This window comes from Chenopodium album, chromosome 14 (genome assembly GCF_948465745.1).
Source record: "Chenopodium album chromosome 14, dcCheAlbu1.1, whole genome shotgun sequence".
Lineage (NCBI taxonomy): Eukaryota > Viridiplantae > Streptophyta > Magnoliopsida > Caryophyllales > Amaranthaceae > Chenopodium > Chenopodium album.
In genome coordinates this window covers 22,383,237-22,455,325 of record NC_137847.1, presented here as the reverse complement: position 1 = coordinate 22,455,325, position 72,089 = coordinate 22,383,237, and the positions used below count along the sequence as shown (strand labels likewise).

Below are 72,089 nucleotides of genomic sequence, written 5' to 3'. Positions count from 1 at the left end.
TTATAACCTGTTGGTGACTTGTTTAACAGGTTGTATCGAACACATGTCATCATTTTATTGGCTAGACATTTTTTTTTACATTTTTTAAAATTTATTTATGTTTTAATTATCAAAAGATTTAAATAACATTAATTAATTATTAAATATTAAAAAAACCACCCATTATTATTAAAATTCTACTTTTAAAAACATTATTATTATTATTATTATTATTATTATTATTATTATTATTCATAAAAACCTACATAGTCAATCGATTTACAAGAAATTAGTGAGGAACTGAGATACAATCTGGGCCCCCACTCCTCTAGCTATAGCGAACCTGATCCTGTTGAAGATGTGAGCAGCCGCACGAGCACCTATATCATGAGTCCTTGCGAACGCCTAAACCCGCTTCAGCTACACAACAACATCCTTCTCTAATTCCCTCAACGAAGAAAAGGAGAAGGGGAAAAAAATCATAGCCAATAGCCCTGCAACGCGCCCCATACTTGTCCCGCTTCCGTTGAGCAGCAACCGACACAACATGACCAGGAACAAATTAAAATCAGACAACCCTGATTGTGTTAAAGGAGAAGACCCTGTCAAGTCAACACACACATCAAGGCCTCTATCCCAAGAATAAAGCAACACATCTGCAGGTTGAAGAGCCCCATCGTTTCCTCTAGTTAACCCAACGTTAACCTCCTTTCGAGCAGAAATCCAAGACCGAAAACAAATATCAACAAGGGTATTGTGAACAACATTGTGCCCATGTTTAATACCCATTATCCTAACACTTTTGCTACAATGTTATTCTTTAAAAATGACACCACAATTTGCCGATGTGGCAAAATCTGATTGGCCTATATTTTATATTTATTTTTATTTTGAATTATTTTTAATGTACATAATGTATTAAAGTGTATTCTTTTTAATACATGCATTATTTTAAGAAATACATAATTATAAATTATAAAAATCTATTTTTATAATATTAATTAATTTTTGAATTTATGTTAAAATATAAAAATCACAAAATTAAACACATTCATCATTGTTCATATCGTTCATCATTGTTCATCAATCATTTCATAGATTATCCCCCATTCCCAACTTCAACGTTAGTTATTGATAAATTTGCAAATCCCAACTAAAATCGTGATAAAAATTCAAAAACAAATTGTGTTTTTGCATTTTTCTTTTTTGCAGGTTTTGATTTTAGGTTTTCATTCATAAAAAATCTCAACAACAATCTCATTTATAAGTATTTGCAAAGGACGAATTCTGCTTTAAATGATTCAAAAATATGATTTATGTGGACTCAAATTGTGCAATTTTTCAAAGAACAAGGACTATCAAGTTTGTATAAGATGAAGTGGTCGCATTTTTTCACCTACCGCAACCCGACCTGTTTAATTTGATAAATATAATAATGTTTTATCGAACTTGTACTGTTTGTGGGTTAGGTAATGACTTAAACTATCTTTGGTCATTACATAGGAAAACAATGTTTTTTATATTCTGGTATTAACCTTATTATATTATGGACGTGGCAAAATATATATTAAATTATGATATACTTTCTCACTCTATAATATAATATATACTTATATATTGTTAGAAAATTAATATTGCTCATATTTGCAAAAAAAGAATTCCTCTTTCAATGGTTAGAAAATATGATTTATGTGGACTCAAATTGTGCAATTTTGTCAAAACACAAGGAGTATCAAGTTTGTAGACGATGAAGTGGTTGTTTTTTTTTTTTTTTTTTTTTTTTTTTTTTTTTTGCAACCCCTTTGATACGATAAATGTAATTAAGTTTTCTCGAACTTGTTTGTGAATTAGGTAGTGACTTAAACTGGGTTTGGTTGATATTAACCTTATGAAAAAGGAAAAATTGTCGGGAATAATACGACCTTTCAGAGGTCTTTCAAAAATAAAACGACCTTTTGATTATTCCTAAATAAAACGAACTTTGACACTGATCTTTCATAAATAGGACATTACCGGTTAGTAACCTGTTTAATGGGTTAACGTGACGTGTCACTTTGTAATTTGATATATAGTTTTTTTTTTTTTTTAACAATTTTCTTTAAAATACAATTGATTTTACTTTTTTTTAAAAAAAAAAAAAATCCCCCATCCTATAAAAAATCCAGCCACCACCACTGCATCCCCCATCCTTTCCCCACCAACAACGAAACCTCGTGAAAACACCTCACCGTTGTCCCTATTGCACCTTCACCTACCATAAAAACGAAATCCTTCTTCACCCTCAAAACCACTAAAAGTCGCCGAAATCTGGGTTTAAGGGTTGAACAAGGGTTTTGTTTTGGGGTTCGATTTGTTGGTGACGGAGAGGGAACGAGGGTGGGTGGAGATTTCGAGAAAAGGGAGGTGAAGGGGGAGGACGTACCGGGTAGGAGAGGCAGTGGTCGGAAATTGGAGGAGAAGGGGTTGGGGATCGGATGTCGGAAACAGGAGGGAAAAGGGAACGTGGTCTGGGGAAGGGAAAGGATAAGGGTGGTCGAAAAAGGGAGGGGAAAGAAGTAGAGTGGTCAGAAAAGGGAGAGGAAGCCGGGAATTGAAAAAGGGGGATTTGGCTGGTCGGAAGGGGGAGAGGAGGGGGTGGAGTGGTCGGAAAAGGGAGGGGAAGCCGAGAAGAAGGTGGGGCTGGCTGGTCAGAAGGGGGGAGAAAAGGGGTGGGGACTGTCGAAACTAGGTGTAGGAGGGATTTTTTTTTTAATTAAGTTTTTTCATATAAATTAAAATCATTTATTTTTTTAAAAAAATTCTATTCAATCATGACGTGACATGTGTCCTTCTTTAACCCATTAAACAAGTTACCGGTTTTTTATCCTATTTATGAAAGATTATTATCATAGGTCGTTTTATTCCAAAATAATCAAAAGTTCGTTTTATTTTTGGAAGACCGCTGAAAGGTAATATTATTCATGGCAATATTTCCTATGAAAAATTGCCCAAAGTAATCCAAAATTTGTCTCATTCGCCCAAAATAATCCCAATTTTGGATTATATTTTTAAAAATCCGAACTTTGATGTGAATTTACTTATAATTATTGGGGTTTGGTGAGTCCGACTCACCGCGGAAACAAACCCAAAACCAAGACCGCACTCGCAATAAATAAAACCATAAGCATAATTAACTTAATGACAAGATTAAGATAATAATTATACCTTTGACGCGTGCTTCGCCCAACCTCGAGGGGCTCTTACTTCGAAAGCTAGCCTCGAAAATACGACGACCTCCAACGGAAGTCCACCCACAACTCGAACACCGACTAGGTCCAATGCCTTGGAGTTAGCAAGGCCCGACCGAAACCCGAGTAATTGAGTTCAAAGGTTTTCACAAAGGTGATGCCTTTTTCAACTCTTGAGTTCAAAGGTTTTCACTACTAGTGATGCCTTTTTCAACTCTTACTCAAGTGATTTTTCCAATACCCTAACTTGGGTATTTATAGGGAAAATCATGAGTGTGAAAAGCTCTCCCATCAATGTGGGAGAATTTGATTTTCCCATTTTATTTTAAAGCTAAAATAAAATTAATAATCAAACTAGTAATAAATCAACAAGTGGCAAGCTCATCTGAGAGGTTAGGTGAGGACCATTTGGAAGAGGGGGACCAAACTTGCTCCCCACTCCCTCTCCCGAAACCGGCCACCTCAATGCCCCAACTCCCATTTATTTTAAGCCATGTGGCACCCACACTTGGGCCCCAAGGCACCCAAGGTGGGCTGCCAGTGCTGCTGTCCATGCCTCGGCCTAGCAGGCCTCGCACGCAAGGTGCGGGATGCTGCTAGCTTCCTCGCCCAGCAGGCCCTTGCACTTGTGTGCGGGTTGCTGCTGTCGAGGCCTGCTACTAGCATGCCTCGCACCTAGTGCGGGCTGCTAGCTGCGGCTAGCAAGCCATGCCATAGCGCGCGCTACAGCCCAGCTACCCGCACTTGGAGATGCGGGCTGCTGCTTGCGGCTAGCAAGCCACGCACTCCAAGTGCGGGCTGCTACTGCACGCTGCCCTCAGACGCCTTGGTTGCTAGCAACGGTGCGCTAGCACGCACCAGCCAGCCTTGGCTCGGCTTGGTGCGCATGCTAGCCACCATGCTTGTGCATTATGCCCCTAGCACTCGGATTGCTTGGGGCATTCCGATGCTAAGGGTATTTTGGTCTTTGTTGATTTATTATTATTTTCACGTCTTGTCTTTTACTATTTTCGACTCGTCTTCCGACGCTCGATTTCGACGCTCCAAGCTCTAAATTCCGGCGTCTAAATATTAATTACTCAGTCGACTTATTAATTAATTCCTAATTAATTCGTCGCTTCGGCTCGTTAGTTGCTTGGGTGTGACCTGAAGGGTTCAGTCAAGATTAAGATGTAATATTAATTATGCATTAATATTACTGATTGGAAGCGGCCTCCACCCAAACATCCAATAAGTGAAGCATATGGAATCTGATTCATCCTTTCTCGCTCATCAGGTGTCTTTGGACACTGATTCTTGCTTAGGGTTATGCCATGCGACATGGGTAGGTGGCCTCTCTTGGCTCCTTCCATGCCGAATCGAGTTAGTACCTTATCAATATAAGTACTTTGACTCAATCCTATCATTCTTTTCGATCTATCCCTATTGATCTTGATGCCTAGTATGTATTGAGCCTCTCCCAAGTTTTTCATTGAAAAACATTTTCCGAGCCAAGCCTTTACAGACTCTAGTAACGAAATACTATTTCCAATGAGCAACATGTCATCAACATATAAAACTAGGAAGGCGATGTCACTCCCACTGACCTTTTTGTAAACACAAGATTCATCTGGATTCTTAATAAAACCAAACTTACTGATGGCTTCATCGAATCGCAGATTCCAACTTCTGCTTGCTTGCTTTAATCCATAAATGGACTTCTTAAGCTTGCATACCTTTCCAGCGTTGTTTTGGTCGACAAAACCTTCAGGTTGTGTCATATACACAGTTTCTTCCAAAATACCATTTAGGAAGGCGGTTTTGACGTCCATCTGCCATATTTCATAGTTGTAATATGCAGCAATCGCTAGGAGGATCCGAACGGATTTAAGCATTGCGACTGGAGAAAAGGTTTCATCGTAATCAATACCATGAACTTATCTATAACCTTTTGCTACCAATCTAGCTTTGTAAATGAATACATTTCCATCTTTGTCGGTTTTCAACTTGAAAATCCACTTACATCTGATAGGTGTGTAACCTTCGGGTAAGTCAACCAAGTCCCAGACTTGACTTTCAAACATGGAATCCATTTCAGATCTCATGGCCTCTTGCCATTTAGCAGAGTCGGTGCTTGCCATCGCTTGCTTGTAGGTTTCCGGTTCATCTCCATCCATGATCAGGATGTCCTGATTCTCGGTTAATACTAAACCAAGATATCTATCAGGTTGAGATCTCGGCCTTTGAGACCTACGTAGGGTAATGGACTTAGCATGTGCATTGTCGATTCGACTTTGCATATTTTGATCACTTTGACTTTTGTCAACAGATGCTGTTTGAGCATTTTGACTGTCATTCTGATTTTGTTGCTCATCCTCACGAACTTCGTCAAGTTCGATTTTCCTCCCACTTGTCATTTTGGAAAGGTGTTCCTTCTCCAAAAAGACACTATCGCGAGCAACAAACACTTTGTTCTCCGATTTGTTGTAGAAGTAATACCCTTTGGTTTCTTTTGGGTAGCCCACAAAGTAAACCTTATCAGATTTGGGATGAAGTTTGTCAGAAATCAATTTCTTGACACATGCTTCGCATCCCCATATCTTTAGAAAAGACAACCTAGGAGGTTTCTTTGTCCATAACTCGTATGGAGTCTTTTCAACAGCTTTCGATGGAGCACGGTTCAGTGTTAGTGTCGCAGTTAAAAGTGCGTGTCCCCAGAAAGAGATAGGAAGATCACTAAGACCCATGGTTGATCGTACCATGTCTAACAGGGTTTGATTTCTCCGTTCGGATACTCCATTCCATTGTGGAGTTCCTGGAGGTGTCAGTTCTGAAAGTATGCCATGATCTTTCAGATGGTCATCGAATTCTTGGCTCAAGTATTCACCACCTCGATCCGATCGAAGGGCTTTGATTTTCTTGCCAAGCTGATTTTCCACTTCACTCTGAAATTCTTTGAACTTGTCAAACGATTCAGATTTATGTGACAGGAGGTAGACATAGCCATATCTACTATAATCGTAAGTGAAGGTGATGAAATATCGATGTCCATTTCTTGTGGTGGAGCTCATTGGTCCACATACATCGGTATGTATTAGGCTCAATAAGTCACCGACCCTTTCTCCCAACTTGGACAATGGCTTCTTAATCATCTTGCCTAATAAACATCTTTCGCAATTCTCAAAAGATTCTAAATCGAAAGAGTCAAGAACGCCTTCTTGTAGAAGCTTCTTGATGCGTTTGATGTTAATGTGGCCAAGACGACAATGCCACAAGTAAGTTTGATTTGACTCTATGGTGTTAGCTCTTTTGGTGGTATTATTCACATTATAAACTTGTTTGTCTAAAGAAAGCACATAAAGACCATTTTTAGAATGTGCAATACCATATAAAACATTATCGAGATAAAACGAACATTCATTGTCTTTTACTCGGAATTCAAAACCTTTGGCGTCCAACGCCGAAATTGAAATAATGGTTTTTGGTAATGTTGGGAACATAGTAACAACTTTCAAGTTCCAAAACAAGCTCAGAGGGCAAAGACAAACTGAGAGTTCCTACGGATACGGCTACAATTCTGGCCTTTTGGGGCCTTGAAGCCAGATTCTATTGGTTTGTGGTAAGATGGAGTTGCTTCCTTTGGTGGATTTGACGCCTTTAGTGAGTTTTTGCTACAACCTTGTGAGGTTTCTTTCTTTTCAAGCTTTCTACATATTCTGCTTGAGTGGCACATGGATCCTTGGCTATTATGTACTTTATCTAGAGTTTACTTTTCATCTCCCGAGATCACGACCGAGCCATTTAGGAAGGACAAAGGCATCTTTTCGGGGTGGTTATTTTTACTTTTCTAGGATAGTTTTCACTTCTTTATTTTGGGTTTTCATTTGCTTTCTTGCTAACCATTTGAGCCATTTACCCTTCATTTCAAGCCACATCTTTAGTTCTTGATCCCTTTGTTTCATTTTTGTTCCCATCTTTGGTTTTTTTGAAGCATTTGGTCTCTTATGTTGGAGGTTTGGTGGATGAGAATGATTGTTTGGTTCTTTTGATGAAAGCAAGTTTGTGTTGTAAATGTTTTGTGCATAAAAAGCAAATGCAAAAGTTGAAAAAGCCGTCCATAGTTAAACGAGGCGAGGACAATCAATAAAGTGCAAAATAAAAATGAAAAAATAAAAAAATGAGAAAAAGCAAAGCACATTCAAAACCTTTAGCAAAATTGAAAAAAGTGAAAAATGAGAAAAATTCAAAAAAATAAATAAATATTTTTATGTAAGTTTCTTTCCAAAATTTTATGCATTGAGGACAATGCTTTATTTTGGCTTGGGGGGAAGCGTCTTACGCTTTTTGTACATATGTTTGTGATTCTTAGCTTTGAATAAGCTTGGGGTTGTTGTTTTTTTGTTTGGTGGTTACTTGGTTTTGGTGTTGAGATTTGGCCAATCTTCGCTTCACGATTTAGGTATACCACCAAATTTCAAATTGTAGCCTACCCTCACCCTTCTCGCCTTTACATTACAACCCCTTCCAAGACCTTTTGACCTTTGTGGTTGAGTCACTAGTCGGTGGAGGGAGACGTAGAGCAAGCTTATAGAGCGGTATGTAATAGCCGAGATGTCGAGAAACCTCAAACTTTATTCTTTTCTGGTTCCTTCGAGGAACCATTGAGACGCTTACTAAGGGTAGATTTGAAGCCATTGCGAGAACGCGATAGATTGGTTGGGATGAAAGTGGATTGTGCCTCATTAGTTCTCTAAGCTTAGCATATCTTATGCTTCAATCAACCTTAGATATCTTGGAGCATGCATACCCCTATCATATAGAAAAGTGTTTACTCACTTGCATTTGATCGTTTGTAAAAGTCCTTGTCAAGAGCTATTTGTTTGAATTTTTTATTTACCTTCTTTTCTTTTAATTACTTTGCCTCATTTTACTTCAAAGAGTTATGGGTAAACCTCTTAGGAAACCCTTACGAGACCATCACTCGTCCTCTAGAGCGATCTATGGGTTTAAAGGTCTTGTTGTAGCTAAAAACACCCGTGATTCCTACGATAGTGAGTCTTAGTGTATATTCTAATCTCTTGTCTTTCTTTTTCTTATTTGAATAAGTCTTTCATCCTTATTCTTGCTTGCTTGGTTTTGCTCGAGGACGAGCAAAAGTTTAGCTTTGGGGAATTTGATGAGTGTCATTTATGGCACTCATTTGATCCCTTTTAGAGCGATTTTTATTCTCTTTTGTAGCCCTTTTTATTCCCTTTTCCTTAATTTTGCTCTTTATAGCTTCAGTTTGCATTTTCCTTAGTAGACTTTCCATTTTCATGCATTTCTTGGTTTATTTCGCCTTTTTCCCCTTTATTTGTTTGTTTTCTTTTATTTTCATGAGAAGTTCGTTCCCGAGGTCTCTTCCCAAGTTTTACATTGATTAGGATGCTTAGTGTCTTCCATTTGAACCCAAGATTGGAGACGTGTGACAGGGTAAAGTCGTATCCCCTAATCAAAAGTAAATACCTAAGTCCTCTAACTAAAGTAGATAGGGAAGCAGGGTCGAACTCCACAGGGAAACAAGTCTTTCTACTCCTAATTAATTATTATAATCTAAATTATCTAAGTAACCAATATTTTTGGGAATAAATTCTATACTACGAAGAATAAGGTCGAAAGAAATAAAGTAGGGGAAAAATCAAATATTAAAAGACCTAGGGCATAGGTTCACTAATAAACAATATTCCAGGGAAAATCATAATAAGCAATCATCAAGCATTGATCAATCAAATTATAAAGGGCTTTCGCTACGTATTATAATCACAGAGTTAATTTACCGGTACTAAATCTCATCTGTCGAATCTCGACTTAACCATTTATAAATTAGTCCGCCTATTGAAACTAAGCCTAAACATCAATTCTCATATGTCGAATCTCGAATTAATATTACTAAACTCATACAATTAAATCTGGCCAAACCTAATTGCATAGCATTAAATCAATCAATAGGAAATTAACCAAGCATTGATAATTAACAATCACAAAATTACCCCTTCATATCATTTATTAGATCCCCATAAACCCTAGAAATAAAACTACTCAAGCATTATCATAACCAAACTAATCAAATGGATAAAGCAAAGCATAATCAAAGAAGTAAATAAAATAGCTGAAATTAAAAGAGAAGAAATTGTTACCAAAAGAAATCTGGATTAATGAAAGTAATTAAGAACAAAAGTTGAGAGAGAATTTAAGAGAGAGAAATATCCTAAGTAGAGAGAGAAAATCTAAAGAAGAAGGTCCTCCAAAATTACGTACATAATTCGTACTTAAACATCCCTCAAAACAAAAATTAAAACTAATCTAATCAGCTCTGAGAAAACACACGCGCCCGATCGGGCCCGCCTTTTTTGCCTTGTCCGCTGCTGGTATGCCGCGCCTGATCGAGCTTACGCTCACCCGATCGGGCGCGTCTCTTCCTTGAGGGTCTTTATGCGCGCAGCCGCCCGATCGGGCGTATGCTTGCCCGATCGGGCCCGGTCTTCTTCTTCGAGGCTTGGATTTCGATTGGGCTAAATTCCTCGGCCCAATCTAAGTTTCCTCATCGGGTCTTGATTAATCGATCCAATAGCCCCGGTGTCTCATACCGAGCCCTTAATCATCGGCTCTCACCGATCCTGGGCTTCAAGAGTGGCCGTGTACTTCTAGCCTCCGTAGTTGATCCATAAAAACCCGGAAAAATGCTCCAAAAGTGCAATTTCCTGTAAAATACAACTAAAACTACGCAAACACTAGAAAACACAAATTAGTAATAAAAGTGGCTCTAAAGAGCCAAAAACACCACTAATTATGACCGTGGGACGGGGGTAAAACACTATATAAATTGGATATATCAACGTGCAAGTTCCATGCTTCTTTAGGCCGTGCATTCAAGCCGTGGGGGCACCAATTCTGGTGTTGAACCCGCCATCATGGTGTTTTAGGATCTGCCATGCTCTGTGTTCATCAAGCACACCAAGTGGAGCGCACGAGGAGCATCAAGATGAAGGGGAAGAGAGCTGTCCTGCTCCCAGGCGCGACCGCGCGGCCTAGTGGCGCAGGCGCGCCTGCTGCTACCCCTGTTCCGTACCCTTTTTCTCGCGGCCGCGCATCTTCAAAGTAAAGGTCGCGCCTGTACGGGTTCTTTTGGGATGACTAACTACTTTCTCCTTTGTTGGTTTTACTATTTATAGTTTTCTCTTCATTTTTAGGAAAGGAAGAATTAGAAAGCTTAGAAGGAGAATTAGGTTAGATTTTCTTAGAGAGAGAAACTCTAGATTTTAGAGAGAGAAACATTGAAGATTGATGGTTGATGATTGATGATTGATGATAGTTGCAATTGGTTTGAATTCAAGTACATTTGCTTTTATTTGATCAAGTTTGTAAGAATCTTCTTTACTTTAATTCAATCTTTAGTTTTTTATTTCAATTATTTTGTTGATTGTTCAAGTTTTTATATTCTTTGATTCAATTGGTTTGATTGGAATGATGTTGATGAATTTGATGAATAGTATAGCTTTGTTCTTGATTTCTTTAATGGATTGTGAGTAGTTTGCTTGCTAGGGATGTGGTGAAGCATGTATTAGTGATGGATCATTAGCTAATTGGGGGGTTTTTGATTGATTTAGCATTGTGATTAAATTGGTTGATTGATTTTGTGCATGTGTATGGATTGGAAGGAGTGATCAACCTTGTTCTTCATGCTAGATTGCATTGTGTGTCTACATTGATACGGACCATTGATTTGTAGCTCACATTTATCGATTGAGCTTGGTTTGTGACGTTCCTAGTTAGAGTCTTTCGTAGTTGGCGCTAGTTAGACCTCTAGGAGATAACTTGTCGAGCTCTTTTAATTGCATTGTCTAATCTTCCCTCGCAATATTCGAATTAATCAATCTCCAACCCGATTAGTGTGTGTTCATTACAAGTGCATGTGGATCCTAACTCCCTATTGTTTGATATATCGATTTACTTTGTTTGTTTAGTTGATTTAGATAAGCTACACTACCTCCTATACTTCGAAATAGCTTGACTTTGGCAATAGCTAATTTCCCCCATTCCTAGTGGTTCGACCCGATCTTGCCCTATTACTAGGTGTAGGTTTGGTTACAAATTTAGTTTGATTGGAGGAATTTTAGTTTCAACGACCTAGAATCCACCTCTCATCAAGCAATAAATCTGTGAACAACAGCAATTGTGGGATAGAAACCCACCACATAAAATATAACTACATTACACCATTTAGAATTACCTGCCTCAAGTTCTAAAGCTTGAAGTTGAGCTACAGGTTTACCACTCTTAAGCATTGGAGCAACAAAAGACAGAGCATCCCCTTTTGCAGTCAGCTTGCCTCGAAACAGATTAGCCCAATTCTCTGAATTGCTAGCTGGTTTGGGTGATTCAGGTTGTTTAGGGGGGTCCTCAGACCCAGGAACAATCAGAACAACACCATTAGACTGACTAGCTATCGAATTAACCAATGGAACAGTACCCAGGGAAACCCTTGTTACTATTTCATTATATTTTTGCTGCAATTTGGTTCTGGGAAAGTTGATGATGATGTTCAAGAGCCTTCAAATCAGCTCAAGTAATCTTCCCAGCTAAGGGATGAACAAGATGAGCGGGTGGAGTAACCAGCTCGAGTTCATCCTCAACTTCAGAAATCGAATTAGGGTTTACAGTCACATTCAAGTTCTTCAATTTGTCAAGATCTAAAGGAGCTAAAGATCCAAATGATGGGGTTTAAGGAAGAGGTGTTGCTTGCTTTTTCTAGTGAGCCATAACAACCAAGTTGAGTGAGAAAACCGACTTCAGCAAATCACCATAGAAATCGCCAAGGAGGAGAGAAAGTCAACAAAAGTCAAACCTTGAATGTGTTTGACTTCATTTACCTATTTTGAGTTTTAAAAAGAGCAAAACAGGTATTTTAAAGGAAATGAATTTCTAGGGTATTACAAACAACGCCAACGCCAAGCAATTCGAACAAAACCGCCGTACCCAGCAGCAAATCGGATTTGATTTCCGTTGTTTTCAACGGTAACTCCGGCGTTGCACCAAGTTATCTCAATTTCAAATTAATTGGGTGGTTTTCGTGGTGGTTTGAAGGGGTTAAAAGGGGGAAAGGTTGGAGTCGCTGATTTTGGTAGGGGCAGGGTGTGCTGGCGACTTGAGTTATGCTGTCGGCGGCTGGGGTAGGTTGCCCCGGTGGTGGGGCTGGCTGGTTTGGGTTTTTTTTTTTAATTTATTTTATTTTCTTTTTATTTTAATTAACTAAATTTTTAGGCCAATAAGCTATTAACACACACGTGTCACATATGGCTCCACTAACGAATTCCATCCATGAATCCGTTAAGTGGTGGTGAAATCAAATTTGTAGTTTTTTTTTATTGTTTGTGGTGTTATAATAAAAGTTAGTTTTTTTTTTTTTTTTTTTTTTTTTTTTTTTTTTTTGTAGTGTTATTTTCTAAATTATCTTTTATTTTCTAGTAAATGTTCATTGCTGGGCGTGGCCTCAGCCATCGCTGGTTGAGCACGACCTCAACCAAAAATTTGCGGGACTTTACACGATTGACTCAACCCATTCCTCCCCATTATCTGTCTAATCTGATTCGATAATAACTCAATCCAATCCATCATAATCTAAAAAAAAGACCCAATTCAAGACCGAACCATTAACCCGAATTGACATCCCTATAAATCGTTCGTCTATCTAAACACAAAGAAAAGATTCGTAGGCGGTGACGCAGGCCTCTCCAACACCAACAACTCAAACAAATGATTGATCAATTCATTCCAAGCCCACTCTAGTAGTAGGATACTACAGTTTCTAATAAATGTTTGATTCTATACCTTTACTCTTTTTTTGTACTTTTATTTATTAACTATTCTCCATACATTTTGGTCCTTCACACGACTCCAAAAAAAAAGCTTACCAGATCTTTTGAGTTTTGCTTCTCAAGGAAAAAAAAAAAAAGGTCACTCTCTCTTTCTCTCTAAAAAATGTGCTTCTTTTTACTATTATTCCGCGTATTTTATCTGACTAATTTGGGATATTAATGATGTGTATTACTTTAAGCTGTTAATCATTTACCAATTTTTTTTTAAAATTTTTACTTGTTAATTTGATTGTAATTATGCTCATTTTTGATAAGATTTTTAATTTTAATCCCTATTTTTATTGGGTTTTTGGGGGGTTTGGATTATGAGAAAGTCGAAAGGAATTATGTTTTGTAGAAATTAATCTAATATGTTTGTTAAACAAGTTAATTACTATTGTGGGATTCTTAATTGTGCTAAAATATATAAGGGTTTGATTTCGAATTGACTAAATGATGATTCTATAATTGTTTTTAGCAGGATGATTTTATGTTGTTTTTAGCTCGAATTGTTGAAGGATTTTTTAGTTGAGTTGTAAAAGCAAGCTGAATTTATATTGGGGTTTGGTTTTGTGGCAGGTGTTTTAGGGGAATAAATGCGTTCTATATTTCATCATTGATTTATTTGAGGTTGATGCAAAAGTAGGCAGGAATTTATACTGATTGATTTGAGGGTAAAAAGGCGATTAGCGATGGCTTTCAAGCCATTGGATTGGTATTGCCAACCGGTGGCGAATGGTGTCTGGGGAACAGCAGTGCAAAATGCACTGGGAGCTTATACACCTTGTGGTACAAACAGTCTTGTGATTTGCGTGTCGCATTTAGTTATGATGGGGCTTTGTCTATATCGAATATGGATAATCCAGAATAATGTGAAAGCTCAGAAGTTTTGTTTGAGGTCCAAGTTTTACAATTACTTCCTGGCTTTGTTGGCTGGTTACTCTGCTGCTGAGCCTTTGTTTAGGTTAATCATGGGCGTTTCGGTGCTTAATTTGGATGGGCAGGCTGGTCTTGCGCCGTATGAAGTATGTCCTTCTATTTGATGCTTAAAGTTTGTTATTCAGCTGATGCATGTAACATACAGAGTGATTTTTGTTGAACTGCAGTGGGGTTCTTATCTTATGTGCTGTGCCATTGAATTTTAACATTTTTTGCTTTCTTTGTTTCCTAGTTTATACCTCTGTGTGTTCTTTCATTAGTCATCCATTTTATACTCAAAAAAAAATAAAAAAAAGAGTCGCACGCAGAGTTTTATTCTTTGTTTGTTCTATTTTCACAACGAACCAAGATGACCAAAAATATCTAAGATTTGATACTCAGTATCTCATATCTTAATAGGAACAGTTAATGAGAAAAAAAGAAATTGTTGACATAATTAAAATATAGAAAAGTCAAGCCTTGTATACTGAGATGCATGTCACGAAAAATAGCTTTTTCAGTCTCTGTATTCTCTGTACGTCATCAGTATCGTTATTAGAGACAAAACTCTTTATGTGAGATAAAAGTAGATATCTTTGACCCTCAGTTGAAGATGTACTTCATGATCTCTCTTGAATGTCTGTGTCAAGTGTATATGTGCATAACTTTCCTTCGTTACCTCATAATTAAAGATCAGTCCTCCCTTTCTGTATTTTTCTTCTTCGAGGACTTCCTTTGTACAATTTTCTTTATTTAAAAAGAAGACAGGGAAATCTCTAATAAAACCTTAAGTCTTTGTAGAAAATGGATTTAAAAGTATCAAATCTTATTTTTAATCTCTTTGATTAAATATGTATAAGCTGGTCAGAATATTGTTTACTTTTATGTTTAGGGTATCATATTTTCTTTCTCATTGCTGCCAAAAAGTTGCCTAAAACCTCTATTTATGGTGTCTGTAGTGCTGAGAGTTAAAGGTCTGTATATATCTCGGACACTAGCAACAGCTGATATGATAACATCAATGAGTCTCTTTGTCACTGTGATATTTATAGTCATTGTTACTGTGATATATGCAAGCCCAAAATTCTGCTGTCTGCAGCTTTAAGGGTCAGTTCTCTACATATTGGCTAAAATTTTAGAACATGAGTTCAGCATCTTTTCCCTTTTCATTAGAGGTGTTCATGACCTATATACAAAATTTTCCCATTGATTTAGGACTTGCAATATTTCCCTACTTGCATTATTCAAGTTCTACACTTCCATTTTGCAGAATCAGTAACACATATTTCCTTCTTCTACTTCAGGTGATCTCATTGATCATTGAAGCTCTGGCTTGGCTCTCAGTGTTAGTCATGACTGGCATAGAAATTAAAGTTTATGTTCGGGAATTCCGATGGTTTGTCAGATTTGGTGTCATGTATGCTTTGGTTGGAGATGCTGTGATGCTCAATCTCATGCTTACTTTGAAGGAGCACTATGATAGGTTGGTTCTTACATCTTTAGTGCTTCTTTGACTAACTCTGACATCTTCAGTGCTTCTTTGACTAACTCTTACATCTGATAGAAATGCTTTCTTCTTATGTGCTTGTACGTTATTCAAACCATCATTCAATTGTTAAAAATTTCTTAAAAACATATTTATGACAACTGACAAAGTGACACTCTATTTCCTTTTCCCTTTTGCCTTTTTTAAGCAATTCAACAATTCTTTGATGATAAGCCGTTATATTTTTACTCAAGAATGTAGGTATCAACATAACAAATAATACTGATTGGAAATGTTGTCTTAATGGATATGTACGAATCTTGTTTTAATTAGTTTTCTAGCCTATTCGAAATTCCTGATTATGCTATTGCCCCTTCCCCCTCCACCTACAAGCAAAAGTTAAGTAAGTGAAATGATAAAATTGAGTAAAATACAAGAAATAGAGAAGAATGGATTGTATAGTAAATGCAAATTTCATACTTTTAGTTTCCAGTGGGCAGTGGCACATTTATGGTGGCTGCTTTCTTCATCTTCTTCTGTTGTGCACCTCTTTTTGTGTTGCTTTGTTCATCCTCTTGTTTACTTTGTATACCTATGTTCATCATCTTTAATGATTGTTTCTGCTCTGCAGCTCCTGTTGCATGCTTTCCCTGAATAAAGAAAATTTGTGGTTGACTTCAAGCTTGCATGTATAACAAGAAGTAAATAATTTTTTTTTTCAAAAAATATTTTATCTTATTGTCCAATTTACTGTATGATTTCTTGTATCTGTATATTTTTCTGTGAAGGAAGCTTGTTCCTTACAAAATTATTTGAATTTTTGCACCGTCACTAGTTTTATCATTTGTGACTGGGGTTGTCTTGTTGCAGATCGGTGCTGTATCTCTACATCAGTGAGGTTGTCGTCCAGGTTTGTTGTCTTTTACTTTGTTCATTTTAAATTACTTTGTCATGTAATTAGGCTTTGAAAAATGCTTCATTCCTTTGAATAGAGTTGTAAGTTGACCAATCCTCTTAAGAGTTATTTTAAGCAATAAGGCTGCTTTTTATAGAGTTGTATTTAATCCCTCTCTTAAGTAGAATGTTTTTTGTTTTCCTGATGTGCTTATTTAATGGCTCCAACTATTTGTAATTGATCCCTATCTAAATTGTTGTATCTCGTATTCTGCTGTTTGAATAAAGATCGTTCGTTTAGAAAATAACTTTAATTTAATTGATGGAAGCAGTATCTATATCTCATATAAAAATAGCTTTTATTGCTGAATATAATCAATGAATATTGAACCTTGTAAGTTTTCTTAGTTCATGTTGCAAACTACTTATCGTTAAAAGCTCATGCAACACAGTTCTGATAAAAGTGGTATTTTTATGCTTCTGTCTTATCTGTGACTAATGTGCTCTCTTTTCTTAAAGATGTATTTAGAGTTGCTCATTTTCTTTGGTTTAGGGCCTGTTCGGAGTACTTTTGTTTGTCTACGTTCCTAGTTTGGATACTTACCCGGGGTATACTCCCATAAGGCATGAACAAATTGATGACAGTGAGTACGAGGAACTTCCTGGTGGAGAACTAATCTGTCCGGAGAGGCATGTTAACATATTCTCTAGTATGTTTTTTTCCTCTCTTAACTTTTGTTTTCAAAACTATTCAGTTGGATGTTGAGTAGGCAGCCTTTGGGAGCTGATCTTCCATCCTTGTTAATTTTATGTTTGATGATTCCCTGAATTCTAAAATGTTTGAATCACTTCTAGTTAATGATTAGACATCATAATTACATTTTCCTTTTCAAGATATTAATTAAAGAGACATCATAATCGCATTTTCCTTGTCATATGTGTAAAAGCAATTTCAATTGGAAACTTTTAAACATGTTTAAGATGGCTAATTAGATGATTTTATAAACTTTTGTGATTGAAGGAAGGACTTGTTGCTTGCTTATGTTATCCTAATAAGATATACATCAGAACATGTAGTCTCAATTTCTGAAGTGTTCTGTTCTTTAACAAGTTGCCTTATTATTTTGTTTACCTTGATGATAGAAATTTTATTTTCGTGGATGAATCCGCTCATGGAGCTTGGTTATAAAAGACCATTAACAGAGAAGGACGTATGGAAGCTAGACACATGGGATCAAACTGAAACATTGATAAGCAAGTATGTACAATTTTCTTACATATATCTCTTATTTTTATAGTGTATGAATGGTTTCCCTGGGTTTTTGTCTGATATTCTAGGTTCCAGAGTTGCTGGGTTGAGGAATCTCGAAAACCAAAACCGTGGCTTTTAAGACCGTTAAATCGTAGTCTTGGTGGAAGGTATGTTGGTGAATATCGTTCATCTGTAAACCTATGCTAATTGGTGGTGGTTTGTTTGTTTGTTTGTTTGTTTTTTTTTTTTTTTTTTTTTTGTTTTGTTTTGTTTTGTTTTGTTTTGTTTGTTTGTTTGTTTTTTTTTGTCTTTTGTCTTTTCAAGCTTTTGCTTTTGTCTTATTGCCTTGTGCAAAAACATTTTGCTCCCTATTTTCTCAAATTGTCCAATTTATTCCTAAAAATTAGATTTTATATTTTGATTTCAGTGAACCATTTTGACTTTAACATGTTTGGGCTACTTTTGTATATCCTCAAGATTTGACTATTAAGATTTGTTTTGCTGTAATATATCTTATATGTATACTTTTTTAATTACTGACCCATTCATTTTTGTCTGTAGGTTTTGGTGGGGAGGATTCTGGAAGGTACTTTTGTCTTCAAAATATGCAAGATCATTTGTAGAATATATATATTGCTATGAAAAAATTACAATATCTGATATTAAACTCACATTACCTGTAAAAACTCACATTATCTAGAAACAAAAATCTGACATTACCGGAAGCTATTTTGAGCTATTTCTACTCTATTTATATATTTGACATTTGATTTGGCTTGTATAATAATTCAACACATAAAAATATATTATCCTTATACTTCCTCCTTTTCATTTTAGTAGACACATTTCTTTTAACGCATTTGCCTATGCATGATTTCAGAAATAACGATCTTTAATTATCAATAAGAAAAAATTGTATTCGGTTTATATTTGGAGAATATACATTGTGACGAATCTAACAAGTCCCTACATGACTATGTTTGTCCTTGAATATAAATTGCTAAAGGGAGTCAAAGTAACTTAATAGTGCCTATTGCGTGTAGTGAAAATGTGTTAACTAAAAAGAAATGGAACACACACAATGTGTATTTTGGTAGGTACTCATTTACTATTCATTTGTTCAATATTAGAAAAATTTATAATTTTACCATAATTGTGATTTTTATCAACAACAACAAAGCCTTAGCCCCAAAATACTTTGGGGTCAGCTAACATGGATCGTCATAAGGAACAGTACGATATAAAGAAAGGAACATAACAAGATAATCATTTGAAAGAGTTTGAAAAAGGTGAGTAAAGTAAACAAAAGAAAGAGCATCCAAGGAAAATTAAGGGAGTTTTAAAAGAGAACCAAGAATAAAATTCAAGAAAATTTTAAAGGAGTGGTTAAATTGTTTGAGTAAAAATCATAAAGGTTTGAGAAAACTTTAGCGAAGAAAATCAATACAGTTCATACAATGCTTAAAAAAAAAAAAAAGACAGTTCATAAAACATTAGTGGGATAAAATTATAAAATTAAATACGAAGATAAATTTAAAAAGTATATATATAATAACGACATGTCATGACGTTAATTGATTATATAAAATTCAGGTATATATAACCAATTTGTGATTTATATATAAGGAAAAAAAAAATATCATGTGGATTCTTGTTAAATTTGTTTCAATGTGTATATAAATAGGTAAACATGGTTTATAGATTATATAAGATACTCACGGAGAAACTCTAATTCAAAATTATACATAAATTGATTTATGTATCGTACACAAGTTAATTTTTATCAAGATTTATTTAGTTGACATAAGTTTTCCATTGGTATAAATGTGTGTTAGCCTATACCATAAGAGGGTTAATATATGTAATGGTCTAAAAACTATTAAAATAAGGGCTCTTGAACAGTTTGTTCCATTAGCTGTTATCAACTTTATCATGCATTTAATGCCCAAATATTTCTGATTTGCAGATTGGTAATGATCTTTCGCAATTTGTTGGTCCACTTTTGCTCAACAGCCTACTAACGGTCAGTTCTCCCATTCCATCATATGACCAACAAGAAAAGTGGGATAGTTGCATAATGTTGAATTTAGAATTAAGGGCTTTGTTTTATTTTGTACTCGTATTATTTTAACTTATTTTAGATAAAGTTTAAACAAAATTAGTTTGGATAAGTTGAGATAGTATAAGTTTTAGACAAAATAAGGGTCCCCCCCGCACACACACACAATTTCGAACAATATACTTTGTCATGGCGAAGATTCAGCTTCCCTGGTGGTTTGACTTGGGTCTTCAAGGTCCTTACTTTATAATTTGACCAGTGACCGCCCTTGGCTTTTGCTCATTATAAAGTTTGGCCTAGGCATGTTCTTCATGTAGCATTAAAAATGTGTTAATGAAGAACTAGTATGGAAGAAGGGGCAATAGGGGTGGTTACGCTGATGTTATGTGGTGATATGAGATGATTATTGGTGGAAACTCTATGAAGAAATAGATAATTGGATTAGGGTTTATTGTTGGTTTCTTCAATTTGGTAAAACAAATTTCATCTCTACATTCTTTTTCCCTTCTGTAAACCATATAAATTATTGAAATTAGGAAGATTAAGGATATAAGTTATATCACACATGATAATAATTTTTAATATTTTTTTTTTCTTAGGAGGCTAGTTTATTCATGTGCATGATCTCTGTGTAATCTAGTTATAAGAGCGTTTCGAGCTTTATATTATGTATATTGCTTTATATCGTTTTCACAATTTCCCATAATTTTCCTTGTAATTGCTTATTTTTTCTTGTGATTCCATCTAGTAGGTACTTTAGATTCACAACTTATTTTGTTGGGAAAAGTGGTAGTGATAGAGGGTCATGCTTTTGTATAGTTTTGCAGGAATTTAGGATAATGATGGTTTTAAATAAGATTTAACTTAGTGGCTATAATCTATAAATAAACCCACTTATTGGCTCACATAGTCATACTCAGTGGCACACGTGTAAATGTGCATTCACCAGCGTGCATCCGTACAAATATTGCAGGTGCGCACATACATAGCACTGTATGATGTGAGATAACAGAGTACGAAAGATAAATTTGTGGAAGTTCATCATCAACATTGCACCTAGCTATGTTTTTTTTTTTTTTTTTTTAATCTTTTGTTCAATAAGATTTCTAATCATCAGTATCAGCTGAATACAGTTCTTTTGTGCTGTGTAAATTTTGCAGTCAATGCAAGAAGGAGATCCAGCTTGGATAGGTTACATTTATGCCTTTTCAATCTTTGTGGGAGTGGTATTACCTCTATCTATCCATTGGGTCATTAAAATTTCTTTATGAATTCGGTGATCAATTTCATTTTGTAGTTTGCTCTTTTGTAGTTGACTTCTAATATTGCTGCAATGCTGCATAAATAGGATTTTATAATTTCCACTCAAATTGTGCTGTCATGTTTGTGAGTGCATAAAACCAGAGATGATAAATCCACTGAACCATGAATGATTGTTACAAAAACAACAACAATAAAGCCTTAGTCCCAAAATGATAAGGGGTCGGTTTACATGAATTGTCATAAGGAACCGTACGATATAAAGAAAGGGACATAACAAGATAATCATTTGAAAGAGTTTGAAAAAAAGGTGAGTAAGGGTCTGTTCTCTTCGGCTTAATTTCATTTCATTTCAGTTCCTAATTTCCTTCTCTCATAAAATATTCATTTCATTTCAATTTAGTTCAGCTAGTTCAGTTCAGCTCAGTAAATCAGAACAGGCCCTAAAGTGAGCAAAAGAAAGAGCATCCTAGAAAAATTAAGGGAGTTTTAAAAGATAATTAAGAATAAAATTCAAGAAAGCTTTAAAGGAGTGGTTAAAACGTTGGAGTAAAAAAACACAAAGGTTTGAGGAAACCTTTAAGGGAGCAAAAAAGAGACCATGAATGATTCTTTTAAAGAAAAGTTTATTCACTATCTATTTTACAAGAATTCTTCACCTTTATCATGTTTGAGTTGGACATGGGTGTGATACTAAAATATATTAGCAAACATAGGAACCACTAGACTTATTTCAGTTGAATAATTAATTATGAAGCACGGGTACGCCTATTGGATCTTGTGTTAGGTATGGTTATGGGGTGGGAGTCGTGAGACAAGGTGATTTCGATACCTAACACGGTTTTTGGATTGTCTTTATTTTATTTTTAATTTTTTTTTATATGGGTTCATACGTTTTTATTGGACACGTACCGTTTATTATGTAACCTCGTATTAGTCTTTCAATTTTTCCCCCCTTTTCCCCCAATTTCCCTACTGTATTTGTTCTTTTGTTTCCTAATCCACCACCATCTCCAACTAAATATTAGACACAGTGATTACTTTGAAATCCCGGGCTCCATCTAAGCTAGAGTTGACTTCTTGCATAACATGTTAGTAGGTTTTAATGACAAATTTGAATTTTGTTGCCAAGGTTTTGATGCCAACCACACCCCATGTGGGTGTAGATGTTTGTTCTTTGGATTTGGGTTTTGTGGGATTAAGGATTCGAGGTTGGTGATTATGAATAGGGCACTGGGTATGCATTTGCGAGACCGATTTAAAAATTTCATTGCAGAAAAAGATGAGTGGAGAAAGAAAAAAAAAAAAAACAAGAGTAGCTGAAATGAGAACATGTGCAAGGGAGCTCTTTATTCGTATTATTATTGTTTTTTCTGTATAAAACTTTACACTAGTATTCCATCATTTTTATGTATTGCCTTAGTGCTTACAAATATTAATGTTTTAATTCGTCTTTTCATCTTATTTGAGTTTTAATAGAAAATTTATAAAAATCTTATCTTAAAATATGATCTATATCATTTAATAGTTAATTTGTCATCTATGTGTCTTCGAAGTTTCTGGCGCCAATTCTTGTACCCAAATTGTGCCCGATCCTGCTCTCCTTCCTGATTTGTTGGAATATAGTCGGACATCGTGTCTATTTTCTCGTGTTTTGTTATAAGATTTCTAGGTCTAGCACTCTAGTGTGATACTATATTTTTTATTTTGAGTTATTTTTCTTTATTTTTTAACATAAGATGGTTTTTATCTATGTCCATGTGATGTCCATGTGTAAAATGTTATCGAGTGATGGCTTCTTTCCAGATGATCTTTCAACGCATAGTTCTAAAATCCTTTGTCTGAGGATTTCTGCACATATATGTGCTCTTCACAGTTCTTTTTGGTGATTACAAATTAGTTCAGAATGAAACTTTTTCTCTTATAGGAGTTGTATCCAATTATAACAAGCTAGTAAACTGGACATGCTCTCCTATTATGATTGGATAAATACTTTGCCCTTTGCCAATAGGTGGTATACATTCACTGAGTAAGCTAAATAATGAAAAAGTTGTCATTGATTCCTGGTGATAATAACCATCCAGGGTCTGTCTGGACTTTCACTTTGGAATTTGTGTTTTTGCTCAAGCTATTTTAAGATGTTGAATATTCTCATCTAGTATTCTAGATTTCTAGTAACTGATAACAAATCTTCTGAAATTAGCAAAAGTGAAGGGCTGTGAGGGAAAAATTTGATTTTTCCACGAGAAGTGATAAATTTCTGGAAAAAAGGGAAAATGGGAGAAAGTGGCAATTGTTAGCTGCAATACTATATAAATTATCTTACATTGACAGCAAAAACAAAATGGTTGTCTGCCACTTATATCTCCTTGTTGCATGTTGGTGTGTTTTATAGTTTAAGGTTACTTCACAAGGAAAGCTAGTGATGATGTGTTTCCTGTACAGCAACCTATTCAGTTCAATCATGAAAAACTAATATGATGTCCCATAATTCATCCAGGATTAGGATAAAAATTTGGATGAAGGTAAACTATCTAGTAGGATAAATAATTACACGATCGGATGAAGGTCATCTTGGGAGTATTCGGTTTTAAAGTCCCATAACTTAACCTGATTATCCATTGTCCCAAGTGTACCATGCTACGAAGTGCAGTTTACTTTCTGTTTTTATCTCTAAATAATTCCCCCTGTTTATTCTTAACACTAAAAAGTAGCTATTTTTTCCATTGTTTCCCTTGAGGAAGTTGCATAAATTTCATTTCACATGATAATCTTAAATATTATCATATTGTTTCATTAAATGTTCCTGACATTTTTGCATTTTTGTTCAATGTACAATCCAGGTGTTGGGGGTGTTATGTGAAGCACAATATTTTCAAAATGTTATGCGTGTTGGGTACCGGCTCCGATCAACTTTGGTAAATTTATTTTGGCTTTCTTTGTATCTTTGTCCAACACCTATATATCTTAAGAAAAGAAGTTCAATCACTTCCATATCATTTTTATATTGAAGGAATAGCTTAGTTGTGGGTATGTGGCTTATTGTGCTTGGAATAGTTGTTGGTAATTTAAGATTATTTTCTACATTACCTTTATATATATGATCTTAATTTTTTTCATAGTTGAATTTCATTATTGACATGTGATATGTTGTCTTCCCATTATTCATATCTATCTTTGTGTTTGTCCTGCAGGTAGCTGCAGTATTTCGCAAATCCTTAAGACTAACTCACGAGAGTCGCAAAAAAATTGCAACTGGGAAAATAACCAATATGATGACTACTGATGCTGAATCTCTCCAGGTATGTATTATTAATCTAGTATATTAAATTGATCATTGTTGAAAAATCCAAATTGCTGTTGAGTGAATGAAGCAGAATTTAAAATCTTGTTTTAAGAGATTACATCTTATCTGTTATTGGCTAGCACAGTTTCAGTAACTGCTAGCGAATAAATATCATGATATTAGCTGCAAGTACTTTATATGTTTTGATGTTGATCAATCTTTTGTTGAATTGGCACATATAATTTAAACATTGAAGGAATCAATATATGTGTAAGTATTCAAGACATGAAAAATATGATTGATCTTAATACTAAGATATGAGTGTATTCATCTATCCTATGTTACTCAGACATGGAATTCTGTCCAAGTGTCTGACTTTGGCTTTTGTATGAAAAGAGTTCCATCATTTGGGTCTAAAATGAAGTTTCAAGTGTCCATATCTATATCAGAGTATCAAGGATATAATTCGGGTACTTCAGGTGGAATGAGGAGTTTGAATACCATGGCCGTCTTATCCTAGAATCTGTATTGTCAATGATATTCTTGTTGAGGAATGCATTCATCAAATTTGGCAACTCTGTCATGACCTATTGAAGCAGACCTTCACCATGTATATAAACCTAACCTAGAGAGAATTTCTTGATAATATCCCTTTTAAATCTCTTGAAAAGGAATTATAGTTTGGTTGTTCATTTCTTGAGAGAATTATCTAGAACCTAATTAGTATACTGTATATTATTTTCTTGCCTGCTCCTTTAATCTGGCTAATTGGCCTTTGCCCTGTGATGTCTCTGTTTTCCAAGTAGATTGGGAAACTGGTATATGCAATAGTTGCTAGAGTGCTGGATCTCTGTGACGTAGACCAAATTTTAATGTTTGTTTGAAGGCCCTTTGTGTTAGTTTTAAATGTGTATTGCATCTCACGTTGTTGTTCTTATTACTGCAGCAAGTTTGCCAGTCCCTTCATACAGTGTGGTCTGCTCCATTTCGTATAGTTATTGCTATGGTTCTTCTTTACAAGGAGCTAGGAGTGGCTTCAATTGTTGGTGCTTTGATGCTTGTTCTTTTGTTCCCCATACAGGTAAGAAAAAAAATGCCATTTTACTCTGTTACATTGCAAATGTAATCTTAAAGGAAAGAAAACATTGTTGGGTGTTCCTGTGTTTGCTTATTTATTTTTCACTATTAGTATTGTTGTGTCATGAACCACAGTAATTACTACAAGTGGAGAGTGAAGACTACAGTATGAGATTCCTCATTAACTTGCATATCAAGCACCATCCATTTTGTTTATTTAAATTTGTATATAATCTCTCTCTCTCTCTCTCTCTCTCTCTCTCTCTCTCTCTCTGTCTTAGGGTACTCCTATTAGGATTTGATGTAACACATCAAATTTGTTTCTTTAAGTACCATTCTCACTTTAGGGGCTCATGACCTATGTCAGTTGGCTGGTTGAACCTGAGAAATTACACACTGTTGAAAGTTACTGGATTACTAGGGCGTCTAATTTTTCTGTTGCAAATTAATTACTATCCTCCGTAAGAGAAGGTTTGCTCAAGTGGGGTCCTGCCAACTATTTGCAACTGTGGCTGATCTGAATTTCAATAATTTACTATTAATTGAGATCTGGAGATCAAAGAGTTGTGTTTTGCCTGGTTTGTGGACTTATATGGATTTCTTGTTGATGAATATTGACATGATTACAATGTTCTTTCCATATGGACTACACAAAGTTTATTTATCAGATAACAAGGATTAGGGAGGATGTAGTATATAATGTATGAAAAGTGTAGGCATTTTTGGAAAGTCTTAAAACTGTCCGTAATAAGAAGAAATCGTTCAAATGCATTAGGTGTTTCTTGGCTCTGGACTTTGACGCAACAGTCCCTAAGAAACAAGTACTTTCTCTGTGTCTAAAAGTTCTTAACACTTTCAGTTATTCCATATTTGTTAAACCCTTTTTACTACCTTGGCCCTCTTACACCCACTCACCTTTTTACTCACTCTCTTACTTTATCCACCTTTCTTGCACCCATTTACCTTTTTAACACACTCTCTCGTAGTATATCCACTTTTATCTTACACCCACTTACCTTTACACGCACTATCTCTTACTTAATCCTCTATCTTTTTGCGCTCTCTCTTACTTTATCCACCTTTTTCTTACACCCACTCACCACTTCAGCACTGTGCTAATAATACATGTTAACTTCAGAAATGGGGGTGGTGTGAAGTTTTTATTTTCTCTGTCATATAAGAAGAATTGTTGTGGGAGGGATTGACTACCCTATTGGTGAGGTGCAGGTTTGTGAGTTTGGAAATGTATGTTCATTCAGTTAAAAGGTTGTTTCACTCTTTTGGAAATTATTTATCTATCACTTATTCAAACGTAAAATGACTTATTACATTGTAATGCTAGACATATATCATCAGCAAGATGCAGAAGTTGACCAAAGAAGGCTTACAGCGCACTGACAAGAGAATCGGCCTTATGAATGAAATATTGGCTGCTATGGATACTGTAAAGTATGTAAATCTTGTAACATTGGCTTATGCCTTGGATTTTTGTAAGACAAATGAGAATTTATAATAAGTCCTGCTAATTTTGACCAGGTGCTATGCATGGGAGACTAGTTTCCAAGGAAAGGTCCAAACCCTTCGAGCGGATGAGCTATCATGGTTTCGCAAAGCGCAGCTACTAGCAGCGGTATGAGAACCTTGTTTGGGAGAAAATGAGGAATTCTGAATTCTGTAATTTCAGAATTGAAATTTTTTCAAATCCTTGCATATTGTTCCTGGTCAAAGGATTTACTTTATTATTTATTTTTTAATTTAAATTTATCTTTCAAAAGGGTGCTGTCCTAGTTCTGATGGTGTAACTTGTTGGTGGCTATGGATGATTGTACTTATGTCAACAATCGGGTGTACTGATTTATGTAGAGAGCAATCTGCTAAGATTTCCATTAAGTAGTGTCTATTCTAATATATTACTTGCATAACTGATATTATGAACTGAAACGGTACCAGCCTGTTCCAATAGCACTATAAACAAATAAGATTCCGCCCTGGTTTTTTTTTTTGTGGATTGTCCCCCATAAAGTGCTTGAGTTAGAGAAAATAGAGGTAAATTAAGGAAGAGAGAGGAATAGAAGATTTAGAGGAAGTCTACTAGTATAAATGATAGCATGAGCATATGTGTCATGGGTCGATTGCGGCTGAGAAGGTAATTTTGGACTCTTTTGAAAGGAGGCTCGGTGATGATTTCTTCTTACAAATGATTTGGTGAGCTTATGGATTTGGACCCTTATCCTGTAGAGAATGGAGGTGATGACTTAACCAGTTAACTAACCTGCAAGTAGTAGTAAGTCCTAGTGACTCTATATCAATGCTGCTTTCTTAAGTATAACTTAATGGATTGGGAAGTTTTTGTTTTTTGTTTTTTATTTTTTTTTTATTTTTTTTGGGGAATCTCCTGTGTTAGCTATGCAGCCATGTGCAACAAGTGTATCAGTCCTAGAGTTACTTTTGGCTGTATAGATTAGATGCAGGTCACCACATGGCTACATGGTTCTTGCCACAACACTGATGTATGTATGGATGATTGAATATTAATATAAATTTTTAAATCATATTCATTCATTGTAATATCATTGCCTGAATTCTTATGGTTTTTGCTAATGAATTTCGTTGTGTCTGGTCATTTTGGTAAATTTACTGCTGTCTTGTGTGGTCTATATTATCTGTATATGAATTTGGAACACTTCATTATGATGTTTTAGTAGTTTCTTTAGTGGATAATTGTTAGCTATTGTTGATTTAATGTAGCTAGTTTGAATTTGAATCATGTGTCTACTTTATTTGTGATCTTATTGCACATGGTTTATTGTCTCCTTGCCCATTGTTGGATGTGTTCGCATTCCTGAGCTTGTCCAATATGTGGTCTGTTGACGTCTTTTCCTTTCTTGCATTTTCAGTTAAACAGTTTTATACTGAATAGTATACCCGTTATGGTAACTGTGGTCTCCTTTGGGATGTTCTCACTGCTTGGAGGTGACTTGACACCAGCGAGGGCATTTACATCTCTTTCATTATTTGCAGTGCTACGGTTTCCTCTGTTTATGCTTCCAAACATCATAACACAGGTAATCTGGCAAATCTTCTAGCTATTTCATACATGGCTTTGTGGACTGATTCTGTCAAGTTGTATGATTGAAATATTTCTGAATGGTTTTATATTTCAATCTATTATATAGATCTTTCAATATGGCCCTATCCCCAGTGATATTGTAGTATTGCCATATTCCTTATAGCCATATCCTCTGTAGTGAATGTTGTCCCCTTAAGGGTGTGCTCTCACTGCCTTCCTCACCCTGCAGGAGTCCTTAAAAGTGTAATTTATCTATTGATGTTTGTGAGTAGCTTTGCAATGTCAATGAAAATATAGGGCGTCAATTGTCCTTTCCTGATCTACCAAGATTTGAATACATAAAATAGCTTCCTCTTTATATGCTCAATTCGCTCTCTAATCTGATTTATATGTTGCTGCTCAGCTATTTTGAAATATTAGTTTGATCGTGTATTCCTGGTCCTTTTTGTTTTGGTGGTGACAGGTTGTAAATGCAAATGTATCCCTGAAGCGCTTGGAAGAATTATTGCTTGCTGAGGAGAGGGTCCTTCTGCCAAATCCGCCTCTTGATCCAGCATTGCCAGCTGTCTCGATTAAAAATGGAAACTTCTCTTGGGATTTAAAGGTTTACTCACGTATCCTTGCTAAAAATATATACTACATTCATTTTGTACAAGTCACTGCAGATACTTAGTTTAAGAAAACTTTGAAAAAAAAAATGTAAGTATGTAAAAAGGTGGGTGGGTGTAAGATAAAGCAAGAGAGAGAGAGAGCAATAGTGTAAAAAGGTGGGTAGGTGTAAATTAAAGTAAGAGAGAGAATTTGGAAAAGTGTGAATGTTGTGGGCTAAGAGGGGTATGATGGTAAATGTAGTATGCCAATAATGGAATAAAGTAAAGTAGAACCAAAAAAAAAACCATCAATAGAGTAGAACAAATTAAAATAGGGGTAGTGTATATACTCCCTATTTCTGAATACTTGATATTACATGTAGTTTTAGGAAGAACTATGGATACTGGGTAGTACATGGAAATGAATAAACTAATGTGCAAGTGGAGCTGATGGGTGTACTTAATTGTTTCTAGGAGAGATTAACAATTTAGGATTAGTGCAAGTAGATATAGTGAAAGAAACAATAATATGATACTGATTCCATGCCAAAATTTGCAAGTATTTTAAAAATGGATAAAAGAGGCAAGTGTACTTTAGATTACTGTTGTCTTGTTAGAGGTTGTGAGCTGATGGTATGGTATACGATTTTAGATTGTCTCATCTCTTTGGATCTCTTTCATTTATTATAGTCTTGGTTTAGGGGTTTGACAGGGTAAAGTCGTATCCCCTAATCAAAAGAATTACCTAAGTCCTCTAACTAAAGTAGATAGGGAAGTAGGGTCGAATCCACAGGGAAACAAGTCTTTCTACTCCTAATTAATTATTATAATCTAAATTATCAAGGTAACGAATGTTGTTGTTATTTAAAGGAATTATACTACGAAGAATATGAGTGAGGAAAATAAAGTAGGGGAGAAAACAAATATTAAAAGGCCTAGGGCATAGGTTCACCAATAAATAATACTCCAGGGTAAAACATATTAATCAATCATCAATGTATCAATTAATTAGATCATAAAGGGCTTTCGCTACGTATTACAATCACAGAGTTAATTTACCGGTATTAAATCTCATCTCTCGAATCTTGACTTAACCATTTGTAAATTAAACTGCCTATTGAAACTAGGCCTTTATATTAATTCTCATCTCTCGAATCTCGAATCAATATTGCTAAACTCATACAATTAAACCAGTGCTAATCTAGTTGCAGAGCATTAAATCAATCAATAGGAAATTAATTAACAACATTAACAATCAATAATAATAAATCATCCCTTCATATTATTTATGGATCCCCAAGAACCCTAGAAATAAACTACTCGTGCATAATTAAATATAAACTAAACAAAGAAATTAAACAAGACATGATAGAAGAAAATAAAATAAATAATTGAGATTAAACCGAGAGTTGTAGAGACATAAATAAGAGAGAAAATAATACTAAGAGTTTAATTAAGGGAGAGAGAGAAAAGTTAGAGAGAGAAAGAGAAAAGAAAACTAAATTAATAACTAAAACTAAAACTAATTAATAAACAAAACTAAACTAAAAGAAAACTAAAACTACCTAATCTCCCCACGTGTTACTACTACCTCCCTTTTATAATTTAGGAAGACTTTCCCACTAAGACTTGAACTACTATAAACTAAGATACAATTATGAAAATAAAATCCTATCAAAAGATAACTAAGCAAAAATAAATCGTAGAAGAAGTCTAACAAATCCCACTAAAACTAGGACTACTAAATTATATCTCAGTGAATTGGGGACAATCCACCCAACCGACAATGTTGGACTGTAGAACTGTAGGAGCATATAAACCCAACAACAGTAGGCCCAACTTCACGGACCCAAGTTCACAGCATACGAAACTTCAAATCTTCCCGATTGGGCCTGGTCAAAAGTACAGAGAGCTCGGCTGCTATGTTTCATGGGTTTGCGTCTTAGGCTTTACTCCTCCTTGGACTTGGAACAAAATTAGTACTCCAACTGAATCGAGCACCTATTCACCGAACTAAATTTATCTAGCTCGGCCTTGAGCTGAATATACGGTCATAAAATACGGTCAAACTCCAATATCTTTGTAGTGGCTCAATATGCTCGAAAATTGTCATAAATCTGCAAATTCCTATAAAATAATACCAACTCTACAAAAACACTAAAAAACGTACATTAGTAATAAAAATAGCTCCGTAGAGCTCAAATAAGCACAAATATGACCTTGGGACGGGGAATAAAAATATATATAAATTAGACTTATCAGGGTTTGATGGGGCCTATAGTTGTGGGGACAATGCAATATGTTTAAATATTGACAAGAAATGAGGTTAATCTCACATCATATTTTGAGAACAAATGCTTAATAAAGGTAATAAATAGTCAATAAAATTGCACTTGTAGATCTTACCATAATTATGTTAACTATAGCTTTCAGTGATAACGTGTTTAATTAGATTTTAACTAATTAGTTAAAAAGTTTTAATATCTCAAAAATGCTATCAACAATTCTTCTGCGACTCTACATTGAATTTCGTTTTGTTTTGGTGTGTTTAGTTCTTATGCTTGATAATTACCATCTATTACTTACATATATTCTTACAGTCCTGTGAACATATTTGGGCTCTGGTGGGTCACATTCCTAATGATATCAAATGGTTGAATTTTTTTATTTATTTATTTTTTTCAGGCAGAGAAGCCCACACTAGCCAGTATAAATTTGGATATACCTGTTGGAAGCTTAGTGGCAATAGTAGGTGGTACTGGAGAAGGAAAGACATCATTAATATCTGCAATGCTTGGGGAGGTTCCTGCTTTGTCTTCTGATACAAGTGCTGTCATCAGAGGGACAGTTGCTTATGTGCCACAAGTTTCTTGGATATTTAATGCAACTGTGAGTTGTTTAATTATGTTATCTTTTGTCTTATTGGCAGTAGAGATACTATTCAGAAGCTGGGCTTGTTTTCAATTACTAAAGTGGACTGGTCGTCTCTACTTTATCAGTTAAAATATAATTAATGTTTTTTTGTTAATTGCTTCATTATGAAGAATTTCTGTCACTCCTAAATATGGGCTCTTGTAGGTACGCGATAACATTCTATTTGGATCAGTATTTGAACCTGCAAAATATGAGACATCACTCAATGTTACAGCCTTGAAGCAAGACCTGGAATTGCTTCCAGTAAGTTTATGTTCATCACTTGATCGATGCTTCTGGATATTTTTTATATTTCATTTTGTCCATGCAGTTTGTATTAATTCATTGTTTCATTTATTATACTATATATACATATATATATATATATATATATATATATATATATATATATATATATATATATATATACATGTATGTTTTTTTTTTTTTTTTTTCTTTTGTGTTTTATACATGTAATTTTTTTGGTTCTTGATCAGGGTGGTGATCTTACTGAGATTGGCGAAAGAGGAGTGAATATTAGCGGTGGCCAGAAGCAAAGGGTATCAATGGCTCGGGCTGTGTATTCCAAATCAGATGTTTATATCTTTGATGATCCTTTGAGTGCTCTTGATGCACATGTGGGTCGCCAGGTAATTATTGGGTGCCTACTTGTTTTTATTTTTTGGGTTCTATTTTTTCTTGGAGGTTTGTTGTGCTTTTATTAATCTATTAGTTCAGACTCAAGACACTCTTTGATATTTGTTAATATATGACAAGTTTTTTGGACTAGCTTACTAAACTTTGATTGCTAATATTCATTTGTTGACTGGGCATTTAAGCAAAACCAAAATATCCAGTATTTTCGTAATAAACTTGTGTATAATATATAATTATCCCTGCTTTTTTCGTCAGTCTTCTATTACTGCAGCTGTATTTAACGAAGAATGTTGGAATTTAGTGGCTTCTGCTCATGTAAATAAATACAGATTTGTTATTTTGTCCTGTCACAAGCATGAGTTGACACAGCAAATCATTGTTGGTGATGTGTGAGCATTCATGATTCTTCTATACTTATTTTAAATTGTAACAAATCTGAGGCGCAATTCAGTCAAAACACTACACAAAATTGAGAGAAGGCATGATCTATAAAGAAAGACGGGCTCTTCGATTAATAATGAAAGATAAAAAGGGTTAACAATCAGTGAGCTGTTCAAGAGGCATACAATCTTTCCCCCTACAAAACCAGATTACACTTCTGCATGTTGAACTTATTCCCTCCCTCTCTTATTATTACACCAATCCCTAGGATGCTACTCCTGCTCTTACATTCTGCTGCCTTCCTCTGTCTTATCAGTTTCCTTGCCACCCATATTTCCCTTCTCACTACCTGGTTGCTGTCTTGGCGACTTGCGTATGTATGTTGACTGGTGGCCTGCTATGGTTTATTACTTATATAAATAGCTTAGAGTATTTGAAACACATTTTTATGATTCACTTGAGTAGGGGTTTTTTTTTAAGCTTATATCTTAGTAGTCATTTTCTTAAGCTTCTTAGTAGTCATTTTAATGATTCACATTTTCCCTTTTATCACTTATTAGATTAGGATTTGCTTTTCGTCTCCTAGTTGGTTTTAGGGTATTTTTTTATTCCTTATTTGAGTTAAGATTTGTTTTCAATTTCTAGTTAGATTGCAATTAGTTTCCAATCCTACTTGGGTTAGGATTTGTATTCCTAGTATGGTTAAAGTTTGACCTGGTCAATTTTAGATTCTTACGTTTTATTATGATTAATGTTTTTTGTATTAATTTGGTTTCTTTGTTTGCAAGCCAAATTAAAGGCAGGTATATCGTTTGATAAAATTGGTGTTTATTTTGGAATTATTTTGAGTGTATGCTTGTAGGTTTGTTTAACCTAAAAGTCCTAAATAACACTCGTTGCATTTTGTGTTAATCTTTCTAATTGCAATCAGGAAACCGATCTTCTAATTTGCAAGATTATATTTTTTCCTACATTTTCTTCACCATACAACACTAGGCCATGTACAAAATTCAATAAAATCGTTTTTAAGATTTTCAAGTTTACTTTTCTGGAATTTCCATGAGTTATTTCTCATTAGCTTGTTTCAGGTTTAATTTGGGTTGCTTGATCTATTCAACTTGCTCAGGAAAACAGTATATTAAATTCAGAGAGGAACTAAGAAGTGGAATTTTGTGTGACTTTTTTTTTTTTCTTTGTCTAGGATATTAGACAAAATTTCCCTTATTCTTTCTTTCTTCCTCCTTTTTGGACTTTTTCTAGAGATAACGTGCAAACTGGTATACTTTGTTGGCTGTAGTACTTATATTCTTACTCATCAGCTCAGTTTAACATGGGTTTAAGTAATAAGGGTGATATCTTTGCTTAAGCATTATGTATGGACTACCTTTTTTGGGATTAAAAGTCACTCTAGGAAGTAGCAAGTAGCATTATTAGTCCTGCGACTCCTGCCTTAAATTGATGAGATAAATAGGCAAAAAACATTCAAGACTTCTATAACTGAAGTTCACCCTTCGCCTCCACCAATTTAAATCATAGCGAATATATCCCTGCTCCTCTTACAAGCCATTATAAGCTATAACATCCCATCCTCTACAATAGCCACACCTCCAACTCCAAGGCACTAACCCATTGATAATGAACACTATTTTAAACACTAATGCTGATCTCTAGTGTCTGCCTGACTGATATTTTCTTTTCTTGTTAGATATAGAATATCGTCCTGAATTATCTCTATAGTCACTATTTGTTTTTGAGAAGAATGCCTGTCACTTTAATCAATTCTCTCAACCTGGAGCTGTTTGTGGGAGAGAGGGTATCACAGTGCTGAAAGTTTTTTAGATAAATGATGAAGAAAGCAGGAGGTGCCAGGCCTAGTAGGTTTAGGCTCGTGGGGAAGTGGGTGAGGTAGGTTTTTTCTAAGAATGGGGCATTAGGAAAGATGTGTTTCCTTGTAGAATTATAGTAGAGTTGCTGTTTTCTGTAATCTCATAAAGTAGTAATGACTACCTTTTCGTAGTAGATTATTGGTGCTTCATCTGTTGAGTTATGGTTTGATTATTTTTTAATTTTTTTAAAAAATTATTATGATCTGTAGGTTTTCGAGAAGTGTATCAAGGAGGAGCTTAGTGGAAGAACTAGGGTACTCGTCACAAACCAGCTGCATTTTTTGTCACAAGTTGACAGAATCATCTTGGTTCATGATGGTCTAATTAAAGAAGAAGGTACTTTTGAGGAATTGTCTGAGAATGGAGTAATGTTCCAAAAATTGATGGAAAATGCTGGAAAAATGGAAGAATACTCAGAAGAGAAGCTTGATGTTGAGAGCAGTGATGAAAAGGCTCCAAAAGTTGTAGCTAATGGAAATTTAAATGACAAAACAAGTGTTACAACTGATCCACAAAAACCTAAAGAATCAAAATCTGTTCTGATCAAGCAGGAAGAGCGAGAAACAGGTGTTGTGAGTTTAGATGTATTAATGAGGTATTTGACTTTTATAGCTTTATATTCCTGACGCAATTGCTTAATGTCTTTTCTGGCTTAACACAGTTGCTTACCAGTTATCTTATCTATTATGTCTGAACCATGATTTTCATAATTAGTGCTCTTAAATTGGCCTACCATTATTAGCTAAAAAAGTGGTATCATGTCATCCATCTAATCAGTTGTTTTCTTTTTCTTAAATTATGATTGTTGTATTGTGAATACTCCTAATTGGCCAACGCTCCAATAACCACAAAAAATTCTCCCCTCCTTTTTTGGATGTTGTTGCGAATGGGGTTGGGGAGCAAGTCCATTATGCATACTAGTGTAGGTTTACCCATTCACATTCCTCTGCTTTGCAAATGAACATGCAGGTTTTTAATATGTGCAGGAGGGCAGGTAGTCTGTCTGTTGCCTCACGTGCATAAGTTTAGATGGCATCTTTATTCACCATCTCTAATGTCCTAATCTGAACGTAAAGAGGGCTGGTGTATGGCTTTCACATCTCATTGTTTGTTTATCTTGTGGGAGAGCTATTTTCCATATTGTTGCCTAAAGGATATGGAGGACTTAAGCCAGTACATTTCCCCCTTTCTTTTTGACGACAGGGAAGAGTTGACTAGATCAAGATGTTGGAAACTTTTGTTATTGAGCTTCCATTATATTAATGACTTTGACAATTCAATTTACATGTACATATCCTTTAGCTGGAATGTTATCATACTTAACCTATAATTTACCCTTCCCCTCCTCCTTCATAGCATTTCCTCTGACTTCTATGATTCTAATCTTATCCTTTTCTTTCGGTTGAGCTAGGGTTCACTTCCTATTACCCTTAGTTGAAGTTCCTTTCTGATGAAAAATTGCAAATAGCCCCTCCCTTGAGGAAGAGCCTGGATTTACTCACTGGTATAAATGATGCCTAGACCAAGTCTCTTTTGTTATTGGATAATGAGGATATGAGCAGTGCTATTCCTGTAGAAGCTCTTTATGCATAGCTGTTGTAGCTGGAGTGTGGCTGTATTTTCCGGTACTAGTCTTTTGATACGGCACTTGCATGCTATCACTGGCTTCTAGTTTTAGATTGGTTTAGGTGTGTGGATGGGGAAATTCTTACCAAACAAATGTTGAGGTTTAAAAGATGTAGGCTATTTTTTTTTTCCTTCCTAAGCAGTGGAACCTGGTATCCTGGTCTTTTTAGATTTACTTTTGTATACTGTATGCTCTATGTAATATAATTAAGTACCTGTTGTCTTAGGTTTCCAGAAGGATTTTTAAAGGAAATAAATTACAATAAAGTTATTTGGTCAAAATATGAAATGACTGATTACCCAGTGATATGCATGATCATGTTTGAAGAAACATGCATTGAAGACCTTTATGTGGCTGAGTTTTGCTCCTATGATAAAGAAAAAAGCTTGACCTATAACACCCCCAAAATTTGAGTCTTTTAAAAACAATAAGAGTAACCTTTTAAACTTTCAAAACCCAACCATCGAACTTTGGGAGTTTTACTGCTACTCTTATTTTCCATAGAAAATAAATGCAAAGCAAAACAGAAAATAATTTAATAAAGTGGTCTAAGTGGTGACAAAAATAATATTCATTACATCCAAACTGTAAAACATTTTAAAAACAATAATTAGAAGGAAAATAAAAAAGTTCGGAAGTAAACTAAATTTTCATAGCTACGTGATTATTCTAATGTCTCCTCACACGTAATTGAGTACCCTCTTACCAACCTTGACCATGCGTAATCTCAAGGTAAGTAACCTCTGAAACGTTCACCTAGTAGCCTTCGTCGATGAAAGATCGGTCGGGGATGACGACTTGGGTGAAATTTAAAGAGATGGATATTGTATCAGCTTTAGGATTTAGGTGTATATATAACTTAGAAAGCTTAAATTGAATTGCTCTAGAATATTCAGAAGATAAGACTCAATTCAAATTGAGTTTGTTGCAAGCTCCAACTGATAAGGCCAATTTCAAAATTTGTTATTATTTTTTTTTTATCAGTTTTCAAACCAGTCCAGGAAATTATCCGAGATCAGCTTTTTTAAAAAAAAATTAAAAAACCGAAAATAGAAAATAATAATTATAAAATTTATTATTCCCTCCGTTTTTTTTTATTTTTTATTTTTTATTTGCATCACTTGGTGGTGCGCGGAGTTTTAGGAGAGTAATATAATATTGTGAGTGGGTGAATAGTTTATTATAGTAAAAGTTAGATGTGGACTATGAAAGAGAAAGAATGTGAGGGAGAGTAAATATTTTTACTCCCTCCGTCCCTTTATTACATGCCTGTATTCCTTTTTGGGGTGACCAAAATTAAATGCCTGTTTCTATTTATAGGTTGTACTTTTTTACAATATTATTCTCTTTTTGATGATTTGTCACCCTTTTCCTTTTTCTTTTTTGTACTTTAACATCAATTCCTAATACTTTCTCTCTCCTAATTCCCAACCACTTTTTCTTTCTCTCTATCTCTCTCTAACCCCACATGCATATTTATATGCCCAATTATTAGTTTTAAGGAATCTTTAACTTTCTTAATTTCCGTGCAAAATGAGAAATAGGCATGTAATAAAGGGACGGAGGGAGTATTATATAAGTGGGGACCATGGAGGATAGAGAAAGGATAAAATAATTTAAGTGGGGTTTAAAGTAAGAGAGAGAAATGATAAAATATAGTATAATGTTACCAAATAAGGAAGTGATGCATTTTAAAAAAAACACCCATAATAGGAAAGTGATGCATTAAAAAAAAAAAAAACAGATGGGGTACTACAACATATAAATTTGAAAATAGTTATAAATTCAAAAGTTTATACTAGAAAATTCGTTGACTAAATATGCTAAAAAATTTAGGGTATTACATGACCTATCTTCCACACAATGCACCACTCCTTTGCATGTGGCAATAATATTTTTAAACCAGCTGATCAAGTAGACTCTTATAAAACTAAAGTTGGATCTTCTTTTTGCTCTATTGCTACTTATTATATTCTTCATCTTTGTGGAATATGGGGTTCATCATATGTAGAAATTTGCCTCTTTTGAATGCTGCAGGTACAAAAACGCACTTGGAGGGACATGGGTTGTTATGATACTTCTTATGTGCTATGTCTTCACAGAAGTTCTGCGAGTTTCAAGTAGCACTTGGTTGAGTGTTTGGACAGATCAGAGCAGCCCCCACAGATATGGACCAGGATTTTACAATCTGGTCTATGCTCTTTTATCATTTGGTCAGGTGACTATTGGTTAGATTTGGTTTCTCGATGAATAAATTTTTTTCCTGTTGGTTGGCCATAACTCGGTATATGAAGGGTACAATTTATAATACATCTGTAAATGTTTCTTGGTCCAGGTCCTGATTACATTGCTAAATTCTTACTGGTTGATTGTTTCAAGTCTTTATGCGGCTAAGAGACTCCATGATGCTATGCTTAAATCCATTCTTAGAGCTCCAATGGTTTTTTTCCAAACCAACCCGCTTGGACGTGTCATTAATAGATTTGCAAAGGACCTTGGTGATATTGATCGAAATGTTGCTGTATTTGGAAATATGTTTTTGAACATGATGTCGCAGCTTATATCAACATTTGTTTTGATTGGAATTGTGAGCACCATGTCCCTATGGGCCATAATGCCTCTTCTGGTCTTGTTCTATGGTGCCTATCTATACTTCCAGGTATATCTAGCATTCTGGTTTGTCTATTATCTTGAAAAGGCTCTGAAATTTGTCTTCGAATTTTAAAGAGATACCCTTTCATATCATGTGGTTTACTGGGATTCTTCTCATTGCTTAATGATACCTAAACTACAACTTAAAGAGTTGGAAATCTCTCTTCGATGAACCTGAAGCATAAAGTCCCTCTTGCTTTTTAAATGTTTGATTAGGAATTTATTTTTCACCTTAATTATAGCCTCCAAAAGTCATCATCAAGTCAGTTGTCTCATGTTTGTTTACCTATATCTTTAATCTATAAACTTGAGATGATAGAGTACTGGCACTATCCTATGTGACACAAAATCTGGTCCTGATTGTTTATTTTTTATTTCTGAACATCACATGAATTTCTTGCTTATTTAAACTCTTGTTATGAAATGGTCACAATCATTACCATACAATGAAATAGGATAATCATATCGTGTAATGGAGGACTCATGCTCTGATAATATAAGGTTATTGTCCTTTATGATTTTCAATCATGTTACTCTTTTTTTTGCTGCAAATTTGGATACTGTTCTAATCTATTGACATCTGAGTAACTGAGTAAGTTTCTCAATATTGTGTAACATGAGAATTATTTAAAGTTTATTGATGCTGGAAATTTCTCGTCATTCTTTGTGGTCCATATCACAATCAGACCATAAGCATAAACTGAGATGCTCAGCCACTTGATGAATTTGCAATTGCACTTCTGAATAGCTTGCATTCTTGTTTTGCAGAGCACAGCACGAGAGGTGAAAAGGTTAGATTCAGTCTCCAGATCACCTGTTTATGCACAGTTTGGAGAAGCATTAAATGGGCTAGCAACTATCCGAGCCTACCAAGCCTATGACCGAATGGCCAATATCAATGGGAAGTCCATGGACAACAATATCAGATTCACTCTAGTGAACATGAGTGGAAATCGCTGGCTTGCTATACGTTTGGAAACACTTGGGGGTCTTATGATATGGCTTACAGCAACTTTTGCTGTCATGCAGAATGGTAGAGCAGAGAACCAAGAGGCATTTGCCTCTACTATGGGGTTGCTTCTTAGTTATGCCTTGAATATCACAGGGCTGTTGACTGGAGTGCTAAGACTTGCAAGTCTTGCAGAAAATAATTTCAATGCAGTTGAACGAGTTGGGACATATATTGATTTGCCTTCTGAAGCCCCTCCTGTTATTGAAAGTAACCGACCTCCTCCTGGTTGGCCTTCATCAGGTTCTATCAAATTTGAGGATGTGGTGTTACGTTACCGACCCGAACTTCCTCCTGTATTGCATGGTGTCTCCTTCACAGTACACCCTAGTGACAAGGTTGGAATAGTTGGACGAACTGGAGCTGGGAAATCTAGCATGCTCAATGCATTATTTCGTATTGTAGAGCTCGAAAGGGGAAAAATATTAATTGATGACTACGATATTGCCAAATTTGGACTCACTGATTTACGTAAAGTATTGGGAATCATACCTCAAGCACCTGTTTTATTCTCAGGTATGTTTCGCTTAGTTATGGTCTCAGTTAATTTTCTCACTGCAATTTTCTCACTATGGTTAACTTTGCTGTCTCTGACCCTAGTTTTGAGCGGTGAATGGGGTACACTGTACTTGTGCTGCAAACTATTTAATTGACGTGAAAGTCATTCTTGCTTGTTAATAAAAATTATATATTTATTATAATATTTTTTGACATCTATATACCTATGCTAAATCAGTGTTCTTTTTTGGAGGGAATTTTCCCTCCTAAACTCTTCTTTATGTTTTTTTTTCTTTTTCTTTTTTGGAAGAATTGTTAATTGGCCTTGGAACTTCATTATTTATTTCTGATTATGATTGAATATTGAGCTACATAGAAAGTAGCAATGAATCTGATAATCTGTGTTAAATTGTTTTGATCATCATTAATGATGTTTATTTGTGCTTAATTGGGTTGACCACCTTTACATGATTGCTTTGGAATTTCTCTTTTACATATCTAAGGTTGTTTCTGAATCACCAATGTCTTTTTCATTGATTTGTTTTAAGATATCTGTTCTAATAGTGCCCTTCTTCCTTTTCGTTGGTCTTTAATTATATTGTCGTTTATCTTCTAACATGTGTACATCTTTTTACTGCTAACTTTGGGTTTGACCTGATCGTTCAATACTTCAATCCATAGAAATACTCAGAAGTCAAGAGAGGACTTTATTTATTTTTGTTATTGGTTTTTTAAAATCTATTCTGGATCCAAGATATATATGAATTTATGTCCCAAGTTCTTCCACAAATGCAATAATTTCCAAAAGCATAGCATTTCTTATAAAATATCTTCTAAATATTGATCATTACTTTTCTTAAAATGTTAACACATCAATAAAATCATTTCTATAACTTAAGATCATTTTATCATCATACTTTTTATATAAAGCCAATTTTCTGCACCTTTTTAAGAGTATTCTACTAACTATAATGATCATAATTATTCTTGTATAATTAGGATCTGTGAGGTTTAATCTGGATCCTTTCAATGAACATAATGATGCTGATCTTTGGGAAGCTTTGGAGAGGGCCCATTTGAAGGAAGTCATTAGGAGGAATCCTTTAGGTCTGGATGCTGAGGTATGTTTTTCAAGAGGCTTTTGGTTGGTGTTACAGAGTTACACTGAACAAACTTTCAAGTTACAAGTATTTTTATTTTACTGTTAGTGTCTATAACCAAAATTTTCACAAGTATTAGTACTTGTTATGACTTTTCGTACAATTGTTTATATCTTGACTCTTGAGAAACAATAATGCTTGTATTTTGTAGTGTACATTTTTGTGTCTCTCCATTACCTCACTTGGGCTCTGTTCTATTCTGCTTATTTTTTCTAAACTTGAAATTATTTTATTTGAATTTGTTTTCTTTGAAACTTATTCTGTATGATATAAGCTTGTTTGAATGAAAATACCTCATATGTATTTGAGAATATCTTTTGTTATCATATACTTGCATAAACTAATTTTTTCCAATATCAGAAGCCATGTAGGTAAGATTTGACAGAGGAGGGTTGAAAAAGGATTTAAGATAGTGCAAACTTCAATATGCTAGTGGAAAGTAATAGTTGTATGTTTCGCCGTTTCGGTGACCCATTCATTGTGTATCACATGATAAAGAGCTTTTGAGCTTAGGTGGATTCTAGAGTATATGACAATGCAAAAGACGTGATAGAATCTTTATAAGTCCTATATTGGATTCTATATTTATCCAAAATCTTACCTTTTCTTTGTTGTTGCATCTCTTACACGCTTAGTATACCTTTAATGTTTCTTGGTTTCATACATTTGAAAAAATATTTTCATCTTATAATTCTTAATTTTGTTTGAAGGTCTCTGAAGCTGGGGAAAACTTCAGTGTTGGTCAACGTCAACTTCTAAGTCTTGCTCGGGCTCTGCTCCGACGATCCAAGATTTTGGTTCTTGACGAAGCAACTGCTGCTGTTGATGTGAGAACTGATGCTCTAATCCAGAAAACAATACGAGAAGAATTTAAATCATGTACAATGCTCATAATTGCACATCGACTTAACACTATTATTGACTGTGACCGCATCCTTCTTCTCGAGGCTGGAAAGGTATTTTTCTCTTAACATTTAGTTAGTTTATCTTATTTTGTATTAATAACTTCTTTGGACTGTTATACATATTAAACATAGCACCAATGATATGGGTGGTGATGGAATATAATTCGATGTGGGTGGTGATGGAATAAAATTTGATCTTTGTATGTTACTCAAACTCTTCATTTCACCTCAAATATCCCTGCCGGATTCTCGACACTTGAACACTTCACTTTTAGTTCAAAATCATGGAATTTTTCCAAAAAATAGCTGAGTCAGGTGCTTAGACACGTGCCTGTGTCAGACATGGGTACTTGAGTCCAAGTAACATAGTGGACAATGACATTCAGAGAGGCAAAATGAAGAAGTTGTAGCTAAACATTTTTTTTTTTTTTTTTCATGCATCACTTGCCAACTTAGCAAGTGATTAATCAAAATTTGTATTCAAGAATTAAAAATATAAAAATACTGCATGTGTGACTAATTAAAATTCAATAATTATATAAAACTAATCAGAGAGCTTCAAGATTTTGTTTTATTACTGTTCCTAGTTTTGGTTTCTACGAAACTCTAGACAGCTTGCTCTTTGTTAGTATTACACTGTATTAAGTATCCTGGATGTAATATTGGGGCCAGTATGCTGCCGTCTGCAATGTACTGTGGAATAATGTCACCTTTTTTTGTAGTGGTATTTTGGGTTACTTTATGAGCATATGTTGTCCTTTTCTTGAACCTTCCAACTACAGACTCTTAATTCTCGGTCCCTCTCTCATTCAATTATAGAATTTCCAAACCATCTCCCACCTCATCTACTTTTATTTTAAAGTATAATTGCTAAGCCAACAACTTATCACACAAAACCCTATCCAAAAGTTGGTGTTAGTATTAAATTTGGAATATAAGGAGTATTTCATTTTAATCTAGTGAAGAAGAGCCCCTAACTCTTTGGGTGAACCTGAAAAGGAAAGGTTCGGTTGGAACAATTTTCTGACTTGGATCGGAATTTTCCTAATTACAATGAACCTGAATAGGTAAGTATTTGAACTGAGCTAAGATGATGACCATTTGCCACTTTTATAATGTCACATGCATAACAACACATTCCTTGGGAGGATTGGTACTCCTTGTTCATAATATGTGAATTACTCAAAATACAAGATTAGATAATGCTTGATACTAATCAAAGCCCTGCCCTAGTTGCAGCCTGTAATGTATCCAGGCTGGCCTTGCACCGTTAGAATACCATTCTAGCAATGGCTGTTCTCTAGGTCAAGGTGAAGCTCTTGTTACATTATATCTCTTCGTGGGTTGCTCTGATTAGGAACAAAGTTTCTTTCTGGATCACATGTAAGTGTTATATCTTAGAGTGAATTACATAATCTTACTTTATGTGGTATGGGGCATTTTTTTATTGTTCAAGAGGTCAGGAGTTCACTCCTTCTATGTCAAGTCAGGAGAGTGCTAGCCTAACCAGACTTCACAGTAGGTATATGGAGAGAGTGAGTTTGATGAGCTATTTATGTGTATATGGGTGAAAGAACACGTGCATTGGACACATGCTTATGGAGATCTCCGCACAATTATTTGTTTAGATGTTAGATAGATGTTTATGTTGTCTTAGCATCTCCTAAGTCTCTGGTGGACTGCTAGTCTCTATCATCCAAAGATCTCCTTAACAGAAGTCTCTTTTTTATCTAGTACAGGCATTTGATGCACTTGGCTTCAACTATTTTGAATATAATGTGAGACTGTTAAGGGGGGTAATGAAACTAGATAGAATTTATTTTTATTTTATTTTTTATATTCAATGAAAGCAACAATAACAAAAGAATGGTCGATTTTTAAAAAATAAGAGATCAGAGAAAAAAAAAAAAAAAAACTTCCTTTAATTAAGAAATAAATATCTAGATTTCCAGTAACTGAATTGGCAAAGAGGAGCACTAAGCCACTAACCACAATCTGCTTTAACTTAAAAATGGTTGCATGGCAAACCCACACTATTCCAACATACACAAGTATTTGCTATGTACAGAGTATTATTTGTTCAGATTTTCATTCCTACTCTCTGGAGAATTGAAGATTTCTAATGCAACTAGGCCAAAGATTTTTAGGCGTGCAATTTATTCGCCAATAATTGAGCCTTTAACCATGTCTATTTGTGTCATAGAGTTGTTTTCAATTTATATATTAGGAGATGTCCTTGTGGGATATTCTGTGATGGGCCCTTATAGCTGTTAAACAAGCTTAGAGCACTTCAATTTTCATATTTTCTTTCCTTTTTTTATTATCTCTGTTTCTGATTGAAAGCAACACTTGCCTTTTTCATCTGTTTCTTATTACTCGAAACACACTTCAATACTTGGTAAGGGTTCACTCCTAACCTAAATTTTCTTCTCATTTTGACTCCACTTGCACTAGTTTTTCTTTCTCTTTTTCACTTACAATTAAATATACCTTCACTAGCTATATTTTATAATGTAAAATTTCCACATTGGTCCCCACCCTATAATTCCTTGTAAACTTTATGAGTACCCTACTAATTAATCAAAAGTAGAGGGAGTATTAAAAATCAAACTCTCTGACAAAAACAAAACATATGTTCGGCAGTTGATGGAGGTAACTATGAAATCTGCAGTCATGTTGTTTGGTTATTGAGAACTGCTCTTTTTTGCAAAGAATATTTTTTTGTTGTCTTCATACCATGTAATGATGAAGAATGAGGATATAATGTGTGCCTATTCTTATTTGGGGTCAATTACTAAATGTTTTGTAATGAACACCCCTAGACCCCTCCTTAGGCTAGTGTATATGAATTGCAGTGGGAAAGGATACTATGGACAAACTACTTGGAATTTCTTAGGCGAGCAGAGTAATGTGTGAAGAATTGGTAACGATACAGTCATAATGCTATGGAAATTGTTAAATTCTTTTGATGATGTTAAATACAAATCTCTCTCTCTCTCTCTCTCTCTCTCTCTCTCTTTTCTCCTTTAGCAATTAACTTATATTTTCACTCTGATATCCTAATATGAAACTCTGTTTATTTCAGTTTTTAAATTTTGTTCACTTCTCACTAGTTGGTTTATATCATAATCTTTTTTCAGGTTCTTGAATATGATACCCCAGAGAAGCTTCTCTTAAGTGAAGAAAGTGCCTTCTCCAAGATGGTTCAAAGTACTGGAGCTGCAAATGCTCAATATTTGCGCAGCCTTGTACGTAAAGATGTAGTTGAAAATAGGTCAACAACTGGAGATGATAATGGGCTAGATGGGCAAAGGAGGTGGTTGGCATCTTCAAGATGGGCAGCAGCAGCTCAGTTTGCCCTTGGTGTTAGCTTAACATCATCGCAGAATGACCTTCAACAGTTGGAGATTGAAGATGAGGATAACATTCTGAGGAGGACAAAGGATGCAGTCATTACGCTACAGGGTGTCTTGGAAGGAAAGCATGACAGAGCTATTGAGGAGACTCTCGAGCAATACCAAGTTCCTAGAGATAGATGGTGGTCGTCTCTATATAAAGTTGTTGAAGGTAATTTTTTTTTTTTTAATATCATTTTCCAATATAATACAGTTAATTTCTACGTAGAATTAATGACTTCTCAAGAATGTGCTAAAAGCCTAAAACATTACTAAATTCCTCAAATACACTTGTTTTACAGAAAAACTCTCTACGTATTGTCTTTTTTTTCTTTCTTTTTTTTTTTTTTATTTTTTTTTTATGGAACTCTTGGTAAATTGACCTTTTTTTTTTTTTTTAACATGTTTATGATAAATGCAAAATAATAAACCACTAATTCAGGTGTAATAAACAGACTGGTGACTCACAGCTTACTGAGTTAGCAATTGTGGGTGAATACAAATTCCCCTCATTGGTGGAAAAATATGAAACTATTTTCATGCTTTGTAAAACCACAAACTCAAAGCAGTTTTATATTGGGTAAAACCACTAATTAAATTAGCGGAGTTATGGTACTGAGGGAATGTAATTGATAATAAATGGGTTGAAGAATTTTGCCTTATAACATTATCTATGAAATCATATATGCAGATGTAACTCTGGCTATTCCAATGAATATATGATTTTGATCAAGGTTAAGGGTTTTAATCGAACTTGACTTTTAATGGATTGGGCCAAATTGTTAGTCCAATTTAATTGAAAAATAAAATAGAAAAATGTAAGTTCTTTACAAAAAAAATTCATGTATAGTCTTTGTTTTCACATATACTTAATTTTATCTCTCTCCATTATTATTTCTTGCTCAATATTGGCCTACCCATTATTGACTTGCTATTGACCTGTGATTCGCATTGGCCCAATATAATGTGATCCTCTTTTGACCTCCATCAATCTATACCTACCTTGACCAGGTAACTAGGTTAACATAGATGTCGAGATTTTAGGAACTTGAGAGATATGTCTACCTTGCTCTGATTATGTCATTTAATTTGATTTTTTTTTTTTTTTTTTTTTTGATGGTCATAGCCAAAGATGGGATTAGTTGCCCGTTTGCACTGTCTTCTGTTAACCATAGTATTAATAGAGTAAGTTCAATGAACTGATTTACATTGTCTAGTTTTCATATCCAACACATAGTTATGTAATTTTTCTTACTTTAACTAGCTCAGATCCCATGCAATGCATGAATAAAACTAAGTTTTTTTTTTTTTTTTTTTTCTTTCAATTATTTAGACTCTTACGTTCAAAAAGCGTTAAGATCAATTAGTATACGAACTTACAAAGTATATCTTGGTCTCACACATCAAGATTCATAATAATAACTACATGTCAGTTGTATGTGAACTTGTTAGTGTGGCTATGCATGACTAAATAAGATAATGTATGACGAATAACAAGTTTGGATGGAGGAAATATATTTGCTTGGTGGTTTTCATGTCTGTACTGTTATTGACACACATATATCATTAAGAGTGTCAAACTTACTAAATAAAAAATAATTAATATATTTTATGCTATGTGAATATAATTCTATTTCTACTATCGAATTCTTTTCTAAACTGAATTTTGTGATTTTTTCTTCTTTGCAGGTCTTGCAGTGATGAATAGATTGAGTCGAAGTAGGCTTCATCACCCTCATTACAATTTTGAAGACAAGTCTATTGACTGGGATCATGTCGAAAATTGAGAAAATTCATGAGTTGATTGTATGTATAATTATTTACAAAATTTGTGACCTTTTGCTTTTTATCGAGTCTACTAACTACGAAATAGACAGGTTGACAATGAAACTGTAATACTGCATTTTTGTAGCTCCAAAGCATAGAAGATCTTCTATTGCAATCGGCGGAATTACTATATGTTGAAAATTAAGAATATTAACCTCCTTGATTAGCAATCAGTAAACGATAATTTAGCTTGTTGCTAATTCGAACTATAATTATCCTTAATTTAAATAATTTATATGAATTTTGTTCATCATGGAATCAACATTTTTCCATTTTTTATGAAGAACTTTTGAAAGAAAAAGTACACATAATGGATATTGTTAGGGTTGTTTGACCAAGGCTTAAGAACAGGTGAAAGTCAAATTATTGACATGGAAAATCTAAGATGTTCTATGATCTTAAATTTCTCTTTTAAATGTCGGTACATTTCAATTGCAGGTAAAATGGGGGTAGATTGATAAGAAAAAGGTGAACTAATAAAGACTGAGATTATTGACTAAATTGATGAAAATTGGAAGTCGTACAAATTTATGAAATTTATTAAGTAGACTCTTGCTAAACCAAATTGAAAAATATATATAGACCGAGTCTTTTAACAGAAAATTTTACAAAAAAAAAAAAAAACGGAAAATTTTTAAATTACCACCCAAAAATATAATCATTTTTGAACTAACTACCTGTTTAATTTTTTATTTTAAATTATCACTCCTTAAATTAAATAAATGCTCTCATTACCACCACCCATTTCAAAAATCCGGTGAAGTTTTCGTCTGTGGGCCCAACCTAACTAACTTCCCTCCTATTCTTTTCTTTTTTTCTCTCGATTTAATCCTCTACTCAACCTATCATCATTTCCTTCATTGAATTCAACACAGCCAATTTAATTTCATTTCTAAACCCCCAAATTTTACAAATTCAGACAAAAAACCAACATATCACCACCATTACAGTGTCACCCTTCTCATTCATTTTCTCTCTCCTCCCCTCACTACCAAAAACCTTCCTTCTTCTTCTGCAGCATCGAACCTCTAAACCCATTACAACAACTCAACACACCAACAACTCTGCAGCATCGAACCTCTCAACCCAGTTAATACCCACCTCCGACCCCACTTCATCTGCAGCCGCAAACAACCGCGCAACGACTCACATCCCCCTCTCCAAACGTAATAGCAGCCCACAAAAAGGAACTAATTGCGACAGCTAAGCGCCAGCAACGCAGTCGTCGCAACTTTCAATTTCAGCCCCACTTCAATTTGAATTCAAAGCGGGCGCTCCCTAATTAAGATGCGGTCGCTCCAATTTTCATCCAATTTAATCTAAGAGGCGGAATACTTAAAGCGCTCTGAAATCCCAAGATTTCATGAACCATAATTCCCAAATCTACCTATTTACCCCAATTATAGTGAAATTTGGTAGAATTTGGTGATGGAAATGTGAGTTGAAGTTAGGAGAGCGTTTCTAAAGAGAAAAATTGGGGAAAAAATTTGTCAAAAGGGTCAAATTGAGCGTTAGGTGGGGCCCATAGACGGAAAATCCACCGGATTTTTGAAATGGGTGGTAATCTGAGCATTTATTTAATTTAAGGGGTGGTAATTTAAAATAAAAAATTAAACGGCTGGTTAGTTCGAAAATGGTTACATTTTTGGGTGGTAATTTAAAAATTTTCCAAAGAAGAGTTTTTCTAAGCTATGCCCTTAATGTTATTGAGTTTTGAAGGTGTGTCCATGTTTTTTCAAAATTACAAGTTGTCCCTCCAACTTAAGGTGTTTGATGAACTGCCTTCTGGCGTCAACTCGATGTTAGTAATTGTTAAAAAAAAAAAAAAGAAGTAATAAGAAGCGGATGAGAAAAAAGGAGAAGAAATACACAAAAAGTTTGACATATATCAATGGTTGCTTTTTGAAGAATGAAGAAAAAGTAGATGAGAAAATGTTTAATGTTAATCCCTTTATATAACTCTAACTCAATTTGGGCGTGAAAATTTTATCCTAAGTCTGGTTATTAACAGTTAACACAACTACTAACATTTGTTTAACATTAGAGGGTACGGCTGAATAAAAACTTTAAGTTAGAGGGCACATCATAAAATTTTTAAAAAAGCATGGGCACACCTTAGAAACTCAATAACTACGGGGGCATACCTTTTTAAAAAAAAAAAAAAGACTTGTGTAAGCAACGATTAAGTGGTGCAACTATTGTGCCTAAACTAGACTAGTATGTAACGGTTTGCTTATTTTCTTGAGATCTGATATACCCTAAAATTGGAACAGCGGTCAACTAATCAAGCCATGTGAGAGCATGAAGGCATGTTAGGGCTTCCACATGAAAGAGACGAAGTTGCTAAACAAAATTTTCCTCCCCTCATCTATCATAACTCTAGATGAGGTGGTTATCATCCATCCTAATCAGCCTTTGTAGTAGCTTTTGCCAAGAGCATCTACTTTCAGGATTGTTTGGTCATGAATCATAGTTAGTCATCAATTGACGCTAAAGAAATGCAAGCGGGTATCTGAGGATCCGAGATATTTAACGCCTCAAGGCATGTTAGATCTGGCGTGTTGAGCTAGTGTAGAAATATCAATTTTACCACTTAGGGGTCGGATATGACCTTGGTCGTTTTGAAATCTATGACCATTCTTTTTAACCTATATACATAGGTGTTGTACACTTTTGTAACAACCAAAAATGTATAAAGTCGTCTTGACTATAAAGAACCAAGATAAAATACATTGTCCCAAGGGGTGGAATCATCAATTTGAGAGCAAGTATCCAACTGAAAATTTGGTTCGATTATATCTAGCTATCGAACAAAGTGAAACACAAGTTGTGGATCTTCCTCTAGAGAGCCAAAATAGTCACAAGAGACTTGTACCTGCATACCTTGATGTAGACACCTAAAAATGTCTCCCCAAAACCAAACCCGGTTATGAACAACCTTTCACCATCATTATTGTTCGGGTTGAGTATTTAATCTTGAAGTTCTTAAATCCATATTCAATCTCAATATATTTCATAAACCAACCCAATTCCTAGCCTATTATGCTAAACTATAACTTTCCACTTTTCGTGTCCACATTACAAAACCGAGAGAAACTGATTTTGTGGACCTATAATTTTAATTCAAACGTTATTTGGTGTAATATTCCTTTCAATAATATTTCCAACGGTATATCATAATGTAATACCCCGTATTTTTATACGTATTTTATTTGAAATAAGTATTTTGTAAAGTATTTAAATAAATTGAAATGTTTATTTATAGTATTTTAATTATTTATTTAATAAGTTTGGAAATATTTTATAAAAGGAAAGTTTGTTTAATTAATTATTTTATTTAAGTTGGGGTTTAATTTAAGGAAATTTTATTTTAGTAAAGTTTTATTAGGAAAGGGATTAGGAAAGATTAAAAAGGGAAAGTTTAGGAAGAAGGGTTGCTAGAAAAAGGGGTATAAATATTCAACACTTGGGGCAAATCAAACTTTGCCCAAAGTGGAGAAAACCCAAGGTAAACTTTCTCTCTCTTCTCCTTTATTTATTTATTTTTTTTTCTTTCTTTTCCCCCTTCCCCTTTTTCGACCTTCACCATCGGCGGCCACCACCACCAGTGGGCCGCCGGCCACCAGCAGCACCAGCCGGCAGTAGCGGCAGCCACCAGCAGCTGGCGACAATCGGCAGTGGTGGCCGACCAGCTGTCTGTCTGCCCGTCTTCTTATTCATGAAAAAAAAACTAAATCTTTCTTTTTAATTTTTGTTAAACCTTAGATCTAATTATTAAATATGGGTTTCATGATGTTTGATTATAAGTAGTATGTAATTTAATTTTCAGATTTTAATTCTAATTAAAAAGCCCTAATTTTGAAACCCTAGATTCATAAATTATTAATTATTGAAGGATTATGATATAGGATGTTTTAAACCTTTGATTTAAGTGTTTTAAAGCCTATTTACAGCAAGTTTTCATTAAAATATAATGCTGGAATTTTTTGGTAGTGCATTAAAAATCAAGTTTCTTTAAGGAATCTTAATTACCCATTAGTTGGGATAAAAATATAATGTTTTAAATATAATTTCAGCTTATTTTATTTAAATTATGAGGAGTTTAATAATGGTGTATATTGCTGGAAATTTGTGTAGAGAGGATTTTAATACTCTTCTATGATTTTAAATTGTAGGAGACTTCGAAGTGAGTGATTTCTATTAGTCGTGGCGATATTAAGATCGTATTCAAGGTACGTTCACGTACTTAGCATAATTTTATGAAGTAGTAGCATGCTAAATGTGTTTAATTGATTACAAGTAGTATCATGCTAGATTTAGAATGGAAATTATGATTTGGTTGTTATTGGTGATTGAATTATGAAGCATGATTTATTTGTAATGGATTAATGGTTGGAAAATAATAGTTTGGAATGTTGAATGTGAACCACACTTTTATTTATAGCATGATAGAAAGCATGTTTAATTAAACTAAATATTTAATTTGGTTTGGAATATTAAAAGAGAATTTTATTATGGTTCATATAATTTTTATTGATGCTTTAAGCATGGGAAAGGAGCTATGTAAATGTCTATGTACAAGAGGAATAAATTGTATGTTGGTGCCTTAGTGCACTTAAGGTGTTTTTAACACCGAGGGATAGGATTTTTGGCGCATTAAGCATTTAAGGTGTCTTTGACACCGAGGTAGATTTAAAAAGGGTTCAACATTAAATATTATGTGGTCACTAGTTATTCAAGAATTAAATTAAAGTGTTTAATTATTTGAATAATCATGATATTTGGTATTGTTATGATTTGAGAGTCATCACCAAGTTGAATAAATTGTAAATAACGTAAAGTGAAAGAGATTACGCACCAAAACTCTTGGAACGTATATACCTTGAGTATGAACATATGGGGGGAATTATGCGACTTTATATTTGATTATAACTTCTAATGGGAGTACAGGACGCTGTATTTTCCTTTTATTATTATGTGCAGGAATTCCGCCACTTACGATTGGTTCTTTTATAATGGAACGGTTAGCTCCCGTGTTAGTACCCCTTTATTGGGGCAGGTTAGGGGGGAAACCCGTTCGATGCGCAATCAAAACTAAATAAATTATTTAGTTACTTAGTTGAGAAGTTTTGTTGAATGTTGTATGCTTGAAAAATAGGTGCAACAAGGTATGTTGTGTGTTGATAGGTAAATGCATGTTAGTGTGTTTAATTATGCTTATGTACTCAACTTTGCTGATTGTGTGTTTCTTGGCCTTGTCTTTACCTTGGCCCTATGATGACCCATTTTTAATGGAGAGTAGTGGAAACAAGTAGAGAGAAGCTTTTCAGGTGATGAAACATATTCATGATGGGCATGAGCGAAGAGCGAATCATGCTAGTTTCCATAAGTATGTGATGTGTTATTGCTTTTATTTATTTTATGATATTTCTATTGCGAGACTACCGTAAAGGTTTTAAATTGGATTGTTTTGTTAAGGGCCTACAATGGTTCCAAGTTGTAGGTTTGACTTTGTTTACTTTGGTTTGACTTTACTTTCATGAGTTGACTTTTTAAGTTGAGTCGTTTTAAAGTATTTTTAAAGGTAAGACTTCCGCTGTGTGTCTTTGATAGTTGCCTTAGCCGTTTTCACGGTAGCGGTAATATCTTAGATCGATGTTTCTATTTAAAGTTTTAAACAGGGCAAAACAGGTATTTTAAAAGAAAGGAATTTTTAGGGTGTTACAAAGTGGTATCTGGGAGCTTTGGTTGAGATTTTATTACCACTAAAGCCAAAAACGTGTTTTAATTTTAAAATTGGCCAAGTACTTATTAATTGGTGAAATTTTTAAGAGAATTATTTTATTTTATTTTATTTGAGAAGATCAAATATTTTATTTGATTAAATTAAAACCTGAATATTTTTTATTTTAAAAAGGGGATTCCGAATTTTTTTTTTAATTTCCGAATTTTTTTTTTTAATTTTAATAAATGTTCGAAATTTTTTTAGGGGGAGGGCCGAAAATTTTTGGTCTTCTTCCCTATTTATTTTCGAAAATTTAAATTAAAAAGGAGTCAAATTTTTTTTTTTTTTTAGTTTGTTCATTTTGCAGGAAAGCAAGGATTAAGGTAAGTATTATGTGTTTACAGTTTTTAAAGCATGTTGGTGAGAATGGGTAGGAAAGAATTTGGACATATAAGTTAGAAATAATCATGTTCTTGTATGCATTAATGTTTAGGTTGTGAATGTTTAATCATGTGAATAAATTGCTGGAGGATATGTATTTATGTGTTTAGAAATAAGAAAATTGTTTGATTGAATATTGAACCTAATTCATGCAAGAACTGTATTATTTTGTTTTCTTTGGGAAAGGGAATTCTTTTCTAAGTCTTTTCTTTAAAGGATGCTGAATCTTCCTAGCAGATACACCGTACTAGGCATTCTTACTGAAAAACCTAATGAACATCCCTATGATTATGTTTAAAAGATTCGCTTTTACTGTTCCTACAGGAGCAATGTTTTAAGGGACAAAGTTTTTGATAGCCCTGATTGTATATCAGCTATGATTGTTCATTGCTTGCCTGATGAGCCTCCTTATTATGCTATCAAAGAAAAATTTTCTGATTTCTATCTACCAGGGGACATCCCAAATTACTACAAATATAGAGACTATTATGGATAATGGTACCCGAATTACAGATTTTTGATTTCTTATCTTGTTAGGGTCGAGAAAGCCCATTGTCGACAACTCCACCTTCCATACCATGACTATTATTTCGAAAATCCAGTGGGGCAAATTCGCCCTTCTCCTAGTCATCAGTCAGGGAGTTCCTCTTCTTCTTCTTTTTCCTCATAGGGTGGTCAAGCAGAGAATGGAGAGCAAGGGGAGGAAGATAGTTCACTCGTGGAGATTTTTAATCCAAATCCACCTCCAACTCCAATCATTATAGAAATTTCTTTTGATGAGGAGGAAGAGGGAGAGTTCGTATAGGTAGACCCTGAACCAGAGTCACCTGAACCCATGGAGGAGGCAGATGATCCTGAGTTCGACCTTGGTAGCTACAAGCAGTCGGCGGACAAGAGAGATAACGTTCGAAAGGATTAGATTTTTATAGATTTCTTCGTTATTGATTCTCAGTTTTAATTACAGTTTATTATTCTTTCAGTTTTAAAATAATAAGTGGCATGACCACAGTGAGTCAGTGAGCTTATGTAGTACATAAGTTTCTAGAACTCAATTTTATTTCAGTAATGCTATTTTATTTTAATAAATAAAAATCCTATTTATTTATTTGTTAAATTATTTATATTATTAATAAATAATTCATTTTATTTTCCAAAATCTTCCATTTCACATAACTATTCCAATAGCCAAATTCCAAGCAAATTAATTCCAATAAATTATTTCTAAGCTATGGGAATCTATGGGAATTATTTTTATTTATCTATGTGATGCTTTATTAAATGTATTGTTGTTTAGCAATCAATAGTTGATTGCAAAGCTACAAATTTAGGGAATTTTTAGCTTGTGCTATCCCAATTTGTTAGCTTTAAATTTTATTGTGAATGTTTCAAGGGTGTTAAGTAATAGATGAGTGTATGCCTTGAGAGTTAATCAAAGTTGTTTCTAATATAGACCGTTGTTCTTAATTTAGGAGAAGCAAAATGGCAGGGGGAAGTAATTCTGGTACTGATGGGGGTGATTTGAGTGAGGTTGTGAGGCAGTTAGAAGTTATGGCCTAACAGTTGGCACAGAATTCAACCAACAATGGGGATGCTTAGGGAGAAATTTTTAAGAAGGTGGCCCAAAGCAAATCACCAACCTATCAAGGAGAGCCTGACCCTACTATACTGGAAAATTGGTTAAGGGAGTTTGAGAAATTGTTTGGTGCAGTTGGATGCCCAAAGATTTCTAAGGTGGGCTGTGCTACTTACTACTTGAGAGGTGAAGCTGATCTTTGGTGGCAGCAAAATGAAACAACTATTAGAGCATTACCTGGATTATATTGGACTAAGTTCCAAGAGAAAGTGAGAGATAAGTTTTACCCTAGCTTCTTGCAGAAGCAAAAGGCTGAGGAATTTTCAAACCTCAAAATGGAGGAGATGTTAGTGACTGAATACTATACAAAGTTTATAGAGTCGTCTCATTTTGTTGAAGAGTCTGTTTCTATGGAAAAGGCAAAGGCTAGGAAGTTTGAGAGTGGTTTGACTACTGATTTACAACTGAAGTTGTGTGGACAAGTGTTTGAAACTTTGGATGAGGTGTATGGGAGAGTTGCACACTTGTATGCTTTGGGGTTGAAGAAAAAGAAGGAACTGGCTGAGGTGGAAGGGAAAGAAAAGAGAAAAGAGGTGGGGCAAAATTCTAGGAACCAACAGGGTAACCAAAACAACTTTAAGAAGCAAAAATACCACCTTAACAACAACAACTTCCACAACAACAATAATTCCCAAGGTAACAATCGTCAAGGAGGACGTAACTTCAATGGAGGGGCTAGGAACAATAACCAAGGGAATAACAAGAATGAGAGGTGTTATTTTTGCAAGAGATGCAAGAATAACCATCCTGGAAGAGACTGTGATGGAAATCTGGTTACTTGTCGTGCTTGTAACAAGTTAGGGCATAGGGAGTACGAGTGTTTCTCCAAAGGTTCTAATAGGAATAAGCAGAATAATAATTCAAGAGGGACTCAAAGGAGCTTTCAGGGAAACAATAATAACTTTACTGGGAATAAGGGAGTGTAGTAGAATGGAGCAAAGAACAACAACGACAACAATAGGAACAATCAATAGAAGGGTGGAGCTACAAGAAAACTGAATGTGTTGAGTAGGCATGAGGCTGATTCTGCGAAAGATGTCATCACTGGTACTTTTTCTATTCACTCTATTCCTGTTAAAGTTTTGTTTGATTCTGGTGCAACTTTTTCTTTCATTTCGAAAAGAATTGTTTCGAAACTTAAAGACTGTTTGAAAACAGTAGAAGTAGTAGACATACCAATAACCATTCCGACGGGTGGGGCAGTGAATTGTACCAAAACCTTTAGAGAATTGCCTTTAGAGATCGAGGGGAAAGTGTTTCTGTCTGACCTCATCGAGTTTGGGTTAAAAGATTTTGATGTCATCCTGGGAATGGATTGGCTGAACAAGTACAATGCAGAAATCAGTTGTCGATCGCAGAAAGTGAAAATGAACACGAGTGAGAATGAGTCAGTGACTTATTAGATGCATGGTGAAACCAAATGCCCTAGGTTAATATCCGTGTTAAAGTTGGCAAAGTACATGAAAAGGGGGCATCCAGTGTACTTTTGCAGTGTGAGGAACATGGATCATGAGGAGTCAACTAAACCAGAGGATATAGAAGTGGTGAATGAATTCCTAGATGTATTTCCGGACGAGATCCATAGAATGCCACCTAAGAGAGCAATTGATTTCACTATAGACTTAGTCCTAGGGACAACACCAATATCCAAAGCACCATATCGAATGGCACCTGCGGAAATGAGTGAGTTAAAGGAGCAACTACAGGATTTGTTAGACAACGGATACATTAGACCTAAGTGCGTCTCCTTGGGGAGCACCAGTTTTGTTTGTTAAGAAGAAAGATGGGAGTATGAGGTTGTGTATTGATTACAGGGAATTAAATAAGGTGACATTAAAGAACAAGTATCCACTTCTAAGGATTGATGATTTGTTTGACCAGTTGAAAAGTGCAACATTGTTTTCTAAGATTGACTTGAGGTCTGGATATCACCAGTTGAGGATTGCAGATGAAGACATTCCTAAAACTGCATTTAGGACGAGATATGGACACTAACAGTGATGCCATTTGGATTGACAAATGCTCCGGCAATCTTTATGGATTTGATGAACAGGGTGTTTCATCAATTTATGGATAAGTTTGTGGTAGTGTGCATAGATGATATATTGGTGTATTTAAAGAGCAAAGAAAAGCATGTAGAACACCTGAGGGCAATTTGCAAACACTGAGAGAAAACAATCTTTATGCAAAGTTCTCTAAGTGTGAATTTTGGTTGGAAAAGGTAGCATTCTTAGATCATTTTGTGTCTAGGATGGCGTGGAAGTAGATCCAGCCAAGATCGAAGCTGTGAAGGGTTGGCCTACGCCCAAAACAATGTCTGATGTTCGGAGTTTCTTAGGTCTAGCAGGGTATTATAGGCGTTTTGTGAAAGATTTCTCAAATATTGCTAAACCTATGACTACTCTGATGAAGAAGGACAAGAAATTCGAGTGGGATGATAAGTGTGAACAAGCATTCCAACTCTTGAAAAAGAAGCTGGTTACAGCACCAGTGCTTACACTGCCAGACAACAATGGTATCTATTATGTGTATAGTGATGCATCAAAGAATGGCTTGGGGTGTGTACTTATGCAAAATGGGAAGGTAATTGCATACGCATCAAGACAGTTAAAGACCCATGAAGTGAATTACCCAACCCATGATTTAGAACTTGCTGCAATTATATTTGCACTAAAGATCTGGCGTCATTACTTGTATGGAGTGAAATGTAGAATTTACACAGACCATAAGAGCTTGAAGTACATTTTCACTCAAAAGGATTTGAACTCTCGCCAAAGGAGATGGTTAGAGTATACGCCGGATTATGACTTGGACATATAATATCATGAGGGGAAAGCAAATGTAGTTGCAGATGCTCTAAGTTGTAAGACCAGTCATGGATTGAATACTTTAGTAGTGGCCGATGAGTTATGTAGAGAAATGAGGAAAATGAACTTAGAAGTTTTAGAATGGGGAGTACCAGCTGGCATTCTTGCGAATTTGACTATCCAACCAACCATATTCGATGAAATAAGGGAAAACCAGGTAGGAGACATAAAATTGGATAGGATTCGTGAGAAAATAAAACAAGGCAAGGCTGCAGATTTCAAAATTCATGAAGACGAGAGTTTGAGATACAAAGGTCGATAATGTGTACCTCAAAAGTGTGAGGAAGTGAAGAGAAAGCTAATGGAAGAGGGACACAATACACCCTATTCAGTGCACCCAGGAGGGGATAAACTATACAAGGACTTGAAAAAGGTGTATTGGTGGCCTACAATGAAGAATAAAGTTGCGGAATTTGTAGCAAAGTGTCTGACTTGCCAAAAGGTGAAAATAGAGCACAAAAGACCCCAAGGGACTGTGCAGTCATTGGAAATTCCTGGATGGAAGTGGGATTGCATTTCAATGGATTTTGTGACTTGCCTTCCAAAATCGAAGAGTGAAAATGACACCATTTGGGTAGTGGTGGACAAACTTACAAAATCTGCGGTGTTCATACCAATGAAGGAGACTTGGAAGATGGAGCAACTTGCAAAAGCTTACATAAAAAATGTTGTGAGGTTACATGGAGTTCCAAAGGATATTGTGTCTTACAGAGATTCCAGGTTTCTTTCAAAATTCTGTAAAAGTGTACAGAAAAACTTTGGTACGACACTTAAGATGAGTACAGCGTTTCACCCTGCCACAGATGGACAAACTGAGAGAACCATTCAAACCTTGAAGACATGTTGAGAGCTTGTGCTATAGATTTCCAAGGAGGATGGGAGGATAGCTTGGATTTGATTGAATTTTCCTATAATAATATTTATCATGTGAGCATAGGAATGATTCCATTTGAAGCATTATATGGGAGGAAGTGTCGTAGTCCAATTTGTTGGAACGACATAAGTGAAACAATGATTTTAGGGCCTCAAATGATTGAGGATATAGTGAAGCAAGTAAGGGAAATTCAAGCTAAGATTCAAGTAGCCCAAGATCGCCAAAAGAGCTACGTAGATTTGAAGCGTAGAGAAGAAGAATTTGAAGTTGGTGACAAGGTGTTGTTAAAGGTGTCACCAATGAAAGGGGTGATGAGGTTTGGAAAGAAGGGAAAGCTTAGTCCAAAGTATATTGGCCCATATGAGATACTGCAAAAGATAGGCAAGGTAGCCTACTGGTTGGCATTACCCATGGAACTAAGAAAAGTGCATGATGTATTTCATGTGTCTCAATTAAGAAGGTATATCCCTGATAAATCCCATGTGCTACAACCTGAAACTATTGAGTTAGACCAAAGTTTAACCTATGAAGAGAGACCTGTCAAGATCCTTGATAGTAAAGTGCGTAGTACACGCAATAAGAATGTTAAGATTGTAAAAGTGCTATGGTCTAACCAAGAACATGAGGAAGTCACTTGGGAGGTAGAAGATGAAATGAAAAAGAAATACCCAGAGTTGTTTCAGGTATGTTGAGTTACGAGGAGGTAACTCGTTTTCTTTAAGGGGGTAGAATGCGGTAGAATTTCGCGCTTTTTCCCTATATTTTCTATTATTTTTGTGCTTTTTGCACAATTTTAACGAGTATTTTGAGTTATTGTGTTCTCAAAGAGACACAAAAAGGTAAAGGTATGACAAAAAGTACAACAATATTATACTAAGTGAGGAAAAAGTTTGAATTTTGTTTCCTAAGTTTCAGGACGAAACTTCTTTTAAGGGGGGTAGACTATAATACCCCGTATTTTTATTCGTATTTTTTGAAATAATTATTTTGTGAATTATTTAAATAAATTGAAATGTCTTATTTATAGTATTTTAATTATTTATTTTAATAAGTTTGAAAATATTTTATAAAAGGAAAGTTTGTTTAATTAATTATTTTATTTAAGTTGGGGTTTAATTTAAGGAAGTTTTATTTTAGTAAAGTTTTATTAGGAAAGATTAAAAAGGGAAAGTTTAGGAAGAAGGGTTTCTAGAGAAAGGGGTATAAATATTCAACACTTGGGGCAAAACCAACTTTGCCTAGAGTGGAGGAAACCCAAGGTAAACTTTCTCTCTCTTCTCCTTTATTTTTCTTTTCTTTTTCTTTCTTTTTCCCCTTCCCCTTTTTCGGCCATCACCACCGCCGGCCGCCACCACCACCGATGAGCCGCCAGCCACCAGCAGCACCAACCGGCAGCAGCGACAGCCACCAGCAGCTGGCGGCAGCCGACAGTGGTGGCCGGCCAGCTGTCTGGCTGCCCCTCTTCTTCTTTTCGAAAAAAAAACTTAATCTTTCTTTTTAATTTTTGTTAAACCTTAGATCTAATTATTAAATATGGGTTTTATGATTAATATTATGATGTTTGATTATAAGTAGTATGTAATTTAACTTTCAGATTTTAATTCTAATTAAAAAGCCCCAATTTTGAAACCCTAAATTCATAAATTATTAATTATTGAAGGATTATGATATAGGATGGTTTAAACCTTTGATTTAAGTGTTTTAAAGCCTATTTACAGCAAGTTTTCATTAAAATATAATGCTGGAATTTTTGGTAGTGCATTAAAAATCAAGTTTCTTTAAGGAATTTTAATTACCCATTAGTTGGGATTAAAGTATGATGTTTTAAATATAATTTCAGCTTATTTTATATAAATTATGAGGGGTTTAATAATGATATATATTGCTGGAAATTTGTGTAGAGAGGATTTTAATACTCTTCTATGATTTTAAATTGTAGGAGACTTTGAAGTGAGTGATTTCTATTAGTCGTGGCGATATTAAGATCGTATTCAAGGTACATTCACATACTTAACATGAATTTTATGATGTAGTAGCATGCTAAATGTGTTTATTTGATTACAAGTAGTATCATGCTAGATTTAGAATGGAAATTATGATTGGTTGTTATTGGTGATTGAATTATGAAGCATGATTTATTTGTGATGGATTAATGGTTGGAAAATAATAGTTTGGAATGTTGAATATGAACCACACTTTTATTTATGGCATGATAGAAAACATGTTTAATTAAACTAAATGTTTAATTTGGTTTGGAGTATTAAAAGGGATTTTTGTTATGGTTCATATAATTTTTATTGATGCTTTAAGCATGGGAAATGAGCTATGTAAGTGTCTATGTACACGAGAAATAAATTGTATGTTGGTGCTTTAGTGCACTTAAGGTGTTTTTAACACCGAGGGATAGGATTTTTGGCACATTAAGCATTTAAGGTGTCTTTGACACCGAGGTAGATTTAAAAAGGGTTCAACATTAAATATTATGTGGTCACTAATTATTCAAGAATTAAATTAAAGTGTTTAATTATTTGAATAATCATGATATTTGGTATTGTTATGATTTGAGAGTCATCACCAAGTTTAATAAATTGTAAATAACGTAAAGTGAAAGAGATTACACACCAAAACTCTTGGAACGTATATACCTTGAGTATGAACATATGGGGGGAATTATGCGACTTTATATTTGATTATAACTTCTAATGGGAGTACAGGATGCTGTATTTTCCTTTTATTATTATGCGCAATCAAAACTAAATAAATTATTTAGTTGAGAAGTTTGGTTGAATGTTGTATGCTTGAAAAATAGGTGCAACAAGGTAAGTTGTGTGTTGATAGGTAAATGCATGTTAGTGTGTTTAATTATGCTTATGTACTCAGTTTTGCTGATTGTGTATTTCTTGGCCTTGTCTTTACCTTGGCCCTATGATGACCCATTTTTAATGGAGAGTAGTGGAAACAAGTAGAGAGAAGCTTTTCAAGTGATGAAACATATTCATGATGGGCATGAGCGAAGAGCGAATCATGCTAGTTTCCATAAGTATGTGATGTGTTATTGCTTTTATTTATTTTATGATATTTCTATTGCGAGACTACCGTAAAGGTTTTAAATTGGATTGTTTTGTTAAGGGCCTACAATGGTTCCAAGTTGTAGGTTTGACTTTGTTTACTTTGGTTTGACTTTACTTTCATGAGTTGACTTTTTAAGTTGAGTCGTTTTAAAGTATTTTTAAAGGTAAGACTTCCGCTGTGTGTCTTTGATGGTTGCCTTAGCTGTTTTCATGGTGGCGATAATATCTTAGATTGATGTTCCTATTTAAAGTTTTAAACAGGGCAAAACATGTATTTTAAAAGAAAGGAATTTCTAGGGTGTTACATATAAGCCCATTTTCGATTTAAAACGAAGAAGATATAAGCAAATCATTAAACTCGGCCCAAAAACGATACCCTTTCACTAAAATGGCCGTATCTTAATAATCTACAAAATATTTTGACCTGATTCTAATTGGGTTCGAAAGTAGACTTGATAAGATTTCCAACGATATATTATATGCCTTACAACGAGTTACAGATCAAAAGTTATCATAGTTTTAAAAACGCGTGAAAACTGGGAATACCGCGCCATGGTAGAAATACCGTGTAACAGTATGCTGCACCGTGTCACGGTATCCCACACCGTGTCGCGGCACACATACAGTGACGCTTTTTTTTTTAGGTTTTTCTCGCGGTGCCTTTTCGCTTCTAGAATTCCGTGCCTCACCCCTTGTATTTTCTCTATAAATACAAAGCAGATTTCCTCAGTTTCGGGGGACCAAATCATTCTCTCTTCCTTTCTTATACACCAAAAATCATTCTCTTTCTCCCTACACCAAAAATAATTCTCCTCTGCCTCTTTAGCCTAAATATTAACCTCCTTATTCTCTCATAATACTTCCCCTAAGCACTTCAAGGAGTCCATACTTGACCCGAGGTTCCGTCCTTAAACCAAGGCATCAAAGGTGGAATTAACTGAGAGTTTGGACCAAATCAAATCTAATTTTTTATTTAAATTTGATTTTATTATTTATTGAAGTTACTAACATTTTATTCATGATGTAGCAATTCAAGGGAACTCGTAAAGTGAGTAATTAATCACTTAATTACTCTTAATTTTATTCTTTATTGCTAGTATCATGATTAGGGTTATTATGACTGACTTGACTAACGTTATTATTGTTAAATTGCTTCCAATATTACTGTTGATTTTATTATATTTATATGATCACCATATTGCATGTTTAAAGAGAATATGTAATTGAAAATAATGCCTAATAAGATAATTTGGACGATCGGTTTAGGTTCCTTATAATCTTGTTGTTTAATCAAGTGATCACAAATATTTTAGAATTATGTGTTGCATTAATATTCAACCAATTTAGCATAATTATAGTTTGGAGCAAATTGAATCTTTGTTTGCATGCCATTGAGACGCAGGGAATACTTTTCAGGATAAGAATTGAGTACTGGCCAATACGGGCGAATATGACTCCATGACTCACTTCATACCATTATCCCCGATCCTCCTTTAATTTCGTGGTTCCGAACCATATGGAGTTAGTAATCTCATGGATTATGAATGGGGTGTAACCTTCACGGGTCAATCGTTGTTGCCTTTCATTGTCCCTTTCGTGGTTGCCTTAAATGATCCGTGAACAGTTTACAAGTTCCTTAAAAACTTGTTGGTGGCTCCCTACTTTCCTTGTCCTTAATCGTTGTCCCTAATTGTATGTCAATTCCCACTTCCTATGAGTGCCAAGCATATTCACAACATGCTTAATGTAGGCGCGCTTCAAACACGCACTTGAGGTGCCACATTATCATTTTTTTTTCTTCTAAAATGTAAGATACATGAAGGAGATTAGGTATGTCTTATCGCAAGACCGTGACCTAATCTATTAAGGAGTAAAAAAAAAAATCACTATCTAAAAACGGATATATATCTCGATAAGTCAGAGTAGAATAGCCGAGAGAAGCTATATAACTTGCTGCCCGATTTTTCTTCCCGATAGATATGTATTGCCTGAAAGCTCGAGAAAGAATCCAAAATAGTCTTGATATCTGTCATAAGAAGCTGAAGTTTCCACGGACTGCTGCAATGACCCTGGAAAATATTAATAACGGTTAGATTATCGCAAGTGCCACATTATCAAAGCTTAAGCACTCTCACAATAATATATTTACTAGGCCTATAGTAGGATTCAATTAGGGTGTAGGTATTACTACTTACACCCCCTCCCATATACAAAAGTCTTTAACAATAAAAATCAGTTTCTCATATTTTCTCTCTCCTATTTTAAATTAGAATCATTTATAATTTTACTAACATTTTAAACTCTCTCTCCTCATAATTTTACCACTTTCTCTTTCTATTTTATTTATCCTCATAATTTTACCACTTTCTCTTCCCATTTTCTCTCTCCTAAATCACCAAAGTTTTTCCAAATTTTTCTTGGAAAATAAATCAAATGCCCTTAGATCCATACTAAAATATTATATGAAAGAGACGAAACCAAGAAATCGATGGAAATTTATACAAAAGAACGATCAATAATCAAAGGAAAAATTGCCCGGAATAATCCCACCTTTTGGCCATCCGCGAAAAATAATCCTACCTTTGAGTTATTTTTAAATAATCCCACCTTTTATGCTAATCTTCTTAAAATGGTCCAAACCGGTCAATTAACTTGTTATAGCAAGTTAATTAATACGTGTTTGCACCTGATTGGTCCAAATAATAAAATTAAAAAAAAATTAAAAGAAAGTTAAAAAAATCAATTAATTAATTTTAAAAATACCCACCAGCCAAACTACCAACCCTGTCGCCACTCCTAGTTGTCGACCTCCTAGAATCCGGCCGCCGCACTCCATTGTCCCGAAAATCTGGTCGCCAAACTCCCTTGTCCCAAGAATCAGGCCACACGCGAACTCCCTTATCCCAAGATTCTGGGCATCGAATTCCCTTGACTTCTCTCAAGAATCTGAACACACCCCCCAGATTTCGACCTTGCAAACCACCCCCATCCCTCGATTCTGGCGTCGCTGACCCCCCCCCATCCCCCGATTTCACGTCGAACTCCCTACCCCGATTTCGCGTCGAACCCAATGTCAGGTTTGGTTTGGTGGGTTTTCGAATGATCTTAAGGTTGGCTAGGTTTGGGTTATTGGGGTTGGGTTGGCTGGGTGGGATTCTGATCGTTAGCGCGATCGGCTGGTGGCGGTGGTTTCGGTTTTGGGTGGATGGTGGTTCCAGGGTTTGGGTTTAGGTTTGGGTGGTGGTGGTTGAATTGATGTGGCAGTGGTGGTTTTTTTTTTATTTTTTTACTTTTAATTTTTAAAATTTTTGACCAATTAAGTAACGATATGTGTAAATTAAACTTTTTTTAAAAAAATTACCTACTCAACCAATTCCGGGTAAAATATGACCATTAAAAACAATCGGGGGGGGGGGGGTAAAGGTGGGATTATTTAAAAATAACACAAAGGTGGTATTATTTTTAGCGGACGACCCAAAGGTGGGATTATTCTGAGAAATTTTTCTATAATCAAATTGTAAGTTGATAATTTTGTTTATTTTTCGGAAAAAAGTCCAAAACCTTACTTTTTATTTGACTTATTTTCAATAATATGAAATCTAAATTAATAGTAGTAGTTTATGATTTCTAATAATTTTTTCATAATAATGATTTCTTATGATTATAGTAGAATGTTGTTTGGTATACTCTATTTTAAGTAATTTAACTTGTGATGTGTATTATTAGCTTATAAATTGAACTTTCTAGACAAAAATAATTAATAATAGAGTTCAATCAATAATATATACTACCTCCATTAGTTATTATCTACAACTACGGGGCATTATTTGTGAGATATAAAATATTCCAAAGTTGTAGATAATAATTAACAGAGGTAGTACTAAAAGACACACCAGAAATGACACGTGTCATTTCCTTGTATGTCCTTAGTGTTCTTTTTTTTTTCTTTTTTTATAAAAATATATTAAAAAAAATCTTATAGAAAAATAACTTCATGATTTTATACAATATAATTGTTTAAAATAAAGAAGATTTAGCATATCTTTAACTCAAATATTTATGTAGTTATAAAAAAAATATTATTAACATACTTTTGATTATTTTCTACATCATTTTATATCTGATATATCTTTCGTAACCCTTTATTTTGATCAAAATTCGTCAACTAAATTTTTTGATTTTTTTTCTCATAAAAAACTAATATAATGATAGTTTAATAGTAATTATTGAAAATTACCGTGTATGGCACAAGAACTAACCTAGTTACCCTAATATAATGGAAACTTTGATCTATTTCATAGGATTATAGAAATGTAAATTTAGTTTGTATTAGATTTTTTTTTTTGGTATGAAGTTTATTTATATATTAGTATATTGTCCTTCACATGTTAATATAAATAATCATTGGAATTCTTCACAAATCTAATTATAATAAGAAATTTCAATTAGACACTGTAATTTCCCATAGTTTTTGATGGATGTGATTTTTATAATAAGAATTGAGTTATGTTATAAGAATTTTCCATAATTATAACATAATTTAATTAAAACTGTTATTTGGTGAATTTTGACTAGTACATTTCTACCATAAATGTTCATTTTAGATGGTCTTTATGTTCATTTGTAGAAGAACTAATATGCAAATTTAATTGTTAAAAAAAAAAAAAAAATAAATTCAAATTGTAGTAACTAAAATTAAAGACAAATTATTAATTTGATTTATGAAATCGAACCATGAATTATCATTTAATATTACTTATTTTGTCACTAAAAATTGTGATTTGATGAATGTAATACCCCCATATTTTGAATATATTTTATAAATTATATATTTGTTTATAAAATATATATGTTGGGTCAAATTATTTTAATTATGGAATTTAAATAAAACAAGTTTTAAATTTGATTAATACTTACTCTACCAAATTACAATTTATGTTTACAACAAGCCTAATTATTCTTTTTATTTATTTGTGCCAGTTATTTCTCCCTCCTATTACCTCTTATGAGGCCCTAATTTCTCAAATCTACCATACTTTTCACCACACAAAAGTCAAATGGTCCAAGTAAGTTATTCCTTTTCTTTTCCCTTTTGCTTCTTTTTTTTATTTTTTTTTCCTCTCATTTTTCTATCTTTCTTTTTGGTTTTCCCTTGTTTCGCGTGGGTTTCACACAAGGAGAATTTGGGTGCTTTTCTTCCTCACGACCCCACCCACCAAAGTCCGTCACCAACGGTCGGACAACGACGCCGGCGACTACAGGCGGCGACCACCGCCGGCTAGCCACGTGGGGGGGGGGTTTCTCTCTTCCTCCTTCTTCTTCTTCTTATTTTAATTCCTTCCTATATTCCTATTTTATTCATATGATGATCTTAAATACTTGAATCATGAGTATTTATATTTAAATGGATTTAAACTACAAATTCAGATTATTATAGTGGGTTTTAATTTAAAATTTTATGATTTTACAAGTTAGGGTTTTAAAATTATTAAAGACTTGATTTTTATGGTTCTTTTACCAATTAATTTGGGGGTTTTGGTTACCCATTGATTTTAATTATTAATTAAGTATAAACAAGGGAGTTTTGATGTGTTTTAAGGAGTTTTTAATCAAAGTAATATTGTTGGAATTTTATTTAAAGTAGTAGTATTGTGGTTTTACGAAAAGGGTGTAATTATCCTCTAAAGGGGAGTTTAACTTAGGGTTATAAGATAATTTTCAGATTATTTAGAGTTGTTCAAAGTAAGCTTAAGTTGCTGGAAATTGTTAAACAAGGGTAATTAATATAGTGTTATTGTGCCTCTACGTAGGAGACTTGGTTCGAAAAATGTTTTAGTGTATTCAGCCACTTTAAGGGCTATTTCGAGGTACGTACTGAAGGATTTTTGTATTCGTAAAGTGCAATTACTAGATATATAATGGATCAAATTATGGAGATAATTAAGTTTGTTCTTTTGGGTCGTCATTATCTGTTGCTAGACGTGATCAATGATCTTTGGGCTATTCAAATAGTCCAAAACCCAATAGAATGGATCCTATAAGGTCACACAAAAGGGTGATAGATTGAACAAAAGAAAGAAGCCCATTATTAGGCCTTATGGAGTGGCCGACCATATAAGATTTAAGAGGGAAATATTGTGCGCTTGGTTTGGACTCTAATTATACATATGATGTATAAATAGAGGCCTTGCATAGGGTTTGACACACAAAACACTTAACCAGTCAAGTGAGAATTGACTAGTGAGCAACCAAACACTAGCCTCACACAATCTCTCTCCTTACTCCCTTCCTCTCGTCCGTACAACCGTACGCCCTCCCTAGTGCAAGGTGGCGCACGGTGGTGGTGTGGTGGTGTTCGTGGTCAGTTTTCTCCTCCCTTCTCCGTAGAAGATGGTTCGAAGTGTTCGTTCCCAACTACTTAGCAGTAGTTGAGGTTCAATCCTATCTCGTGGACTAAGTAGAGGAGCAAGGCTTGGGGCTCTATTATCTCCCTAATTGACAGTCAATCGCTTGTGGAAATCACGTGTCAAAGGTATGTATTATGTGATTCTTTATGTGTTATGCTTGTAGATCCTATTTAGGTGCGAACGAATATGATTTGTGAAATTCCGCTTAGAGTACCTAAAACTCTACAGTGGTATTAGTTAGCCTCCTGCATTTACGCATATTGATCATAATTCTTTGATGTCCATAAATTTTAATTCAATTAAGAGGGAGAATAATTTAATTATGGTTCAATCTTTATATTAAATGGAGATTTAATTTTTGGAATTTGATTAAATGTGATTTAATTCTACTCAAAATAGCCTAGAATGGATTGAATTTTTCCCTATTATGCTCGAAAATTTCAAAAAACCCTAACCTTAGATTCGGATTTTTCGAAACCCTAAACCCTAAAATTTTTATTTTGTGTTTTGGTTTTTGAATAATTTTGATTGTTTTATGCTTCATGTTTTTAATCTAGTTTATTTCATGCATAAATTGTGAATTTTACATGATCAATGATTTAATTTAAAAGTTAAATTAAATTGGGGATTATCTTTGATGACGAACCCTAGATTTTAAAATTAGATTGTGAATTTAATTTTAATTGGATAAATTAGTGTAAAAGTTATGTTTTAATTTATCATGGATCACATTAATTTTATTTAACAAAAGTTGTTAATTACAATTGAAATTCAAAAAAAAAAAAAAAATTGATAGAAGATTTCGGGCGGCAGCCGCGGCTGGGTGGTGCAGCCATGGTGGCTGCCGCTGGTGGTGGTCCAGGGAGGGCAGGGGCGGGGCAGCAGAGGTCTGAGAGCAAAAGAGCTGCAGCAGCACCGTGCAAAGTGTTGCGCGGCAATGCTGCCGCAGCTGCTACACTACTGCTTCGGCAGCGTACACCGTCAGGTGTACGGCCACCGTGGCCGGCTTAGGCAGGCACACCACGGTGGCTGGTGCACGATTTTTCAAAAAAAATAAAATTATTTTGTTTTAAAATATTTTGAAAATAAAATCCGATTTTGTTTTGGGGATAAAATCAAATTTCAAAAGTTAGTATTTTGATAATTATCCATAATTAAATTTGTTTATTTTGGATAGGATTTGTTAGGATATTTTGAGCATATTCCAAAAAGATGAAGATTTATTTAAATAATGTGATTATCCCATAATTATTTTAGGACATAATTTATTTAAATTTTGTGATTGGCTAGTAATTAGGATAGAATTTCCTAATTTTGTTAGGATAATCTTTTAGGATAAATATGATTTATCTTTTAAGATTAAAATAAGATTTGATTCTATCTCATGGCTTATTTAAAATATATGATATTTTATTGATGGTCATGAATAATATATGATATTATCTAACTGCAGTAATTAAAATATGAGATATTTAGGTGTCGTGTTTCCTTAATTATGAACATTCGATGTTGTACTTCAGGAAAGCATGATGAGTGATTCATTATGTGGTAATTTTATAATATATGATATTATGTTTCTATATAATGACTAGTATGGCCCAGTAGATTGCTAAATATGATCAGCGCATCGTGATGTATTTTAGTAATCTAAGTACGGTCTACGAACTGATAAAGTATTTTTGTAATTTTATTAAATTTTATTTAAGTAGTAAATAGAATAGAGTAGAATTACAGGTTGCAGTTAATCCAAGAAGCACAGGAAGTGAAGGCTCAAAGGAGCAAGGTGGATGAGATCCATGAAAGTTCAAGTGGGAGCATTTACTTTATTAGTTTTTTTAGGATTAGGGGCCATGCTCTGTCTTGTTTATGCATTTAGTATTTTATGCATGTTAGATTTTAGTGATGTTAATGATGATGCACTAGAGTTCACTAAATTAATCATAACATAATAAATCTAAGTTCCAGTAATATTGAGATTGCTTTTCCAATTAGATACCCAACAATCCTTCGATCATAAGTGATGGGTCGGCCTCAGCAGAATGTCACTTGTTATCTTGGGTAATTTGGGGTAGATCACGTTCTACGCATTTAGTTGCTTGTGCCCAACAAGGTTACCTAAAGAGTTTAGAACCTTGAAGCAAAGGGTAATAATTAAACAAGAGATGGTTAATTATTCAACCAAGAGTTGCAGGAAACGCAATCAGTAAAGAGTTTACTCACCTTGAAAATGTAGTGCTTGATGGTAGGGCCTCAATCCAGTCAACTATTACACGAATAAAGGGTCTTGGAATCACTTAAATTCAATTGGGCCGGGACGCATATTATGAATTAAGTGTTGAAGTAACCTATAACTTTAATTTATAGCTTAAAGATAAACATAATTGAATTTTGAGTTTATTTATAATTAATATTTCGTTCTAATTTTATTATTACATAATCTCCTCGATTGAAAATAAAGTTGAGAAACGTTCTCAAAGGTTTAAAAGATAATCCATAAACTTATATTCCAATTTTGCTAAGATGGTTCTAAAAGGCAAGTTTTAGAAACCTATGTCACATGTCTAAGGTTGGTTTTATTCAAAATGTTTGAGTAAAATGCCAACACCATCATCATTTTGAAAAGTGTTTTAGGGGTTATAATGAGATGGGAGGTACAAAACCTCTAAAACGACAAGTACAGAATTCCAATAAAATCTCTTATCTTCAATATGATTGAATATAAGAAAGTGATTGAAATCCTTATGATCAAAAGTTGATCAAATGACATTATTCTTCATCCATTCATACAAAGTTAAATAGTTGATTAAACTCTAATATGAATAATGATTGAATAGACTTAGCAAAATCATGAAAGGTGCTTAAAGTAGTTAAGCAAAGTATCATTTTGAACCTAAGAGAAATGTTTTAAGTGGCTCATTTTGAACATAAAAGAAATGTTTTAAGTGGCTCAAATGAAAAGGTTTTAAGAATATATGAGGATTGCATTAAGAAGTCATAGGCCAAGAAATGCAAATAAGTTGCTACTTCTCAAACCTAAAACTACTTACATGCTAAAAGTTGTTATGAACAACAAATGTTTCCAATTAAATGGACCAAGTCCAATTGATTAGAAGCAACCTCATATAGTTGGAAGGTAAAAGAATGGAAATGTTTCAATTAAAGAAGTATATTATAGAAATTGATTTAGCATA

At 34.5% G+C, this 72,089-nt stretch overlaps 1 protein-coding gene across 2 annotated transcripts; it reads left to right on the top strand.

Annotated features, from left to right (window-relative positions):
• Window positions 1–13,085: 13,085 nt before the first annotated feature.
• Window positions 13,086–48,012, top strand: LOC145580151 (ABC transporter C family member 2-like). 2 transcript variants are annotated; one of them, XM_081637535.1, is made up of 28 exons: window positions 13,086–13,177; window positions 13,658–14,103; window positions 15,301–15,479; window positions 16,353–16,392; window positions 16,930–17,086; window positions 17,520–17,634; window positions 17,715–17,795; window positions 18,190–18,214; window positions 19,595–19,651; window positions 20,848–20,913; window positions 23,791–23,865; window positions 24,142–24,249; window positions 25,180–25,314; window positions 26,653–26,759; window positions 26,847–26,940; window positions 28,208–28,375; window positions 28,844–28,984; window positions 31,656–31,859; window positions 32,049–32,147; window positions 32,381–32,533; window positions 35,017–35,402; window positions 38,472–38,652; window positions 38,770–39,093; window positions 39,855–40,611; window positions 41,593–41,714; window positions 42,464–42,709; window positions 45,799–46,225; window positions 47,743–48,012. In XM_081637535.1, exons 2-28 carry the CDS (start codon window positions 13,771–13,773, stop codon window positions 47,838–47,840), a joined length of 4,878 nt encoding a protein of 1,625 aa, XP_081493661.1. In that variant the 5' UTR covers window positions 13,086–13,177; window positions 13,658–13,770; the 3' UTR covers window positions 47,841–48,012. The 2 variants fall into 2 exon arrangements, with proteins under 2 accessions (XP_081493661.1, XP_081493662.1); XM_081637536.1 differs by lacking the exons at window positions 13,086–13,177; window positions 13,658–14,103 and adding an exon at window positions 16,114–16,183 and having other exon boundaries at window positions 15,346–15,479.
• The last annotated feature ends 24,077 nt before the right edge of the window (window positions 48,013–72,089 follow it).

Bases quoted from the DNA above. Each gene is read 5' to 3' on its own strand.
- LOC145580151 (XM_081637535.1), top strand. From the start codon at position 13,771: ATGGCTTTCAAGCCATTGGATTGGTATTGCCAACCGGTGGCGAATGGT. The intron at 18,215-19,594 runs GTACTTTTGTCT...TCTGATTTGCAG, and splicing joins GGTGGGGAGGATTCTGGAAG to ATTGGTAATGATCTTTCGCA. The intron at 23,866-24,141 runs GTAAATTTATTT...TTTGTCCTGCAG, and splicing joins ACCGGCTCCGATCAACTTTG to GTAGCTGCAGTATTTCGCAA.